Source organism: Apus apus, chromosome 4 (genome assembly GCF_020740795.1).
Source record: "Apus apus isolate bApuApu2 chromosome 4, bApuApu2.pri.cur, whole genome shotgun sequence".
Classification (NCBI taxonomy): Eukaryota; Metazoa; Chordata; class Aves; order Apodiformes; family Apodidae; genus Apus; species Apus apus.
This window is the reverse complement of record NC_067285.1, coordinates 90,404,716-90,476,286: the sequence shown is the minus strand read 5'-3', so window position 1 is coordinate 90,476,286 and position 71,571 is coordinate 90,404,716. Positions and strand designations below refer to the sequence as shown.

Here is a 71,571-nt window from a genome sequence, read left to right as displayed (position 1 = left end):
ACTTGCTTTTACTTTCAGGCTGATAAACACACTGAATTGTGTGGTGATTTTGTTACCTAGACAAATATCTACAAGGAACAAGTATGAAACCACTAAGCTGATTTTCACTTATGATTTTAAAACAAGATTTCACAGTAGGTCTCTAGAGGTGAGATCTAACAAAAATTACTCCCAGCTCACCCAACTGTTTGATACTAGCCTTAGGAAGTTTATTCTTCATAGAATGAAGCTCTATTTTGATACCAGATGTTAATGCCTTTATTCAAACTGATCTCAGCTGAAACCACTACTGCAAAAGCTTTTAGCAACTGATAGAAATTGAAGCATCATCTCTATTTGTGTGTAACTAATACATATAGTAGACATCAGTTTAAAGAATTTCTCAGACTAGATGGCTTGATGCTCAATACTGAAATAGGAAAGAAAAACTATTCACACTGATCTCTAGAGCAGAAGGAAATCAGATGACTAGTGGCTGGACAAGCTAGGTTCATGAAAACAATCTTTGAATATTATGTGTTGAATATAAAGAATGCACAGAACAGATAAAATTCAAAATGCAGTACTGTATTTCTATTCACTGGGTATCAATGTGCCCCTTTTATTGGTCTTTCAGAATCTGAGGAAGTCGTGATTAGATGGCATGAGTGTTCTATTCTCAAAAGCATAGATAAATGCATGAAAGTCCCCTTAAGAGTTTAAGAAGAAGTCCCCGTCCCCCCCTATTTCTGGTTCCTAGTAAACTTTGCTGTTCTTTGAGAAATACCATTCCTTCAAGATATCATGCAATTCTACATCTGTAAATGCCAGAAACACTCAATGCCAACACCACTGAAAAAGTCCTTCAATATACTAAATACTTCTTCTAACTACCCTTCTTGTCACTAGTATTATTCACTATTCATTTCTAGTGACCTTTTTTGCAGTGTTAGATTGGTTTATACATTAAACAAGAAGAATCTTAATGTGAGGGTCTCCACTGAAATTTTATGAGATTTTGAATGATGAGATTATGAATAAATGATGAACAGAACTTACCACTACAGCTCTGGTATTGTTGTCGTCGTCGTCATCATCATCATCATCATCATCATCATCGTCATCATCATCATTCTGTGCTTTACTGCTTTTGTTAGCACTACCTCTAAAGGCCTCAAATGAGACTTTGCTCAGATGCAAAAAAATCCTGGGTTTTTTCTTCCTGGGCTTTTGCAGGCTGAGGTCCTGGCTGAATTAACTACGGTCAGGCATACTTGTGTTTTCTGGAAAACTACAAATGTAGCGCCCTGCTTAGTTTCCAAGAACAATGAGTAGACACAATCCACAATTTCTGGATAACTAGAAATCTAGATTTTCATTAATCAGCCTACTTGAAAAGCACAGTGGGAAGTTACTACTCCAGCACACATGGAATCCAAATGATCAGATCACAATGCTTTTAAATCTCCATTAAAACAAACTCTGAGAAGACCACAGAAACAGGTTAGTCACCCAAGTTTCTTCACCCATTTACTATGTAAAAAGTCTTAATAACTTCAGAGTCCCAAAATATGTTTCAGAAATAAGTTTACTAGGGATCTGCTATGTTATTGAGGTTGTGCTCCCCAGTTTGTTCATGTGCTGGGGTTTAGTGAGAGGAAGACTTGAACTGCATCTGTTATGGTGTCCTTATCACAACAGAAACAGCTGCAAGGTTTTCCAGCACTGACAGTGACATAATGTAGACCAAGACATGGATCTTCAGAAGAGAACAGAAACCACAGCTCGTTCTTTTGGCATAACATAATATATTTTACCACTAACCGTGCCTTTCCCTTTAGCTACTGTTTAGTTCTCTATTCTCATTTTTATCAGTTTTGCAGCATTTAGTCTCTTCTCTGGGCCATGCACTGCTACATAGGATATCATCCTGAGAAGAGGCTATAAAAGACATTTATGCCTTCATGTTGGGCATGTATTTGACCAAGTAAAGTGGACAAAAAGCTGTTTATTTCTTATGCTAAATATTTTTTTAATGTATTAACTGCTTATTTTTAATTATATTCCAATTAGAAGCAATAGGAATAAAAATGCATTAATTTGATTATTCAGTCATAAATAAATATTAATCAGAATTTACAATTAGAAGATAGACCTACATGTTTTTAGGTTCTTTTTAAACTAATCCATTTTTTACTTCTGAATAATTTTTTTGAAATTTTATTGCTAAGTGATAAAACCTCTGATAAGCACTATGCAAAGCCAAGACAAATAAATATTTGATTGACACAAGTTTAATTTTATTACATGAGCTGATGCTTGCAGGTGAAGATAACTAATTTTTATGGCTTATGGCTTATTCCTGAAGTAACTCTGCTTTAAAACTGTTGTAAAACAGCCTGATCATAATTGATAATTAGAAGTGTACACTGCCACTGTAGGATAGTAAAGTCATTAGACTAGCAAATGTCATCAATATTCATCTTTTTTTCTGGAAAAAATATTTCATTTGCTTCCTTTAAGCTGAGGTCTTCATAAAAGCAGGTGTACTGAAAAATACTATTGAGGAAGTGGGTTTTAATAGGACTCTGATTAATTTGGGTTGTTACGCTTGAACTCTACAGTTCTGACAGCATCCTTGTGTGTGGACAACTCCAGAAAGTTGGTACCGTGTTAGTTGGGTGAAGTATTAGTGTCTGTGGCCAAAAGTGCCACATCTTTGTTGTGGATTTCAAGAGGTCAAGCTCCAAGACCTGCTCTCTGTTCATACGTCAGGCTGATCTTAGCTTCAAAGCATCCATATGAGAAAAAGCTAATTTTGGATTACAGCTGATGAACGAGGTTCTGACTTGCTTGGCTTGGGTGATGCCCAAAATACATCCATAAGGATGCCGAGGGCTGAGACTTGACCTTTGTAAAGATTCAATGAAATCTGAAGGATTGATGTTTGGAAATACAGATAAAAGGCAAGATTTTACCTTGTGCTTGGAGACAGCACTAACAGAGCTTTCTCTTGCCTGGTGACTTGTATTCTACACACTTTTAAGAGGCTTTTGTTTCCAGCTGCAGAGTGGGGGGCGAGTTTTTTTGGAAATTTTAATAATTTCATTACGGGATCCGCTATGACATCTCATTTTAGACACAGAACGAACCCCAGAGATGTTTTTTTCCAGCCATCTTGCAAAATTGTTTTCCCCCAGAAATTGCAGAGTATTTGTTGTTGTTGTTTTGAGTTTATTAAAAAAAACCAACAAAATAATTTAGTTTCTATCTGTTTAACTCATGATGAAGAGATATTCTTGCTCTGAAACATGACTCATTATTTAGAATGGCAATATATCAGAAGTATTTTTTCAGGTAAAAATGAAAAGAGCAACAGTGACAGAACTGGGTGACAGAGCACTGGAACAGGCTGCCCAGAGAGGCTGTGGAGTCTGCTTCACTGGAGACATTCAAAACCCGCCTGGACGCCTTCCTGTGTGATGTGCTCTAGGTGACCCTGCTCTGGCAGGCGGGTTGGACTAGATGGTCTTTTGAGGTCCCTTCCAATCCCTAAAGGTTCTGTGATTCTGTGAACAGATCTCAAAGGATGCATTAATCACTGAAACTTTCTTCATTTTGGGGATATGTTCATAGTGTCCTTCAAATAAAATTGCAAAAACAATATCTGATGCTGTTTTATGGATCCAAATTAATGGATATAAGTAGTTGAAACTCTTTAAGAGTGATTGAAAAAGTTTCTCCTTAACATCCTAGGAGGAACCATCTGGGCTGTGAAGCTGTATGAATTTACTAAACTCAATTTTAAGAGTATTTAGATGTCTTAATTCCACTATTCTCCCTGGAAGGCTCTAACAGATTCTGGTTGTTTGGTCAGGAGACTACTTGTTTCTACTTTAAATACATAAATAGCAATTTATACCCATTTATTTTTGTATCAACTTCAACTTAAATAACTGCATGCCTGTCCTGTCGTTACCTAACTAATACAAAGCAACTCTATTCTACTGTCCTGGCATAAAATCAGCTACTCCCCTGAAGAATACAACTCAACACTTCTTTTTCAGTTCCTTGTTCTTTAACTTACATTGCCAGAACTGTAAAATATTTCCCTATCTCTTCTTATTGCCCAGAAGATCACTTTAATCCCTCACATCATTTTGGCAGCTCATATTCATGCTTCGGTAGACTGGTACCTTCAGTTCCACCTAGGTCAATTCCAGACGATGCTTCTTTCCACTTGCAGTTTTCTTGAGACCACATGGTTATGATTTTGCATTTAGTACTACTTAATTTGATCTTGTTCCTATTTCTTCAGCCCTCGAAGCCATCCAGATTTTCTCTGCATGATAGAGGAATTTATTTTTCTTGAAGATGCCTCCTATCTTTGGAACACTGAAGATAACCCTATCTCCATATTGATACCTATGCCATTATGCAATTATGAGCATAATGAACAAGAGTGGTCTTGCAATTTATCTTTAAGGAACTACATTAGTAAGTACCCATCAGTCTTCCCCTTTCAATCTTTGCCATCTCTGCCAGAGCCAGTTCCTTACTACCTGTGGTTCCTCTAATACTCTTCTTCCCCATTTCCACTACCAGTGCCAGGCATCATCATGCCATTTTTTTTAAACTTATGAGATAGCTGAAATTTACTACATTTCCTCTCCATAGAAAAATAACAATTTGACAACTTTCATGAACTCATATTGACTTTCAGCTGATTTACAATTTAATGTTTTTTTATTATTATTTTTGTTACACTAAGAAATCTCATCCATTACATTAATTTCCAATATCTTTCCTCAAGTATGTATTAATTAAGAGTTATATGAGGGTGCTGCCATCAGTAGCAACCTCTCTGCCTTCTCCTCCTCCTCCTTCTCCAGCAGCCTACACTACCCAAAATTGAGATTTTCTCCTCTTGGCCATTTTAAGAGACTGGGGAAGGAAATACAGACATCTTGCTATACCATTTTTTAAATTTTATTTTCTTATTTCACTTTTACTTGAATTCCTCTGTACAGCTGACCTCACTAACCACTTACATAATTTATTGATGGATATTATTACAAAATATAAAAAGCTTATATAAATATCTTTTGTTTATTCTTCAATTTACTTTAAACCATAGCAACTCGTAATTGCTCAGTCTAGGGTTATGTTCAATACATAGTTATCTTGCAATATCTGTATTATTTCCAAAACAAAGATGGGTGTAGCACTTTGGCTTGTTCATGCAGTATTGATGAAGAAATTTGTGAGCTGTAACACTTCAGAATAGTTGCACTGTGTGGTTACAAATAACCTGTATTCTTCAATCGGTATCTTAGAAATAAACATTTTGCATAATGATGGGATTCCTGAGAACATTTATTCTGTTATTAACCATCACTGCTACTCATCACTTTAATTTCTATGAATTCTTAAGAGTCCTTATCCTTCAATACCCCTTAACAATCTCATCTGCTATTCCGTCATGTATTTGTTATCCTGACAACGGTGGATGTCACACCCAACACTGGTTGTTCCAGTTTCCTAATTTTAGATGCTTAGGACCCTCAGTGTTCACAGAATCATACAAATATTGTTTGGGAGTGATCCCAGGGGCCAGGTGGTCCAACCTCTCCCTCATCACAACACTGAGTCACCTGTGGCTTTTTCTAGCTGAATCTTGAAAACCTCCAAGGATACAGATTCCACTGCCTCTGAGCAATATACTACTGCATGTGAATTTTACTCATTTTGTTTTAGCTCGCATTTCTCAAGCACATTCCTGTCACTAAGCACGCTACCTACTACAGCTTCCTTCTTATACTTCAACCTTCTCCTGACTGATGTTCCTTTATGTATTTTAATACCTCTACTTGTGACTTTTTTCTACTTGTGCTAAAATTAGTGTGCAAATTACACCTTTCCATTTTCATCTTTTTCTGTTTTCCTTTTTATCCACCCTGCCAGTCTTAATCCTGGAATGCTGCATAAAACCCTTGGCATGAATGAGTCCTTGTGGCCCAACATCTTCATGTCTTTCCTACCTCACCCATCATGAATTTATCTGTTGAGGACATCTTCTCATAGTTTCTCCCCCCCGACAATGGTCTATCACAGGAATTATACTGAGATTTGGCTGGTTTCCTTTTCCTTTAAGCATCTTTCCCAGGATATCAATTGCTTGTGCAGTCATGGCAATATGAATTTTGTCATATCAGGTGAACTTCCAGAACTTTGTCCCACTCCTGTCAGAATTATTTTAAACTTTACATCTGCACATTGTTTCTTGCTGCAGACAAATGTCTCTGAAGGAGTCAACTGACAAGCTTTCCACATTTTTTAATATATATCAAGGCTTTTAATAAAGGCCCTCTACCTACTGTCACCCATGACAATTAAAACAAAGGTGTTAGACATCTTGTCTTACCAAAGAACTATTTATAGTGGTCTTGGACAAACTGTAATGTAAGACAATCTTATCTATGACAAAGAAGGATTGTTTTAAATTTCTGTTTTATTTTTTGTTTAGGAAAATGAGATCAAGGACATTTGCTTACTTTTCAGAAGAGTGAAACTCATAAAATTCCTATCAACAAGAACAATCATGTCACCAAAAGCCTCATTAAACCTCAGTGAAGAAGCTGAGTATAGACAGTTTCCTACGGACATTCCCTGAATTCCTTGTGCATCTCTTCCCATGCCAGTGTCTACTACTTGTTCCTCTTGACCGTTATATTTTAGAAGCTGTCATTGATATCAGTAATCTTGCTTTTTGCTTAGCTCTTCATTTTACTTGTGACCCTCTCTAGATTGCTTACAATTTCCTTTTTATAATGCCAGATACCTCTCTTGAAACCTAACCCACCTGTATTTTACCTTCGTAATAAATTACTAGTGGATACATATAAGAAACCAAAGATTGAAGCCACAGAAGAAATGTAAGATAGCTCTTCCTAAAACAGAAGGCTGCTGAATTCAGTAAGAAGTGATGAACCTCAGAATAAGCATCCATTACCAGCCACCGTGGTCAATATATAAATCGTAAACATTGTGACTGAGTGAAAAACTTATCCTTGACTTATCAGTAGACTATCTGACTAATTGGTATCTTTGAGGATTTTTATATCTCAGTAAGAACACTTTCTGGGACATGGAAAGCTTGATTTCATTCAATTTCACGCCACTTCAGCTATGATTAGATCAAATTTAAATGGATGGACTTTACCTACAACTGTTTGGAAGGACAAATCTAATTAACCTGATTGTCTTTCCATGTATTCTTTATCTTTTCTAAGTTCTAAGCTCTTATTGAATATCAGTTGCCACAAAAACCAGATTGATAAAATATGCATATACTCTTTTTTTGGCAATGATTATAAACCTAGATTAATCTAATGAAATTATAAAGAGTAAAATAAAAAATTGAGGGATTAATTATATAAGCTGGAATCCTTGGAGCATTTGCCTTCTATGCTTGGAATTGGATATCCTGTGAGTGAACAAACACCATAAAATTAAAATACTCTCCTCCAAAAAAAGAAGCAATAAAATGTCCACAGAAGACGTTAGTCCACTGTGTTTAAGCAAATAAATACCAAATACTGAATACTAAAAATATATATCCACTTATCCCTATTACGTAATCATCCATCCAGTTTTCTGTGACTGAATTTCTGAATGGGATCTCACAAAGAATGCAGGAAGTTACCTCTCTCAGAATTCATCTGTACCACAAAGCACTTTCAAAATTTCAGCATCTGGAGTATGTGGTAGAAGATCAAGAAGAATTTCTGTAATACAGTAAGTGAGAACACTGGAACATACCCTGCTTAGGAAGACATACTGGATTGTGTAAAAACTGTCCAAAATGAACAGCTTTTCTCTGAAGCTTCCTCTGATTTTAATAAGATTTTCTAAATACACCTGTAAAACATTTATTTCCGAGGTACTTTTGTAAAGGCCTTAAGAGTGCAGATGGTACCAACAGATGTCAACAAATGTCAAGTGAAAAACATATGCAGGCCTCCACACCTACTGTAGATGTGAGAAAATTTTTGTATGCTGGTATTCCCCACTGATTCTCACTGGTACACTAATCTTGAGAGAAGATGTCAAGTCTTTTGCTTACGTGACCTTCAGGTAGAAGCAGAAACATTTTTGGTGGTTCATTTTCATTCAGCTTACACAGCTCGCAACTGTAATTATTTACCTGCTTATGTGAATGTGTGGCAGAAAAGTAACCCTGTTCATGATACCTCTGCTGAAAAGGACAATACGCAGTGCTTTGCATTTGTTTAGCTCCAGCTGAAACTCTCCAGACACCCTACAAGCTTACTCACATGAATGTCAAGTTTACTAATGTGAACACCTCTGCTGGAAAAGAGATTATAGTGTTATCAGTTATAAATGCAATGCCATGTCAAGTGTTACTGTTCCCAAACTTTATGGGTTTTTTGCTCAGTTCACGTAACAGAGTATTTCAGAAGGGGAATATTTCTTTGCACCTTCCTATGCATACATACAGCTAACATCCCTTGCATCATGATCTTAACTTCCCCTCATTGTAGCTTGTGATTAGTAGGAGGAAAGGAGCCTTTTACCAACAACTCCATTCTGAGTTCAGCATTGATCAATACACTTCCAGATACTTCTTCAAGCTTGCAGAGGATGCTTATCAGTCTTCCCTGCTGTGGTATTTCTAATCAGGTAGCTGAAAGTCCACATCTATTATTCACTGTGTTCCTCCACTTGTTGATGTGGTCTCTTGCTGCAGAATTCTAAAATCTTCCTTAATCTTCCTTGCATTTATTAAAGAACACTTGTCCATCTATCTTTCCATTATTGAGTTTCAAGTATTTTTCATGTTCTTAGTGGCCTGGACATTGCAAACACATTGGTAAGGCTGCTCTCTGATTCAAGCCTTGTGCCATACCTCCAATCTTTAAAAAGAGATATATTCATTCATTTGAGTTCTTTGTGCCATCTTAAGCTTACACTTGCAGCTTCTGCGTCACATATCTTAAAAACACAGGGATATACCAAAATGCTGAAAGTTATGAAAATGCTGACACAGAAAGCAACTGGAAGGAATATCTTTGTATTTTGCACATCTTGTCATTGCTCTTTTTCACTGCTTTCACAGGCATTCAGTGATTAAAAGGCTAATCCTTCCAGGAAGGGTGAGTAAATGGAAACTCCAGCTGTGAGGGAAAAGAAAGAAGACAATCTTTGATATTGCTACAGACCGTTGAGCAAAAATCACAAAGCAATCTGGTAGAGAGACAGAAGACTTCTGTTTCTTTTTCTGAAAAATGTACCAGGCATTGACCCCATGTCCTTTATTGTTTCTTGAGATTTGGACAGCCAGCTTGAGATAACCACAAACAAGAACCAAATTGTTCATTACAATTTTGCATAAAAACTTATTTTAGTTTTGCATTATACACTACTGATATAAATAATGGAGCTAGTTTGGCTATGAGGAACTGCAATCCTGTCGACCTTGGAGGAATGTTCTCTCTTTTATTTGAAGCAAATTAAAACTGTGTACAGATGTAAGCAACAGTACCTTCTTTCAAATAAAGAAGAAGAAAACAGATAAATCATTATCTGAACCTCAACTGCCCCATGCTGCAAGGTGGTGAACATCACATAAACAATGTTATATCAGCTTTGGTTAAAATGATTGAGAATTAAGGTCACTGGAGACCACAGAAGACTGTATGCTTCTGATGGTGATGCTATTAAAAAGACAGTTAAAAAAATCAATTTTAAAACAACCTGCAATGCAAAACACTTGTTCTATAGAATACTTTATTATGGCTGTCAGCATTTATTTAATAATAATTGTTGTTTATAAAATATTTCCGGTGTCTGTAATAAGAACCTCAGTAATTAATTGGAAAAACATCTGTCTTCTTCTTTGGATATTCAGACAGGCTTCAGAGTATGTGTGGAGTGCTGCAAATTATTTCATCTGAAAACATGTAATGACTATCAAGGAAAGAGGCAATGGGGACTCAGTAACTGCAGATTCCACTTCCAGCCCAGCTAAGATACTGCTCTTGTGCCTAAAAGTAAATTATCAACTTTTTTGGCTAGAAGATTTGATTGAACATCTAACTCAGAGTGATGTTGTGAACAGTAGTACACTTGCAAGGTGTCTGGAGAGTGTCAGCTGGAACTAAACAAATGCAAAGCATTGCATTTTGTCTTTCATGTATGTCTAAAATATGTGTGTTATTTCACAGACATACCAAGGTGTTTTGTTTTTTTTCCTCTGAGACTTAAAAGTGAGTCAATGGAGGCAGGTGTGTATGTTTGGGCCTGAAAGGTCAAAATGTATCTCTTTGCATCCATCATTTTTTAAATTAAGAGGGAGCAGATCCCAGTTACTGTAACTGCTGATAATTCTCTGACAGGCTTATAAATTTACTGGGAGGCAAGAGACAGATGTGTTAGTTACAATTTCAGATATGTTTGTGCTGATGATGCTGGACTGACACCGAGGAGAAATGGAACTATATTGCTAATGAGGTAGATAAGGCCTCAGCAATTACAATTACATTCTTCTAAATCTCTGAATCAATCATCAATTATAGCAAACTGGTGCCTTGATGGTCCGGAAGAATCCCCACAAAACTGTCAGAAACCAAATAATTAATAACACAGGAATCAATTTCTTTCCCTTCTCTCAGCTCAATCAGCAATACTGGAGCAGAGAATAAGGAAAGGGAGAACCAATAGATGAATCTTGATTTCTTAAGATAAAATTTAATGGCTTCTCTCAAGTTAAAGTGAACAGTACTGTGGTCTGACTTGTTCAACAGGAGAGACTCTATCTAACAAGAAGTGACAACAGAGGCAGAACAAAAGTAAAGGCGGGAACTCAGGAAAAGAAAAATTAATATAAACCAAAGAGGACAGCTTGGCTGTAAAGGGCTGAGTGTGATACTCATTAAGTTTTTCAAATATGGCACTTTTTAAGCCACTAACTTTTGGGAATAAACAATGGTTTAACATTCTATTTAAATGAAATTAAGGCAAATCTGAGAAAGGCAATTTTGCTAAAACATAAAATTTGGCGTTACGACTGACAGAGAGCAAACCAGACTCTAGAAGTCAATGTTTTACATACATCTGTATTCAGTGCTTCATAAATTACAAAAGCTAATAAATCACTCCTGATAAATACATGGATTTGTCATTCTAGGTCTATTTAATAAATACACAATATTGAAGATCAGAAGGTGTTTTTGCCTTGTGATATTTCAGTTTGGCAGTGTTAAACGTCTGGTGTTCTTCAATGTGTATTTCCACATTTCAGTTCCCTCTAAACAAATCTACTGGATGTATTTTCTTTTGTAATGAAAGAAAATAATCTGATAACGATTAAACCATTTTCTGGGGCAAGATTCAAACTCTTAATTTTGTTTTAGCGTAAGTGCTTTTCACGTTTTTTATTATGCATTTGAGCACACACAGCAGACACACTGGGAGTCCTAATTCTCTAGTGCTGTTTTCCCATAGAGTCTCCTCCACCCGTAGAAAAATGGTCCCAAAACAGCAGGTAGTTCTTGTGTCTACTTTGCAGCCACGTTAATGGGAGATGAGTGTCTGGGGAAAGAAGTGGCAAATCAGGCCTTGCATCCCCAATTTAAAAAGTGCTAATTAGCTTCAAGCCTTAGTTTACTCGTAATTGTTATGGTATTAGAATTTCTGTCAGCTGACTCTGGTTTTGCTCCTTCCCTGTCCATGTACTTAATTACACATTCTTCTGATGTTTTTCCAAGTCTCTTCCAATCAATCTTCAAGTTTAATCACCATAAGACAGAAATGGGGATGATTGCAGATGTTGATTCCAAGATCCTTGGTCACAAAAGTATGTCTTTTTTTTGCTGTTAAAGAGTAATTGAAAGCACCTGTGAATGATTAGGAACGGGAGCAGATGGCGTGCTGTCCTGGAACGCAGGCTGCCAGAAGGGGGAACCTGCTGCACATCCTGGAGAGAAACCCAGAAGTATAAACCACTTGAGGCTGCAGGAGCTAAAAATGTCGGTCTTGAGGCCCGCACTTTGTTTTCTGTTACTTTGCTAGCACTTCAGCCGAGTTATGCTAGATTTATAGTCTTCAGCTGAGAACAAAACCATGTTTGCATAGCTCTCTGGCACAGATCATGGAAAAAAAAAATAGTCTATTAAGACAAGGGTTAGATTAATGGAGGATTAACCCTTTCCAAGACCTCGCAAATGGTACATGCTGTATGTTGCAGAGCAGGAGACTTCTGCTCTGTGCTATCCCACTCAGTCCTCCTGCCAACGCTGCTGTTATACCTGTACTTGATTTAAGCTCCTTAGCTTTAAGGTTCAATGATTATTAACCAAAATTTTCAGAAATTTATTTCAAAACTGCTGCATTTTAATGTAATGCTGCTTATAGGATGAATTTCGGGCACATGCAGCTTTGAAGAGGCTTTTTTTTGTTGGTTGTTTTTTTCTTTTTCCTTTTTGCAACACAGGGAGCCGGTAACACTGAACAGAGCCTGAGGTGGCCTGTTTAATTTGCACTTTGCGTCATCTGTGCGCGACATCGCGGTGCCACCACACCAGCAGGGAGCTGGGCAGTGCCCTGCCGGGCACCTGGGACCTTCTGACTCCTGTTGACGTTGCTGACAAACAACACCAAGTCTGCGTGTCACTAAGTCACAGATGTGGTTTGGCTGGAGCAACGACCTTTAAGCGCGTCAAGCCCAGCTGCCAACCCAGCACGCTGCCCACCACTAACACATCCCCTGAGCACCCTCCCTATGCATCTTCCAAACGCCTCCGGGGACGGTGGCTCCCCCCCAGCTGGGCGTCCCGTGCCAGTGCCTGACAACTCCTTCAGGGAAGAAATACACACCCTAAACCTCCCCGGGCACACCCTGGGAGGCCGTTTCCTCATCTGCTACCCGGGAGAAAAGACCCAACGCCGACCTCGCTATAACCTCCCTTCAGGCAGCTGGCGCTGGGAAGCCGGCCTGGCCCCCGCTACGCACACCCTGCCCAGACCAAGGGCAGAGGGCCCGCCCCGCACGGCAGCCCGTGATGCGGGGCCTCCCGCCGGCGCCAGCGCGGCCCCGCGCCTGGCCTGGCGCGGCGGGGCCTACATTACCCAGCAGGCCCCGCGCCCTGCCGGAAGTGACGCGCGGGGGCGGCAGCAGCGGCAGCGCGTGCGGGTTGCGGTGCGGGTTGCGGGGCTGGCGGTGGGTCCCGGGCGAGCGGGGGGTGGGGGGAGCAGTTCGGGAAGCGGCAGCCGCGGCCGTCCCGGCCCCAGCTGAGGCGCTTGTCTCCCTGCAGGTGCGGCCATGGCGGACTCCACGCAGAACGGGCCTATGCCAGGCGGGGCCGGCGGCGGGGCCGTGGTAAGGAGCCGGCGGGCGGGGAACGGGGAGCAGGCCGCGGCGCCAGCCCGCTGGGCTGGTGGTGAGGGTCCTGGGCCGGCCACGCTGCTTCTCCAGCAGCCGTTCTGCTGCGGGGGAGCCCTGCTGTGTGGCAGTATGGCGGATGGCCCTTCCCGCTGCGGGCAGGGGGAAGCGGTTCTTTGGTTCGTTAGTGGAAAACGTGCTGTCGCTGCCCCGGCGTTCTTGGAAGTGTCTCATTCGAGATTGGTTTTGTGTGACTGGGGTTATGTTGTGCAAGTCGGTAGGTAATGATATGAAAACACTTGAAGGTTAGTAAAGTTAATTTCTGGTCATTTAAAAAAAAAAGTTCAAGGAATGTGGAGGAAAAGCCATCTTCAAAAGCTGGTTTAAATTCAGGAAAAAAGCCCCAAAAACCAAACCAAACAATCGCGTTCTTTCCAGTGAAAGAAAACTGCTGTTTTGAGTCTTTGGCATCTAATGGCTGAAAGCATGCTGTGTTTCCTTAGAGCTTTTCTAGTATGGGGTCGATATCGGGGATGAAGAGGGCTGTGGCTGAGGAGAGCTCAGCAACAGGAGAGACGCTAGTTTGCCATTAAATGTTTACTTTATTTCCTCTTCTGATACTGGGTGTGTAGGCCAAAACGATGCCACTTTCCTTATGATGTAGTTAGGCTAACTTTACCCAACCCCTTCTTTTTTTTCTTTCCCATAAGAAGTGTGGAAGTTGTGCCCCAGGTGTGTGCAAGGTATTTTAAAAGGAATCTTGAAGCAATAAAATCAGTTTGGTCTAAAGTAACGTATGTTGAAGCTGGCTGTTTTGTAAAATTGTACAGGAAGAAAGTACTTCCACAGAAGATCTTGCCACTGTATTTGGTTGTAGTGTATAAAGGAGCCTTTTGACTCTGAGGAAGTGTAGCTGTTATTGATATGGTTAGTAACATCCTCTGAGTCAAGTATTGCACAGGGCAAAAAGGTGCTCTTTGCTTCAGGCTCTAATTTGGTTTTATTCAAGGTTGTGGAAAGACTTGTAATTTAGTATAGAAGGGAAGAACATTCATTGTGTGCAAGTATTAAGATACCACCTTCTGTGGGGGTTGGGTTTTTCTTTTCTTCTAATATAGCAATTTCTGATGGCTAACAAGTTGGATACAGCAATGTGGATTTCCCGCTTGTTCACAGTTTACTGCTCAGCTTTATTTGTCCTGCCTCTTCTAGGGTATGTATTATAATATTGTAAAAAAGCATGACAAATGTATGAAGTTACTAAACTTCCTTTTCATAGAGTTGTTTTTAGTGTAAGGGTAGATTTCTGTTATTGAGTTTACTTGGATTCTTTTTCTCAGAATGGTTTACAGGTTTTTAGATTGGTTTAAAGTGCTTCTAGATGTGTTTGGAAAATGTTTTGAGCAACTGTAAAGTAGTGGCAGATGCATGTTTTTATGTGTGGTTATGGAGTCATATATGGAGTTGTTTTATCTTTAGCATCTGCAGTAAGTCAGTGTTACTAATTTTTTTAGTTGTATTTTGGTAGTAGTGTTTATGTACAGTAGTATAAATACTTCAGGTATTGTGCAGTTGTGATGCAATTCTCAAGGGTGGAAGACTTCTGAGCAGGGGCTTGGTTCATATGGTAACGTCTCCTCTGATGATTTGCAGGTTGCATGAAGCAGCAAGCTTTTATCAGCGTGCCTTGCTGGCAAATGCTCTTACTAGTGCCCTCCGACTACACCAAAGGCTACCACACTTTCAGCTTAGCAGGGCATTTCTGGCCCAGGCTTTGCTGGAGGACAGCTGCCATTACCTGTTGTACTCTCTTATCTTCGTAAATTCCTACCCTGTTACAAGTATCCTTTACTTGTGTCATCCTGGTAATGTTTTTAAATATCTTAACTTGATTCCTTTCATCACCTGTGCCATGATTAGAAAAACTGGTTTCAACTAGAGTATGTGTGCTATTCACAGAATTTACTTGATGTAAGGTAGGAGAAGCTTATGCTGATCCATCCATATTCGGGTTAACCACCTCTAACTAGTGCCTGCTGTCTCTGGCTACTTACCTTTTCTTTTCCTGTGGATTTTATGATCAGCCTCAGGTGATACTTTGAGAAGTTGGTAAGTTTAATTTATTACAAGTACAACATGTATACATGACTCTTTGCTGTAAGTAGGACTTAATTGTTCAGTAGAAGCTTTTTCAGATAAGTTGTTAAACAGATAAAGTCAGTAAATGATGACATACTTCTGTGGCTTATCAAAGGTGATACGTAAGAACTGTCTTTTATTTGTGCCGTTTTATATGTACACTTAATGTCCTACTCTTACATTGTCTCTAGCAGAGAAGTGTCTACATTCTTGCTCTGAAATCTGAGTGGCTGGCAACTCCCACGTTCTTTGGTGAAGAAAAGCATTTTGTAGCATCTTAATAAAAACAGAACTGCATGTGTAAGGTGGATTTTAAGAATTAATCTCATGTGTGTCTTTCATGCTGAAATAATGCATTTCAGCAGAAATGCAGTGGTATGTAATGGTGTATGTTGTACTTTTGCATACCTGCATACACACACATTTTGAAGTTAATACATAGTGAAGAGAAAGTGTAAGAAGTAAAGGGCAGAGCTATAGGTATAGTTAAATGTATACATGTCTTAATCCAGTATTGGTCATTCCAGCCAACCTCTTGCCATCAGGCCATGTCTTGTGTGTTAGAATAACAATGGAGAAACTGAGCACTTCTGCAGCCTATAATTTTCCTTATCGCTTTCTTCAGTGAGTATTTTTCCAGTTCTGCTGTTCTCTTTGCTTCATGCTGCCACATATACAAAGAAAGTTATTGATGTAAGTATGATATGATCTATGATACAATTATTGCTGTTGGTATTCTTGGGGTTTTGAAACAGATTTGAGCTTCAGCTATGATTTCCTTTAGCTATACTAGAGGAGTTAAGAGTGAAATTGTAGTGTGGAATCACAGTACAGGGGATCTGAGAAGTAATTTTTGAGTTGGGGTTTTTTTCCCCTTCTGTTATGACTCGGTGATGTGTTGGAGTTGACACTAATGATTTTTCTTTGAATGCTGTTTTTGGAGGAAGCAAATGTGTAACAGTTGACACTTCAGACACGTCTTTTCAAGCTAAACCATAGCCTGTGAAGTTTAATATTCTATCTCAGTAGTAAAATGACAGACTACAGGGTGGGGCTGGGATGCAAAATACTTGCCAGTTAGACCTGCTGCTCAGTGAACTTTTCTCGTGTGGCTTAATGTAACTCCAACCATTGGTGTACCTAACTGGGCTACCTTGCTGCTTTAGGCATTTCCTCCTAGTGGACAGAGTAAGGCTCGTGGCCATCCCTGTGCACTTGGATGTAAAATGGGTGGATGAAGGAATTGCAACATCTCATATTTTTAATTGAATTCCATTAATTATGGAGTTTAAAACTTCCAACTGTGTTATTTGGGATACTAATCTTAGTACCTTTTAAAGGATCAAGTCTTAAAATAGTAAAATGAGTTGTAAACTATAATGATTAGTGTTTGATTTCTTTGTGCTGGAGAAGATAGATGTAACTCATATGTTTTCTTGCAATCTTTTTCTTCTTTAAAGGCACGGAGTTCAAATAGCCTGCCCTTTCTGAGAAATCTTTTAGACAAATTGAATGCTAATCAACAGAATATTCTAAAATTCATTGCTTGCAATGAAATTTTCCTCATGCCAGCTACAGTTTTTATGCTTTTCAGGTAAGAATTGCCATAAATACTTTGAGAATTAGAAACTTTATACACAAGGTTACTTTCTGTAATTGTGTTCACTGTGGGTCACCAGTCTCCATGTGTGTGGTTATGGCTGACCAAGGCTTGAACTTAGAGTTAAATTTAATTGATTCCTAGACTTCTCAAGTTGGTGCATCATGAAATTGAAAAGTATTCACTCTGATATAACTGAGCACCAAAACCACCTTTCCTTTCATAGCATGGGTGACACTGTTGGGTCAAATCAAAGTTTTTCAGGTCTGTAACTGGTGTTCTCCTATGTTGTTCAGTTTAATTTGGGTCCATGTAATAGAATATTAAGATCTTCACCTTCACTGAATGTGGACTCTTCTTTTTGACTATTAGATTCCAGAAATTTAAGTGGCATGAAATTTCATTGTGCTAAAAGTGCACAAGCAGGACTAGGTTATGTCCTCTCCTGTGTTATTTTTGACCAGTGACCAGTGACCCATGTATCGTTTTTAAACTCCATTTTGTTTTGTCTGTTGTCCAGCCTGTTGAATTAATTTTGGAGATCTTGAGCATATGCATGTTGGAACCCTACTGAAGTCCTATATGCATAATGACCTGCCAGTCACTGAAGCCTTTTAATATTTGGAAGGAGGAATGATACCCTTTGTTCTATACAAGTCATGACACAGTGAGGGCACTTGTCCTTAGTGGTCGTCACAGGCTGCAGAAGGGAGGCTTTATCTTCCTGAAAGTTGATAGAATGTGTAATTTGTCTTTTGATATGTCAGCTGAACACTTCAATGCTTCAGGCCTGAAGGATACAATTTCGTTGTAAGGCAACTTGCCAACTGATACACTCTATCTGTATTTGAAACATTAAAAATGTTTAGACTTCTGTTTAGGAGAACTTTTTTTTTTCCCCTCCCCTCTCTCTCTAGAGAGAGCTTGGCATGTAAAGTGTTGCTACTTGGTAAGTCATCTAGTATGTACCGAAGCTTGTAAAAGCTTGTATACCAAATTTTAAAATAATAGTTAAATGCACCTAATGTGAGAATTTGTTTTTTAGACTGTTTTAGCATATTAAATTGTTTGTAAATACTGTACAAGTGCAAGATTTCTTCCTCCTGTGTCTCACTTTTTGCTTTTTTTCTTCTATGTAAAAATGTTGCTCATGCTTGGAGGAGCTCTAGTTACTTGAAGTGTCATGATCATTTCAAACAGTGCTTTTAAATATTGTTTTGTATAAGGAAGCTTCAGCCATTAAAATTAAACTCATGGTATTCCTGTGCTTTGCTATGTATGGCTTTTATTTACCCTTTCACAGTTCTACAGCACTGTTGCATGAAACAGCAGATTTGTAAAGTATCAAAACCTAATTTCAGTGCAACTGAAATAGTTGGATATTAGCTTGGTGTTAATATCTCAATAAATCTATAATAGCCTTCAGTGAGTTGAGAAGTTTTGCAAGAGATACTAGAAGTATGGTATAGATGTGCTGTAATCAGTTGAAAAAGCTGTCTGTAACTGGACTGTTTGTTGGCCAGTTTTTGTGCTCGACTAGCCAGCTTTTTCTTAATACTGAATAGGTGTCCACCATCATCACTTCTATCATTCCTTGCCCACCACCAGAAGTGAAGTGTACAAAGAAGCTTGATCATCACAGAATCACAGAATTTTTTGAGTTGGAAAGGACTTTAAAGATCATCCAAGTTCCAACTCCCCTACATGGGCAGGGACACCTTCCCCTAGAACAGGCTGCTCAGAGCCCCATCCAACCTGCCCTTGAACACCTCCAGGGATGGAGCCCCCACAACATCTCTGGGCAACCTGTTCCAATGTCTCACCACCCTTACACTGAAGAATTTATGTCTGATCTCTAACCTAAATCTCTCTTCCTTCAGCTTAAAACCATTACCCCTTGTCCTCTCACTGCAAGCCTCTGTAAAAAGACATCCCCTGCCCCCCAAAGTATAAAATCAATACAAGAACAGCACTTCTTTAACTGTTTCATTGAGCGGTTTTATTAGATAATGTAAGTTTCTGCTTTCATAAATATATGATTATGTAGTTGGCAGATCTAGGTTGCCTGAACCCACGTGACCCTGATCTAGCTTTTTTTTTTGGGCGTAAGTAGTTTTCTTACTTTTATTAGGAAAAGCCCTGTTGTTCTGGATTTTTTGGTTGGTATTAAGCTCTGCTTCTCTGTTCTCTTTCAGTGGGCAAGGGAGTTTGCTCCAGCCATTCATTTACTATAGGTTTCTTACGTTACGCTACTCCTCTCGGCGAAATCCATACTGTCGGTAAGTGATGATGTTCGAAAAGAACATTTAACTGTGTAGTGTTAAGGCATTCAGAAGTTTCTCATTCTGAAATGGATGCATAACTCAATACTAAATCTGCAAATGGTAATTATATGCTTGGGTGGTAAAAAAACCACAACTAAAACAGTTGGTTCAAGGTTACATTGAACTTTTCTGAAATGTGCCACCATTCTTGAATGGGAGACTTCAGAACATGCTTGTGAAGTAAAAACTTTGCTTTGGGAGAAGAAAGTCTTTAGATGGTTCTGCAACCGTTTACCAGAAAGATATCCTTACTTTTAGACTCCAGAGCTATATGAGGCTGAATCTGTACCTGAATAGGCACTTACGAACTTGTGTAATGTTGATTGGAAAAAAAAAATAAATCTGTGGATGATCTTAACCATGTTCATGACCTCCTTTAGCTAAATTAATACATCATGTTAGCTATAACTGAAATGGAGCTTTATTGTTTTTGTTGAGCATTGGCTTGACCAACTTTTATTACTTCAAACTTTGAAACCATAAATATTTCTTTTCTTTAAGGATTTGCTTGGATCAGTGCTTTTTCAGAGCTTCTCTTATGACAAGTGTTGTGTAGTGTAAGATTTTGTGAACACATTTTCCAGTCTGATAACTACCTGATTAGAAAATGGTTTGCTAAAGTAGCAAGCCAAATGGTATGCAAAGACAAGTCTGAGAATCATAAACTTAAGCACCTCCTATTCCCTTCTATTTTGTAAGAAATCAATTGTTCCGTCTTAGTACATGTATAGTTTTTTCACAAAAACAGACTGTGAAGGCCCTTTACCATTTTGGTATCTAAAAATAATTTAAGTTGTGCAATACTAAAACTAGCTTCCAATAGAACTTATTTATCCAAGATGTTTTCTTTTTTGCATTTATATAGCTTTAAGGGAAACTGGTGTTGTGGGTTTTGTCATGTCTGTCTTTTTAATAGTTTCTTCTAGAGTGCAGAGTTCTTGTATTCTGGCAGGTGGCACATAAATACACAATTACCTCTCAACTCCTTTCACTACTTCTGATAAAGCCTTACTCTTTTTTATTATTTTTTTTCTTTGCTTGAAGGTGGAATTTTCCTGCTTTTTGTATAGCTGTCCTAAGCTGGAGGTGACTGGATTAAAGTTAATGTCAATGTTAATGTTTAAAGGACAAGAACTCTGAAGCTCTTGCAGGACACTGGAATACTGAGTTGCTCTAAAGAACTTGATAACTAGAGTAGGGAGGTGTTGAGAAAAAAAGTGAATGAAAAAGATAGATTTAGATACAACTTACTTCTGATAAATGTTGTAGTATTTTAATACTCTCTTTAAATCTGATTTTTCAGGACTCTGTTCACCGAACTGAGGATTGTTGTTGAACACTTAATAATGAAGCCCTCATGTCCTGTTTTTGTAAGAAGACTATGCCTGAGCAGCATTTCCTTTATAAGCAGATTGGCACCAACTGTTGCATAGCCGAATTTCAGGCACTTGTGTTTTGTGAACATTATGAGCAGCTGGCACTTCTGATGATGATTCTAAGCTCCTGGTTTTACACTGATCTCACTCCAGGCTGTATAAAAATGTGTATATGCTTTTCTTGGAGATAATATGAAATTTAGCTTACGAAAAGCAAGTCATGGAAACTTAAATTTCCTGTGGTGTATTGCTAATTGGTGAACAAAAGTAGCTGAATCCTAAAACATACCCAGTCATACAGAATTGTTTGTTGTTTTTTTTAGGAATTAAGGATTGTTTGAGGTTCATTAAAAATTGAAGTCTGTGCTCAGTAGCTTTATGATAGTTGAACCATAGCTACTGTAGGATGTCTCCAGTGCATAGCAGTTGGTACCCGTACCTATGCAGTACACTTTGGACAGTATTCTTCTGTTTTCTGAAAGTATCTGTAGAACCATGTTGTCTAAATTACTATACTCAATGTAAAAATACGGCCCACTTTGATTTTAACTATAGAGATTAAAATCTATTAGGCTAGCACAGTTAACACCTTTTCTGAAAGGGAGGATATTTTTATTACTTAAGAACTTTTCCAAGTTTTTACCTTGTGACATAGTCTTACATGAGGCTGTTGGAAGACATCTCAAGACTCTGACCATGGTAAACTCTGTGCAGTTATCTTGTCGTAACAAGATGCTTTACCAACCCAAATTGCTGACCTGTAGGCTTTTCAGACAGTGATGCGGTGCTTAAACTTTTAACCATCTCTTAGGTGAACTAATCAATGTAAACTAAGTAATTTTTGCAGAATCATTGCAGATATGTTCTTTTGTCTACACAGATGTGAGACTGGAGTAATTCAAGCATGTCAGCTTTTTGGAAAATTAATCTGTAGCTAGCTCTATCTAAATTGTTCTTCCAGTTTGAGACTCTCACGGTGATGGGAAATTTGCATACAGGATTGCATCTGCTTAGGCAGCTTCTGAAACAAATGGGTGTAGGATTTTGGGCATAAATCCATCTGATTACTAATCTGAAGCCAGTGTCATGACTACGGAAGTGAATATTCAATTGAGAGCTGATTATGCATTCCACTAGCAGCTGAAAGATAAGTCGTGGAAGAAGAATATTACCCGTCTGAACACAACTTCTTTCCCTAAATTCAAGGCCTGATCTTCTGTAGTTATTGTTAGTACTCTAATTGCAAAAAATCAAATGGGTTTCATTGGCCTTTTGTAAATTTATTTTGCACTGTACTTAACTATTCTTCTTTGGTCAGAAAAATCTTGTGAAACCCTTTTGAAAACAGTCTTGGAACGAAGTATTTTCCTGTAACTGTTGATGTATCTTGTGATGTGGATATCATTCAGAATTTCCAGTTGTTTGCTAGATCAGAGCCTTGTATTTATACATTTATTTCATTTTTTGCTCAACCTCTTGGTACTGATGAACCAATTGGTAATTTAATATGATACTTTTGGACTACTTGTCTTGCTCTTTGAACATGATTAGCTATTTATAGAACACTTGCACTCTGCAGAAGCAACTGCATGCAGTAATGCTCTACAGCTGCTAAAGACTTGCAATGAGATTCACTATATGTATATCCTGTAATTTGAGGATTTTATAAAAACTAAAATTTCTACTGCAATAAAAGGTGTTAAACATAATTTGCTAGGCTCTTCAAACTTATTTCTCTCTAGCAGAACATACTGATGTTTGAACCTCAAAATTGAGCAGAATGCTGTCCTGTGTGTATGTATGCATGTTCTAGTATTCCCAGTTCTACCTCTGAACTGGGACAAGGTCTTGTGCATTTCTAAATTATTTTATAGGGAATTTTTGCCTTCTAATGTGCAAAAATCTTATAACCCTTTCCTTATAATTTAACTACAGAATAAGCACTGCAACAGTGGTAGCTAATTTGAGGAGAAATCTAGACCTACTTCTTGACATTTCAATTCTTCAGCGTTGTTCTTGACCCTCTTTCATGTTACATAGTACATTTTTTGAGTGGTGACATCAGACTGTTCAGCTCTTTGCACTACTAATGTAAAAATTCATTTGGTCATGTAAATTGGTTCCCCAAACTGGGAACGGAGGACAAATAAATACTTCTGTAATTAGTATCAGCAAAATGGTATGTTACTCCTGAGCAAATTTTTGTGGTCTGAGACTACTGTTATGGGTGCAGACTACTGTTCCTTTAACTGTATGCTCTTACTTAATTAGAGAAGAGTCTGTTTGATATCATGTATTGCAACTGTAAGAGAAGGCTGCTAAGTCTTGAAATCTAACTTTACAAAGTGGATGAGGAAGATTAAAAGGAATAAATGAGATTTCAGTAAGTAGAGAATGGGCAGACAATGCCATCAAGTAGAGCTTACATGTGGATACAGAATTTATGGACTTTCTACTAGGTCTTAAAAATGGAGCAGGAAGATCTTTCATAAGTAGGATTTGATTTGGCTAGTAGTATATTCTTGGCTTTGCAGGAAATTGCTTGACAAATGAGGCCTGGATTTTACTTGTGGCCTGGTAAAACTCAGCTCTCTGTGCCAAGAAAACATGGAACAATGGGGTAAAAATAACTTCTAAGCAAAATCAGGTGACTGACCTTCACTCTGCATCAACTTCAATTTTTGTGTAGCCTTTAGGTTGTGTAAGTGATAACACAGTTTCCCCAATGCTGGCAAAAAAATACTGTCCTTGTGCCCATTTCCTTACCACAGTTTGTGACTTTCTATACTAACAATTAAATGCATGAAATGCTGGTAGCTTGGGGTTTTCCTTGTGAAAAGAAAGGTATGTTCACATTGCTGTGCTGTCAGCAGCCAACTGTGATGCAAAGACTGTAACAGAAGTTGGGGATAGTGGAAAAACTTTGCAACAGCCCATGAAATGCCAGTCAACCCCAAATGTGAGGCAGAGGAGTTTCTGTTTACTGAAATGTTACGTACCTAAAGCAGTAATTGTTTCCACTGGTATAAATCATGCTGGTTATTGTTTTTATGTTCTCTTACCTTTCATAACTTAAAAGTGCTGTTGCATAAATTCTGCACCTTGCTGTGCACAAGGTTGCTGTAGCAGTGATGCTCCAGCATAAGACTTGTCTCTTCTTGTCTGTAGATAGATAAAGCATCAGTACCCACCAAGTCTGTTGGAGCATCTAATGCCAGTTGGAACTTTTCACATAAAGTAATTCACTAATGCATGTGTCTTTTTCCTTTATTGCCTTTAATTTTACACTTCTGTTGTAATTTTTGTGCTGTAATTTTGTTTTGCTCCCTTCTTTGCTGGGTGTTCAAGGGGAGCAATAACTGTTAATATTTTAAGGGCCACGTTCTAAGGATTTTTTCCAATCTATTATAATCATGAGCCACTATTCATTCCAACAGCTTTTGAGCTGCTAGCTATGTATGTGATAGTACTGTCCAAACAAATAATGTAGGTGGTTATTCTGTATAGTCTCCATTGGACCTTTTTCATGTTGGGCACCTGTATTGCAACATTGGCTGTGCAGATCCCTTGTTAATTAAGGAATTGCAGTTACCGTGTGTCGTACAGATGGGAACTGAGGCATGGAAGGAAAGAAAACTCACCTGAGGCAAGAGCTCTGGCAGAGCAAGAAACAGTGGAAAAAAAAAAGAGTTGGACAAGGGTCTGGGGCTAACTGATTAGTTTCTACACCACATATGACAGTCCTGTTTCCAAAATGATACTAAAATGACACTGCTGCCAAAAACACCTTCAGAAAGTACTGTACCTTACAGTGCTCAAAGAATATGGAGCTAGAACTGCATGTTCTATTCAAGTGATGTCAAAAATTGATTCCAATATGGAAGAGCTAGGTACAGTCTCTGGCATCCTCATCATTCTGATGAGGAAAAATAAAGCAGCAGAGTAAGATGACAAGCCACTTACATGCTACATATTAGTAGGGTATGCTGATCTGTTGTAATTGTATTTGTGGTTCAAGTATATATCCTGAAATTGGTTAGTGCATCTTCATACTGTAACTTACTGTGCTATTGTTTTCTTAAAATCACAGGAAGAGTCAGGCCTTGCTGTTTTAAATCGCCTTTTAGGGATAGAACCTTAAGCAATCCTTTATTTCAAATAATGTAATTGAATTTAATCTTAAAAGTGGATTTGAAAATACGTTTTTCATTAAATGTCAGCATTACTTACTAACTTTTCTGCAGAAGCTAGCTCTGTGATAACAGCAGATATGGGGCAAGTAAGGGAGTTTCATTGCCGTCCAGATGGTACAAACTTCTAAAATGAATTGAAAAATTCATCTTTTACTTGTATTCAAGGACTGAGGCACAAAATGCTAATGTAAGGGCTCAGAGGGGAAATATAGTTCTCCTGCATATTTGAGAAAATGTGAAGCCCTTTCAAGAAAATCTAATAAACATAATAATCACAGGCTGCTGACACCAAGGAAAAAGCACCTCATTCGCTCTTTCTTTTATGCAGCGATTTACTGGTCCCTACTGATTTAAAAATTGGATCACTGCAGTAAATTATCCATGCCAGTACCTGTGAAAGAAAGCACTGGGATCCATATTTGTTTAGTGCTATGCTTAAATCAGCAAGAATGATAAATTTGATGGTATGAAATTGGAAATATCAAGGGCTTTTCTCAGCGAACAAGCAAGTATCTCCATTTGTAATTTATTGTGACCCTTTTTCACTGTATGTGCATTGTATGTGAAATATTTATTTCAAAACAAATTAAATTGTTTTCTGTATTGATACAGCTATGGGTTTGTTGATGTTCTTGAAATCAAATTGTATAGGATTTTTTTCTGGATTTAAAATATTACTAATGTTGTGTTGCAAAACAGGATTTCTTTACGTTCAAATCTTTGAGTTACTGACTAAAAGCTTTCCATGTTAAATGTTCTAGGTGCGTGTTTGGTGTTGTGGGGGTGTTTGTGTGTTTAGAATAGTGCAGAATGCAGTCAGCTACTGCAGCTTTTCATTTGATTTTTCTAGAGAAAAAGGAAGATTAAGCTGTATATGAAAACCAAAAAATGCCATTCCCTGTCTTTAAGTCATTGAAGCTATTCTGCTTTAGACCTGGCATAGGTAACGCCAAGTCCTGTGAAAAAGAAATTACCTACATGCTTTGCTTACTGCCATATTTTCAGTGCAAGTTTTAGAGAACATTAATGATGCACCTGTGTTTTGGCAGAAGTCCTGTCCCTTTAATCTTAAAATAGGTTTCTTTGTGACTATGATTACATCCCACTAAGTGCCATTCCTGAACTGAAAGTGGGTTGTACCTAGTGCTTGATTACGTGGATTTTTTATCAGTGTAATGATTTGTTTAGCACCTGTAGAGGAAAATAGACCACTGTTAATAACGTGACCCCATGTTGTCCTCTCCTCGTGGGCTAGGTTTAGCTCATTTGCGATGGCATGTTAAATAGCTGACTTCAAGCCCTGTGCCAACCACGTGGGCTCTATTTTACCACAGCTGGCTACCACCATGCATAGCTGTGGTTTTGTAGAAGCTGTAGCCATGGAAAACCATACTAATAAAATAAAGCAATGGTTAATTTGAGTTCATTTCCCTTTTTCCTGGTTTCCATGTGCCTCACCATAGTATCTTGCTTCTCAGGTAAGCAAAGTGTGGCAGCAATCCAGACTCTTGCCTGGGTGAGGAAACTGGTTTATTTGAGAACAAGTGCAGATTATGGTGTTTCCATTTGCTCTGTGTGTTCCCAAGAATGTTCACTCAGGCACCTTTGCCAATGTGAGGAGCAAGAGTATGTTGGATGAGGATGATGCATCCGTTGGTTGAGAGATTTCACACAAAAATTAAGATGAAAATCAGAACTTCTAAAGGTGCAGGGCTAGATTATCTACAAGGGTTAAAGGAATATCAAGTATAGCTTCCACAGAGGTAGAAACTTAATAGAAGGAGAAGGAAGAAGAATGGGGAGAAAAATAACGGTGACGCAGAAGAGTTCAACTCTGGGATAAAGAGGTATGGAAGTACTACTAGGTGCTCTGTCTTTTTCACAAACCCCAGTTCACCATTCATGGTTTTATGCCACCAGTATCCTCTGGAGAGTGTGCAAGTTATCTAGCTGTAGATTATATCTAATTTAGTCTCTATGAAAATACAACTGGAATAACATGTTCAGATACTGGTTTACATAAAATGGAAAACGGCTACAGTGGGATTATGCATTCATGTCCATTATGTTTGAAGCTCCTGTAGTGGAAAAGTAAAGAAATAAACAGTTAATATGGTTTATACAGCTACTGGGCTTCTTGGCTTTTTTATCTTTTTCTCTTTCCATGTCACTTGGCTACATTTTTATGTTGGCAATCTGGGGCAAGATATATGTGCAACTGCATGAGGTTTTGTCCTGGCTTATGTTTGCTTCTGTGTGCAAAGACAAATACAGAACATTATATTTGTAACTTAGCATTTTAACATTTAAAAATTATTTTCATTTAGAAAATCTGACTATTGGCATTTTATCAATTATCCAACTGTATCATACATAAAAATATCGAAACCTTACAAACTACAGTTGTAGCCTCCAGCAATAGTTTAGTGTGTGTTTTAGCATTCAGTGGTTCTATTTACATTTTTAATTCTCTCAAATTTGTTAACATTACTTGGGAAGAGGTAAGCAAGATATTTTGTTGCATCAATGTATATGTATATGCTGTGGTTCAATGCTGTGTATGTATACTTAAAGCAGCAGCTTACTGACAAAACATACAATATTTTGAGAGTTTTTGCCATTTGGCTATCTTAATACTTTTTAATAATTAAAAAGTCTTTTCCTGCCCTGTCAGCCTTCTCTCATTGCAGTTTTACACACTTTTAAGGGAAACAGTTTTTCTTTAAAAATGAATGCTCTGCATAGGTGCTTCTAATATCCTGCCTTTATACGCTTCTAAAGTACTAGTCAAGCTTTTTTTTCACATGCTTGTATTTTTTTTTTTTTCTTACAAGCAGAAGAATCAAGCTGCTTTTAAACTGGTCCTTGATTTGTTCATGTAATAGACTGTAGGACAGGTGGAGTAGCAGGAGATTACATATGATGCGGGAAGCTTCCTCCAGTCCTGTGTTCCTGTGCATGTCTACATATTACTGTAGAGAGTTAAGAATAGGTTTTTTGATACGTAATGTATCATGTATCTAGTATTGTTTTTAAGAACTTAAAACTAGCTTTTTACTTCAGGATGAAGATAAGTGCTGCTAACCTTAACTGGGTTTTTTTTGCCTTACTCAAAAGCTGGAAATCTTATTTGATGGTATGATTTAGTAATTTGAAATTATATGGTATTCTTCCGTGTGCTAATTTTATTCTGAACCACTGACCTCTGGTGGCTGGTTTGTAACTAAAGCAAGATATTTTAGTAATTTAATATAGTCCTTATGTGTCTATTTGCTACAAGAGAGGGTTTTTTCTCTTTCAATTTCTTAGAATTGTCTTTTTATGATTTATTGTACCTTGGCTTTGCAAGTATTTGTCTGCATTATGCATTAGAAAAAAGATGAAAAGAAAACCAGATTTATGGTTAAGGTTTGTTTAAGGAAGTAACTACTCACAAGCCCAAATGTTTGTTGTGATTGTCAGGAAGCTGTAGGACCCTACGATCTGAGAGAACGTCCTGTAATAAAGATCTTAAAACACTTATTGTCAAATCCTTGCAGTTATAAAGCATGGTAATTTTATTAGCAGAATCCAGATTCCTTTTTGTGTAGGATGTTGCTACTTTACAATTGAAGCCTTTCCTATGTGTGTGGGTGTGGGATAATTGATCCAGGAACAGTCATATTTTAATCTTTCCTGCATAACCATGAAGTACACATTTCTGGATACACCTTGTATGAATCTTTCCCTTTCCCCTAATTTGATTGTAGCTGCATATGTCCCAGTATAACTCCCATTGATTTTTGTTGAGATAGGCAAGCAACTCTCTGTTCCTCAGTGGGAGAGCAAATTCTTCCAAAGTGTAATGCCTCCCTTTTGGAAAACAAAGTATTGGGTAGCTAAAAGGAGTGCCTGAATTGGCATAATAAATCAGAGCAGTACTGTTGAGGTTTTTTTTAAGCTAATCTAAGCTGATTGTTCTCATTTACCATGAAACCAAACTGGAAGGTCTGCTCTAGGCTCACTCCTAATGAGCTCTAGTCTCCGTCAGGGGTACAGGACCTGACCAGTCTGGGGGCTGCATTGCTGCCAAGTTCTCCAAGTCCATGTGGCAGTGGAGGGCTTCCAGACTGCGGAGAAAACATATGGTGTCCTGAGGTCTTTTGAGCACTAAATAAAGGGCAAAATAATATTTCTGCTTCCACGGCTGCTGTCAATTTCTAGCCCTTAAAGTATATCACATGTTTTTCTGCTCCTGTTTTTCCTCCCTTCTTTACCTATCTCCTGCTGTTTGCTCTTGCAAAACCATTTCTCTCTTCTAGAGCCCTGTTCCTCAGCTTTATCATACTGACATTTCAACCACTTCTGCAGTACTGATGTCAGCTTAGCCTCCCAGGAGAACTGGCATGTGTCACCTGGGTTCCTGAGGAAAGGATCATTTGCCAGCCTGTGCTGTGAGAGGACTGGAAGCTGCTCCAGCAGCAGGTCACTGGCTGCTGCTGTGGTCAAAGGGCTGTTTGAGCACTGCTGCGTGCCGTTCAAGAAACTGAAGGTGACTCTGCTGGTGGTCTGGTGAATGAACTGCCATGTAAATGATTGAAAACGTCCAAGTGCTGGAAATGAAAGATATTTACTTCTACTTTGTATGGATCTTTGACCCAGTGATCATGAAAAACTTTACAGAACTGTGTGACTCAGTGGTGTTATGCAGACTTGTGTAGATTCACTATTTTGTGCTTCCTAAGAGTCATTCCCTTCGTGCACTCGCCTGCCACAAAATATTCTCTCTTTTTGCTGTTAAATATTTTACCTGAAAAACTTAAAGGCTGTTTAAATTACTGGACACTTTATGTATTAATACTTTTTTAAACTATTAGTCTGAATTTGCTTGGCATTGACAATGTGTAGGATCATAAAAGATATAAAATCAAACAGTCTTTCCCTTTTAAAAACCTTGCTATGCTGAATGAAAGATACAAAAGGCAGGATGTTATGGGAATCTCAAAGAGTAATATAAACTATTTTAAGTAATTACCTCAGCTCTTGATGCTGATCTGGGGACATTGCAAGTTTCCTCCACTGTATGAACTTAAAATATTTAATGATTTTCAGATTTAAAAAATTAAAATTTGCTTTATATTACCGGTGAATATTACATATTCACTGTATATTAGCTTTTATGCATCACAGATTTCTTGCTAGGCAGTAACATTGGAGAATTTAATCATGATGTAATGTTATAGCTCAAGTAATCCAGTCAGTTACTTATTTCTTTTAAATAGGAAAGAGGAAAAATTTTCCAAAGGTCTATATTTCAATCCAGTCGCCTGCCTTTACATAGAACCGCTTAAGAGCAAGAAACTTTTCAAGTGTCTCCATAAAGCAGGTTCCCAATCTTAAAAGGTTGTACCCACTCAGTCCCCATTCTTCCTGATGACCTTTAATGTGGCAAAACAACTTAACCTTCTAAGATTTTTAATGACAAGATAATATGCTTTACACAACAAGGTTCTGGACTTTTTGCAAAAGTATGCCTGAGGAAATTACCCCAATACAGTAGCCAGCTTCCCTTTTTTCATGAGCGTAGAGATCTTCACAGGGATAGATACATGAGCAACCTCTGCTCCCTAGCCATAAGCTGAGGCACAAAGGCCCCTGTACAAGCATGAAATATATAAATGATAATCTTTATGAAGTGAGAGCTTAGCAACTTGAATGTGAAGGAGATTTTTCTATTTTTTAATTTAAACTGTCTTGATTTAATGAAATACAAGCTTAAAATAGCTACCGAATAGCCATTATCCAAAATTAAACCTCAGGATGCAGTTCCAACTATATTGAATGAAAACGTCACTCAGTGAGAAACAAGATCTCACCTATTCACTATGGCTACACGTAGTAGTCTTTGCCATAGCCAAAAAGCTGTTTCATGCAGTTTGGATGTTCTGAAATATATAAACAGCTCCCTGCCATTTAGGGTGTTTCTCCATTCCTTGCTAGCGATTGGTAAGTAATGGTTGTGATGCCCATAAATAAGCATTTGAGATTTTTGTCTTAAGATGCTGCATCTACATGCCATGAGACATAGTAATTCATGATAAATTGGTTTATGTACTGAGCTATCCCACACTGAATAGGCTGTTACTGATTCTCCGTTGCTTGTTCTCTCTCTCTTTCCTCAGATTTCAGTGTTTATCAATAGAAATCTTCATGCAGAGCCCTTGACCATGTAAATCCTGGTTGATCGCCACACTGGTAGTATCCCTTGATATGTCTATGGTATTTCAGAAGTATTGTTTGCCTCCTGTTTAATATTTATAATAACAAAACCAGACAAGGCAAACTCAGTTATTCAGCTGGATAAAATAATATGAAATAGTTTAGTAATTCCATTTGGTTATGGATAGGAAATGAGAAACCTAGAGAAAAATAGTTTTAGAAGTAAGGCAACATCATCTTCTCTTCTAGAGTATAGAAGAGTCTCTTCAGGAATTACAATGTAAGAATTCTGTGTTCTTCGTTAGAAATTCTAATGAAAGAATTTGTGTATTTTTTTCAAATATCTATATGCAGGAAAAAAGAAAGGGAACTCTGTTAACCTCACATTTCTTCTTTATTAGGCTCTTGCCAAAATAACAAGCAGCCAGCAAAACATGTATCAGCTGCATGTTAGACCCCAACTAAAACTGGTGAATTGACCTCACCTTTTCAGCTCCCAGTGAAGTTAGTATTTAACTCCATTACTGTACACCTGGTACTTAATGACACAGCATCTGTTGCAATACTTATGATTGACTTGGTACGGCTGTGATTGGACTACTGGGAAGGTGGGTGTTAATTATTTTGTGCAAGTATTTTACTTCAATCTACCTCCATTGGGTTTCTAGGAAAACTTCTATCAGCAATGCTAATCATTAGCTGCCTGGTAAAGAAGTTATGCGCCAACAAACCTTGCTCAAAATCTAATTGGGTATTTTAAGGATGGCCACCATAATTCTCCTTGGTGATCAAATGCTTTGTGGGTTAGCAGGTACATTAATTATCCAAATTCCCTGCCAAGCCAACTTCTGGCAAACTCCCATGTTCCTCATAGTGTACAAACGAAGGCAAGAAAGCCAGAGACAGCTTGTCAGAGTAAGGTAAACTGTATCAATGCTCTTCTGGAAAAAACTTAATAATCTGATGCCAGTGGGACCGATTCTGCCTCCGGAGGAAGCGTTTTGTATTAGATCGTGCTTTATCAGCGCTGTGCGGGAAGCACGTTTGGGGGGGGGCGTTTTCACATCATTACCTTGCCAACAGATTCAGCCCACGTTTTAAAAAGTTATCTACAAAACATGGTGCTACGTGTTCTTACCTGTGCTGACAAACCCACACACGTGCGTATGCTACACACCCCACCCCCCCCACTGCCTGGTTCTCAGCAGCAGCCCCCGCGCAGGAGCGCGCTGCCCGCCGGGGCCGGGGCAGTCAGGCCCGGGCCGCTCCTCACGGCCGCCCCGCCGCGGCCACCGCCGCCTCCCGCCGCCGCGGAGCCGCGCCGAGGGGCAGCGCGGCTGCTCCGCGCAGGCGCAGCGGGAGGGGCTGGTGAGTCAGCGGCGGCCCCGAGGTCCCCCCGCACATCCGGGTGCCGCGGCGCCGCCCCCCCCGGCTACCGCTGCCGCCCGGGCCCGCGGGAGCCGCGCCGGGCTTCTCCCATGCCAGTCGCCGCCCGCTCGCCGGCCGCTGCCGTGCGGCGGGGAGCGGCCGGGCTCCGCCGGCGGTCGCCGCCATGATGCCGGCCCTGGCCGCCCAGCGGCGGGGTTGCCGCGGCCTCTACCGCCTGTACCTGCGGTGCCAGGCGGCGCCGCTCCCCCGTGCCTGCCACGGTGAGTCTCTCGGGGCCCCGCCCGCTGCCTCGGGAAGGCCCTGGCGTGCGCAGGGCCCCGCTCGGCTCTCGTAGGAAGTTGCAGTCGAGCTGCGCGTTCGCGTAGGGCAGCGCTGGTGGGTGGCTGGTGGCAGCCAGGCCGGGGAGGAGTTCCTCCGGGGGCAGCGGTACTGCCGGCGGCTGTGGGGCACCTCCGGGCCGGGGGCCGCCGGGGAGCTCCGGCCGCCTCCTGCGGTGTCGGCTCGAGAAAGTGTTCCGGTCCCAGCTGCCGCCTCCTGCCGCGCTGCGGGTGCGCTCACACGCCCTGTGCGGGCCTCCGGCCCTGTCAGCCCCAGGCTTACGTAAAACTGGTGCGTCATGCCCGTGTTGGGGTTGGAGTTTGCAGAAATTCTGTAAAATGACGCGGCCTCTTGCAGGTTTGTGTTGGTCCGAGGGGTGAGCCCCGTCCTTTCCGTTAGGCCACAGCTCCCGTCAGCTCAACATTCAGACCAGTTTTGTCCCTCGTCGTGTAATCAGTTACAGTTGAATTGCAGCAAATGCCCGTTTAGTGTAGTGTTTTCCTGTCTTATGTATGGATTAGTGGGAAAAATGTAATTAAACATGCTGAGTAAGTTTCCTGTTTTCACCTGCTCTACTATCACCGAAGCTTAGGAAACAACACTGCTCATCTTGTGCTGTATGTTTTTATAGTATTTTTATGAGTTGTAATAAGTAAGTTACTGGTACTTAGCTGTGTTGTGTTGTTTTTTTTCTGGGCTTTCGTCACATTAGCAACAACTAATAATCAGTGAGAGCTTGTCAGACTTTTGTTGGTGGAATTTGTGTTCTGTAAGGTTCATATCAGTGCATGCATGCAGATTATTCTGTACTGTAGAAGACTAAAATAAAAGGAAAGCTTTCGAGACTTTTATGGAACAGTTTTATAAAATATTATCATTTTATTCAGGGATGCATTATTCATACTTAATTAGTCATACTTTGTATGACTTGAATTACTAGCACTGCTTGGTGTGTTGGTTTGTTTCTTTTTAATGAGTGCTTTCTAAAGCAGCCAGTTTTCCAGTTGCATTTCTGGTTGGAGGAGTTATATGCCTTCTCTACAGAAGTGTTTGTGCTGCTTAAAAGAAACTGGTTGCTAATACAGGTTGGCCTGTACTGCACACAACTCTGCTTTTGGTTAGTTTTTGAAATTGAAGATTGCCTTCCCAGGGTGGTTCCTCAATAGGCTTTTTACATGTTTATCTTGTCACTTGTCTGTTTTTGTAAAACTGAGGATTCTTCTGTATAAAAGGTTTTATACAATGTTGTGTGCTTTTCAATGTAATTTGTGTAGGAGGTTGCTCTTAATGTGTAATGCTTGCAGTAAAATTTTTCTTAATTGGTAAGCTGTGATTTATACAGAGTGAAGAGAAGTGACCACACTGGGTAATAGTTTTGTAGTGGTCTGTGTTAGTTCTTTTATCAATACTTGCTTTTTAAAGACTTTGAGGCAGTATGATTTGAATGGGACTTAATACATCAGTAAGCCAATCTTGTAAAATGGCTTTGTATCTTCCCTCCTCCACCAAGAACATCTAGAGGTCTTTAGAAAAAGTGCTTACTGGATTATATGGGGAAGGAGCCCTAATATTAGAGTTTTTGAAAGTGGTTGGTTGAAGGGAGACAGTGAAAGCATACTGTGTGCTCCCTATTTTGTAATTCCTAAACATGGGTAAAATATACACAGATCAGTACTGAAAAGCCAACTTTTCCATAGCTTATGTTGGTATAGATGGACTGCTTTCCCTTATTTTTCCTTTTAAAATGGTTGCCTGAAACATATTTTTTTTGTCCCCCTGTTAGGATGGCAAGCTTCAATGAAAAGTGTGAGTCTGTCCTATATTTTACAATGCAATCGTCTGCCTGTGCAGTTGGTGAGGCAAGTGAGAGTTTATACCTCCAATGGTCAGAAAAAAGATCTTGGATCAGAAGATACAAGTGGATCAACCCCTAAAGAAAACCTGCATAAAGTTGGAACAGGTAGTCCTAAGTGAAAATAAAGAGTTTTTACAGAAATGTAAAAACTAAATGTATTTAACAATCAATAACTTTTGTTTCCCAATTGTGTGATAGTGCAGTTACTGAATTCTTAATATTTGTTGTTTGTGGGCATCTGTGTTGTACTAAGAGTAACAATTAGATGTTGCTTATTAAGTCTGATTGAAATTTAGAAGAGGATAACGCTTAAGACTGTTTATGCTTCTTGGAAAGTCTTGAGCTGAAGATGGTTGCTAGAGGGTGAGATTCTTGCAGGAGAGTGTTTGACTGAATACAGCGAAAGACTTTAAAGCCAGTTGTAGTTGTTGGTATTTTCTGGGTTCTTAACATGCAGTTGAAAATGGAATGTGAAGATTGTCTAGCACTATTGCTTTCACAACTGCCTTGAGTTTATTTAATTCTTTATTGTTATCTGAAGGGGTTTCAACCTTCTTTCACCCCTATCTGATTACTCCCTCTCTTATGGTGGCATTAATGATGTTTAGGCCTGTTTTGTGAAAAATTAATAGCTTGCTTGTTTTGCAGAGCTTGAGTAGAGGTCGGATGGATCAGTAAGCTGATCCTGCTAGCTGCCTCTGACATGGCTGGCGGAGAGATGCTGCCCTTTGTGGCAGCACAGCCTCAAGGCATTTAAGTATTTTGTAAATATTTGATCTCTTTTGGATCTCCATTTCTTCTCCAGTAAAATTGGGAAATGCTTTTCATGTTAATGTGGTATTGAAAATGGTACTATATTAATCTGGAAAGTTCTCTCATATCAGCCCCTGCTTGTCTGAAAAACAGTAATTGTGAATTGAAGTATTCCATATTTTTTTCCTTTACTGATGCATTGTGATGTTGTCCAGTCTCTAGACTAAGACGGTAAACTTTAAAAGGCTACTTGCTGTATGTGGATCTCTGTGCATAGAGATGTCTTAATGTTTTTGTGCCTCCCCCCCCACCCCTCTTTGCAGTCTTAAGACCCCATCTTCTGTTAAATAGTGTTGATGATATTTCTTTTAAGGTCATAAATGGTTGCATGCAGTTTTTGAAAAGAAGATACTGCTCAGTGTTTGCTAAGCAATCTTAGATTAAGTGTTTTGTAATGAATATTAATAGATTGGCTGCCTGGTGTTTTAGCTAAGGAAAGAAAGGATGGAAAAGATTTGGGGTTTTTCTGCTTTTGTTTTAAAGTCAAACAATAACTGATAGGGATGACTGTTTTAGGAATGCTAGCTATTTATAGGCCAGCTGTATTTGTTGGGTAATAGGATCAGTTTTGTAAATTTGTGTTATTTTTTCCAAGAAAGTATACTTGGATTGTTTTTAGCCTTAGTCCTCAGCTGCTGTTAGAGCAGATTCCTTATGGAAAGACAGCTACGTACTCCAAGCTTCAAGAATATCTAACCTTTGAATAATTTGAGTAGCATGTTAAGCTACGAGTATCTCATTGATTTACACAAACCTGCTTGAAAAATCTTCAGGTTTTTTTTAATAGCACATTTAGTAAGGCCAGTTATAATTTTGTTAATGACTGTGGATGTGTTGCAAAATTCCAATGTTAGAGAGTGTTAGGGGACAAAAGAGTGGGTATGTTGGTTCTGTGTGTTAGAGTAATAAGGTTTTTGTTCTGAGACCTATGTCAAGATGTATGAGATAGGGATGCAGTATTTGTTTGTATTTTCAACTGGTATTTCTGATGTCTAAGTAGAAATCTCACTGAAATTACTAGAATTGATTTCCTTTCAAATATTAAGATTTATTTAACAGGACTGTAAATGATATTTTATTTGCTTTTCATTGAGTTGTATTCTCAAATTTCAAAACCAGCTAAAATACTTTTTTAAATTATTATTATTATTTTTAATTCAAGCTCTGGCTTGTGACACAGTAGTTGTGAATTTTATTTTAAATATTTTGTATTTTAAGGAGTTAGATTTTTTTCAAGTGGAAAAGGTTTAGTCCCTTAAAATTGAAATACAACTTGAAAGCTCTATGAGACTCAAGGGATCAGCAGCTACAAACTATATAGAATTAATTGTATTTACTAAAATAAAATTTTGCATAAAACTTGCCCCAGAATTTAAGTACACTGATAATTTTATTTTATTTTTAACTCAATACTTTCTCAAGTATGCTGGGGCTCTTCTGCAAGCTGCTAGGAGATTACTGATCAATGCTATATTAAATGTCTTATTTTGTTATTTATTTCTTTACTATTTCTTTTACTTCAAGAGCTCTGTTAAGATGTAGCAAAGTTGTTCATTAGTTTTCAGGGTGGAAAGCAATATTAAGATATATTCTTACTTTAGTTGTATAAATGAAGCTCTTTAGTAAAAAGAAAAGTAGGTACATCTATATATACAGTGAGATTCTGATTTTACAGGACAAGATACGACCAATGCAGGCCAGAAGCAGTCTTTCCTTAAAGAGCCAATCCAAGTGAAAGGTAAGCATTGAAACTTTGACAACTGCCTGCTACTAGTCAAAAAAGATACGTGTGAGGGAACTGTGGTTCCTCTTTAGCTGCCTAAGAAGTTATGTGAATTAACACACTTGTATGTCAGCTTTGTTTGGTACCCAGTTGTTTGCAAATGATTTTGGAAAAATCAAATATAATAGTATTCCTTCTAGTTTTTCACTCCTCTGTGTCTGTTTTCAATTGTTTCATTTGGGCAGGAAAAGATAAGTTTGCTTGCTCATCTGTTATCGCACTCTGTCCTTGCATATTTTTGGGCATGTCCGTTCACTATCTTTGACTTAATGTGGCTAGGCTGAATACTTGATCTTTTGCTGTTCCTTTTTCTAAGTCTTCCTCTGTTCCTTCTTATTGCTGAGTTAATCTAATCAGTGTTGCTTCTAAATATATTTTGACCACATGAACTACCTAATCCGAGTCCTGTAATGTTTCCATTTGTGCCTGTAGTAGGTACATGCTTTTGTCTTTAGCTACATTGTTTAAAAACGTATGTGGATAAAATAAGAGCATAACTTACTTTCTGCTTTTATCATGACTTGATTTGTCTCCATCTTCACTCCAATAGTTTCTGTTATGTTATAGTGAGAATCACGCTATTAAAAACCCCTGTGCTTTTGATCACTCCTAGCCTTCTATGTATTGAAGGAATTTTATCAAAATAGAAATAGAAACTTCTCTTTAAACTCTGTTAAAAAAAAAATCCCTGGAATGAAAATGACTGAGTAGGCTATCTGTTGCATCAAAATTCCTTCCTATCTTCCCCCAAATTTAAAGAAACATCAAATCATAATACTTGTAACAAGATGAAATCAGTGTCTGTCTCTGTGTATTTTCTGTACACTTTTGTCTGCGTAATTTATGTAAGATTCTTTGGTCTGTTGTCAGCATATGCACGCAGGGGCAACATACAAGGTAGACAGTAGAAATTAGATAGCCTGAAATAATTGTAAAAATAGGTCTTTCACAGTTTTGCCTCTGTACATTTTAGACAAGCAAGCAATCGTGTTTATGTCTAGAAGTTGATAGTGTCTAAGAATGAAATTCTAGTGTTTGGATGCTGCTGTGACTTAAACTTACTGATCCAAGTATTACTGGACAATAACATTTTTAAGGAATCACTAATCTTAAAAAATTGTGGTTTTATTTGACTTCATCATTCTCTTGGCAATACCAAATTGATTCATTTTTTTCCCTCCACATATACTGCCAGTTTGATTTGAGCTAGGGCTAGGATTGTTGAAGTACTCTGCAATGTGCAGTCGGTTATAGCATTATCTTTTAGTGACAGTTACCTGCGTTTCTGAAAGATGGATTAGTAAGTGTTTGATAAATCCACAAGTTCTTTGGATATGTATCTGTTTTAAATAAGAAAAGACAGGAAGCGTTCTTGTTTAAAAGAGTTCATCCTGTTCTAACCATAGTAGATGGTGGAATGTTTTTAGGAAATCTCTAATTTTTTATCACCTTCATTCAGGAGCACTGTGGGATGAAAGTGATTACTCAAGTACTTAAAAATTGTTTAAGTTCAAACTGGATGACAGAAATCAGACTACTATGGGGAATATTAGTATCTGTAGTGTTAGTGCCTTGTTGAGTGTCAAGCAATATATTTTGCCTTTAAGCTTTCAGAACTCAGTGTAAAGCTTTGGGAATTTTTTTTCTCCAAGTCTCTAAAGGCAATATCTTTCTGTAAGTATCCTGTGACATGAGAAGTTCTGGACTCATTAGAAATCCTGTCAATCCTGTTACATCAAAGAAGTTTGTGTGTGTTCATAAGTCTTGTTGTTTGAGCTTTTTGTTTTAAGTTGTGTTCTTTAATGTTATATCCTTCAGCAATTGTAACTCTTCTTCCAGTAAGCATAATGTTTTTAATGGAAGTGAGTGTATAGTGACTTGAATTTGAATATAAGATGAAGTTATGTAGGTAAAGATAGGAAATTATGGCATAAATTTAAAATTCCATTTATCCTTTTTTCTGACTGTTTGGTATTCTTTTCCTTGTGCATGAAAATCTGATAAGAGTACATCTCCTAGACATGTACAGCATTATAAATAATGTATATTTGTAATTATGACCAATGTTAAGTGTGCAAATTTTGAAAGTAGTAGTTGAGAAAAAACTATGTGTAAGTCTGTCTCAGTTCCCTGTGTAGTCTGCAAAGGTAAAAAAAAATCTTATCTGCAGAAGCTGGAATTGGTTAAGTGTTGGGGAAAAAAAAATATGGAGCTCTATAATGCCACTTCAGTTGCTAGAGTAAGGATTTCCAAATTGTCATATTTGAATACTATCTTAGTAGCCAAACATCATCTCTGACATCAAAGTTGGAGAAGTAGCTGACAGTGGCAGTTAAGTGTGTGGGATGTTTTGAGAGCCATAAACTACAATTTAGCAAGTATCATTTTTTGGAGGTTAATCATTATATGCTTACTCTTTTCACTGTAAATTTTCGATCTCACTGACTGTTTTTCAGATCTCCACACAAAGGTATCATGATATGACAGTAGATTGAATTACCTTTTGAAGTATCTGCTGTAGTCTCCATGACTAACTTAACTTGCTTACCTGTTTATCTTTTTAAGTGAAAGCAGTCCTTAAAAAAAGAGAGTATGGACCAAAATACACACAGAATAACTTCATCACTGGAGTCAGAGCAATAAATGAGTTTTGTCTGAAATCCAGGTATGGTGGGTTTAAGTTAAATTTTAAATTTTGAGTATTTGTTTGTATGTGCTTCAAAAGTAATTGTAATTGTAGAGTGATTTTGCACAGCAACTTTTTCTAAATGTTTTTGTGGTATACATAATCAAAAGTGGCTGAAGTTAGTTCTTGTTTACTTCTGTTGTAGCTTCTGTTGTAGCTTCTTAAACTAATTTATTTGTGCTTATGTGACCATAAATCTAGTTGAGGGGAGTCCACATCTTGAGAAGCTAGTTATAGAGGGGAATGACAAATAACTTGTTTCAGCATTTTGGGTTTGTGATGGTTTGATGTGAACATCTCTGAAAGATCAGTGGGAAATTCATGTTACATGAGGTCTGTAATTTGGAATAAAATATAATCTGGGTCATCGTAACCTGTGTTTACTTGATTAGTATTTACTGCCTTTTACTATGTGCCATGCCTATCCCCAGATCTTACAAAGTATCAGTATTGTTGAGGCTTTCATGCATGTTATTTTTGTGACTCATATAAAATCTAAAGGCTTAGCAGCTTTATGCTTTATTTTTATGCTGTCACTGTTTCTTCCCAGTTTTTACATATATTGTGTGTCACCAGACTTGGTTTTTGCTGAAAATCCAGTGACAAATTATGCTTAGTCTTCTGCCATGTTTGTGTCATAACTGGCTTGTGAAAAGAAGTAACTATCTAAAGTTTTTCTGGATTGACCAAAAGGTGGAGGGGCGGAGGGTGGAAAAGAAAAAAGGACTAGATAATTGGTTGGGCTAAAAATTTTATTAAAAAAATTAAAAATAGGAAAAAAAATTCCTTGGTGCTTCTCAGTGTAGATGCCCTAATGTGTTGCTCAGCACCGGCAATTTATCAGTTCCCCCAAACAGTTTTGTAATCTCTGGTGTTTTGTAGCTTGTGCTGGGTGTGTAGGTTTTGAGGTTAAATTTCTTAACTTTTCATGTCATGTGACTGTCAAGTTCCATTTAAGCCATGAACACTCTTGTTTAGCATTTTGCACATTTCAATTAAATGTAGATCATTCATTGGATGTTTTGTTATTCAATGTTCTATTACTTTGTGTAGTATTTCATAGTGTGAGAACATGATTTGGACTTCAGAGTGTGGAAAACACAGTGGCTTGCAATAGCATCCTAGAGATCACTTGCTTCATGTTGTGTATCTGTTCTGTTTGCCTCCAGTAAATAACTTCAGGCTTTTTAGTACTGCAAATATAATAATTAATTGTACTATAAAATTGTGTAAGATCACTCAGATATAAAAGCAAAATCATAATAATATGGAGTTTTTCTTGCATTAAACTGTTTCTCTCCTTTCCTTAGTGATTTAGACCAGCTGAGGAAAATTAAAAGACGAAGCCCCCATGATGACACTGAGACTTTCACTGTGTACCTGAGATCGGATGTAGAGGCAAAGTAAGAACATTTTTGTGAAGGAAAATACTTGGATCATTTAAAGTGGATTACGAGAGAGAAAAGAAAACCTTTTAGAAGTCAGGTTTACAATGTGAAAGAGCAAGAGTGTCTTTAATTTTCTATCTGAAAACATTTTATATCCTAATTGTTGTAATAATTACATGATATATATATAAAATTAGAGCATGTTTCACGTGTCCAAAGATTAAGTGTTTGTTCTCAGCTCCTTGTCCAGCTTTTTATTCTGTGAAGTAATCTGCATGTCTTCTTATCAGAAAGAATGATGTGATACTCTGCTTTTAGGAAAGGCATTTATAATGTAGTCAAATTGAAAAGAAGTTGCCTAAATAGAGCCATTGTTAAGTTACTTTTACTCTGTGCAGGTCTCTTGAAGTTTGGGGTAGTCCAGAGGCACTTGCTAGAGAAAGGAAACGCCGTAAAGAAGCAGAGATCAAGTACAGAGAAAGTGAGTATAGAGTTTTCAAATAATTTCAAGTGTAAACAGTGAAGTGTGATTGTTACAAACACATTAGATTGTGTTATTTCATTGAGAACATACAGATTTGGAATTAGCAGTTACTTATAGGGTTTTATAGCATAGTGTTAGAGTAACGCATTGCCATCTATGCAGGGGTCTTACTATCTTACAATTTACCATTTATTTGATTTAGCAATAATGTGCTCTCAATAGTCATACTTTTTTTTAGGGGGCTTTCTGTTTTTCGATTATAACTAATATCTTCAACAATTTTGGATTTTTTAAATTGAGAATTTTGAAAAGACTTAAAACCTATTAGATTCTTTGTATCATAGTGCTACTCAATTATTTTTCCTCTGAAATGAATCCTGCTTACCTTTGTTCTTCAGAGCACCTCGAGTCATCTTTTTGCTTGAAATTATTTTTGTCATCCTTTCAGGTATTGTCAATAACAAGTACAGTCAGAGCAGTAGCTTGTAATGGATTTTGCTCTGTCTAGTCAGTTAAAATCATTGGAGAGGCAATATTGCTTCAAGGTACTGATTCCAATTATACCCCTTAAAATTTGAGGTCTTTTAGTTTTCTTCTGTGCCACTGGAACACCCTCCTAGTAAAAAGGCTAGAGCTGTAGTCATTTGTGAAGATACCTGTGTTTGTACTGAGAATGCAGTTGGTAGCTTCAAAATTTTTAGTGTCCAGTAGAATAATTCTTGGGTATAAAAAATGAGATTTTAAAAAAATACTACTCAATTATAATAGCATACTGAAACATTGTATAGTTGAAGTGGTAACTCCTTTTTTTACAAATAATTTTTATACTCCACTGGCTGTTTTTAAATGCATTTAAATGATTGTGTATAATTTACTTTGTATAACTTTAGAGGGGAGAATCGAGCACTACAACTTCTATATACTGTAATATAACAATGTTTATTTTGAAGTTACTGAGCATGATTAATGGATAGAAAAACATGGATGTTAAGAGACTTGCTTTGAAACATCCTTCCCCCTCTATCCCCTCTCTTGTGGTTAAGGGATGGGAGGGGGCAGTAAAATACCTGGATTTTTTGGGGAGTATTTGGAGTTATTCCTTTGTTGGCAGAAGTGGCAATGACAGGATCATAAGATTGTATCTGGCATTTTGCATAAGTACACAACAATATGTATTTCTGATTAACAATACCAGGAGAGGAGTTTTTCACGCAGATTATGTAGCTCTTAATAGAAGTTGGGTGCTACATAAAAAAAATTAGCTTTAATAACTACTGGTTATTAGTATGTATTCATGGTAATTTTATATTGCAGATCTATTTAGAAACCAAAGGCTGTTGTGGGAATACAAGGAGTTCTTTGGAAATACTAAGGTAAGAGATGTTTTAAAGTGTTTGGCTAGAAAAATGCCACAAGATATGCTATGACACCTTTTGATGGAAAAAGCTGTGAAATGTTTGCATAAGCTTAACTAACTGAACAGTTGTGGAAGATTTATTTGCACTGTAAGATACCAGATCTATCTCTGACTGTAATGCAGTGGTAAATGTTTTGATGCCAGTTTAAGTGGGCTCCAACTGTGGCAGTGTAATGCACCAGTAAGGATTTTTTTTTTTTGTTAATTGCCTTCTTAACAAAATTGCAGATGTAGTTGTGATTTGATCTATAGCCTATAAACATGTATAGTAAATATCTTGTTAATTTAAATAAAATTAAATAGTTTTTTTAAGGAAAAGACCCAAAATATTTACACCTTACTCCATGCCCGGCTGGCCCTTCTTTGCTTAAGCAGACCCATTCCCTACATCCAGGTGCTCTGCCTTGGTAGGATGATTTCTTAATCTTTTGCACAGCTGGCTCTTGGTCCATATGGTTGCAGTGGCCCCTGCTGGAGGCTTTGTTTGTTGTACATCCTTTTTATAACTGTGTATCTGTAGAAATACGTTAGACCCAACTGCAGTTTGAGTGAGCCTTCAGTAGTAAATTACAAGGACTGTAGGTTCACTTTTGCAGTACAGAGCAATGCAAAGTTTTTATTTAATAATTTGTATGGTGGGTCTTTCAAGAAATCAATATTTTGTTATTTTATTTTAATAATCTCTTTATTTTGTTATATAGCCACGCTCCAGTGCAGCAGCTATGTTTTTCAAGGGACCAGGGAAGGTGGTAATGGTAGCTATTTGCATGTAAGTTTAAAAAAATAATTTATTTTTATTATCCTGGAAATGAGAACTGTGTATATTCCAGCTGAAAATAACTGTGTCACGGTAACCAAAGATAATAGATTTGTTATTAATTGTTGATGAGAGAGTTCAGTTGAATACACTAATCAATATCTAGAAATCAGGGATAGAATATATCTGATTAGAGATGATAAAATTTTTTAAACTTGATCAGACTAAGCAGTTCATTAAAGTAAAAATTAAATTTTTCAAGGACTTGGAGAGGCATACATTTGAAGTTGTCCTTTTTCTTGCTCCCTCTTCAGAGAAAGCTTTTAATGTGCTTTAAAAAAATCTTCCATATTACCAACATGAAATAATTAACTTTTCTCTTTTTGTTTTTATTCAGCTGTTTTCTTCTCTAACAGAAAAAGGGACATTTTAGGAGGCTTTTGCCTATTATGTATCTTACAAGTTTGAATGAAGCAAAACTAAACTAAAGGTCCTGATTTAAAGCAAATGAACTCAGACTATCTGGCTAATGTTTTTTATTATGAAGGGAATGATCTGTTATTAGCAAAACATTCTTCAGAGTCTGGCATTGTTCAAGTAATTTCATTGTCATTCTGATGCTTTAGACATTTAAAACAAAACAATTTGCATGGTGTACAGTATTTTTTGAAAAGCACAAACAGTCAAGTATGTTTGCAATGTTATTGCTTTTTTAGAAGCAGATGTGATTAAATCTATTTAGCTCTCAAATCTAGAGCCTAAACATATTTTTTTTCATAAAACTCATATCCATTATGAATCTTAGTTTGATTTTTAAAATGTTGACAAATTTTTTTACTGCCTGACTTCAAAAGCCTAAATACGTAGGTAGACAGGGATGGTCATGTAGGTCAGACCAGGTCCTTCTAGACCATTATCTTATGCTGTAAGGGAGAGTATAAAAATTGGGCAATCACATGATGGTACAATTTTCAATATATATTTTTTCAGTTCCTCATAATTCCTGTTCTTCATATACATCTTGAGGTTTTGAAGTGATTCTTTGAAACAAATTTGGAATGATTAATATGAAAAAGCAAGCATTAATGCCCTTTTTTCAAATTTACAGTTCAGTCAGGATAGATTTATTTGAATCTGTTTTAATTGTATTTTAAAGTTATGTTAGGAACCTTGTTTTGAATAATTTATTTGTATCTACTTTTGCATTTTGTGGTGTTTTTTTTCAAAGGCGGCTGATTCTGTTTATTTATCAGCACATTTTAAAGTTATCAATTACCTTTATGTGAACATTGACAAGACTTCTGACAGAAAGGAAGATGTGTATCTATTTCAAAGCTTATTTTTTTCCCCATTTTGTTGGTGAATGTCTGCTTCCTATGTGGATTTTAGAGTACAGTTATAAGCAGTTGTGTTGAATGAAACTGCTTATTTTCTACGTGCAGAAGAGAGACTTATTAGAAAAGGCTGTTTAATAGCAGGTATAATAAGCAAGAAAATGGTACCTAATGACTCATATGGGATTTTTTATTATTTCATGACAAGACGTCCAAAACATTACAATAAAACTTTCTCTTTCTCAGACTTGATTTAGCTTTGGTTTAAGTTTTTTTTAAGATTTCCTACTCTTTCAGGCCTGTGCAGATAGAAATGAGGTAGCTAAATTAGTTCATTTCAGTAAAACAGAGAAAACACTTTTGGAATTGGTGGTCTGTTTCAAGAATTGTTACAAGATGATTCAGAGTATTTTAGCTGCCATCTCAGAATCTGCTGTTTTTTTGTATTGCTCTTCCTCTACTGTTTAAAATCTTCAGCAAAATTTAGGCTCTTGTAGGGCTTATTATTTGTTCTTTAAAACAATACAAATTTTACTTGCAGTAAAAAACCTGCCGTGCCCTGCCCTCCTCTCCCAACTGACTTTCATCTGTTGTCTTAAATTGATGTGAACATTTAGTGAGACAGGAAACACCAAATAGCCTTGGTGACTCTGTAGACTCACTTTTTTTTAAAATTTTGTAACCATTTCCTGTGTAGCTCTATTCATCCAATGTTTCCAACTTACCGGACATCTTTAAGTGATTTATTTTTGCTGGGGCTGACATTGGAAAATCTTAGTGTGGATTCTTCTTAGATTTCTATGATGTCAAATATCCCCACATTTTGTAATTTGACAGGTGAAATAAAATACCAGCTGAGTGCCTGTTGTGTCATCTGAACAGGTGGGGGCCCCATAACTGAAAATTGTACCCTCAGATAAGCTGTCAACTCCATTAATACAACATTGAGAAGAACAACACAAAAATGAAGAGACTATGCTTATGCGTCCCTCTGTAATTTATTTAGTTTTCTTTCTGTGGTAAAGATGCACTATGCTGTGAGTTGGAAGAACTTGTAATTAACACAGGGAGTTTAAATTATGGTTTAGTGTTACAACAGCCATCTTTTATTCTTGGGTCATCCACTAACATACACATTTTTTTACTTCCCACGTATAAATCATGGTTGTGCTTCTTCACCCTGCGAGATAATGAGACTAAAACATTTTAAAGCCCGTTTAGATCTTTGGATGGAAGGAGATCTGGAAAACAGCGTTATGTCTTGTTTGAAGAAGTGAATATATTCTCATGGAAATTCTTTAAGGATGACCTTGGAAATTAATTTTATGTGATCAACTGTAATTGGGGAATGGTTTGGTTTGGAAGAAACCTTAAAGATCTAGTGCCAAACACCCTGCAACGAATGGTCAGGAGCGCCTCCCACTTGAGGTGTAACCTGTTCCAGTGTCTCACCACCCTCACAGTGAAGAATTTCTTCCTAATGTCTAACCTAAACCTACCCTCTTCCAGTTTAAAGCCAATATGCTTTCGCCAGTCACTAGATGCCCTTGTAAAAAGCTCCTCCCAAGCTTTCCTGTAGCCGGTTCAGATACTGGAACGTCACTAGAAGGTCTCCCTGGAGCCTTCTCTTCTCCAGGCTGAACAGCCTGAGCTTTCTCAGCCTGTCTCTAGAGTTTGGTGGATGACAAGGGACTAGACTTGTGATTCCTCTAATTTAAATATAATTTCTTGGTATGTGTTTGTTGAAAAATGCAACTATGAGATGTTGTTAATACTTAGCTATAATACTTTATTTCATTTGAATGCTTTTTAAAATTGTCAGTAAGCTAAACTCAATTATATTAAACAAGATAGAGGAGAATGTTGTAATACTCTAGTCTGATTTTCTTCACAATATGACTGTAATAATTAACCTACAGATTCTGATAATGGATGTTTGAAATGAGAATCTAGACACAAATTTTAGTGGTAAGGGTTACCTTCCTCTGTACAACGTAACACAATGCTTACTCCAGTGACCTCTTAACCTGAAAAAGACAAGTCACACTGGAGATCTTAATGAAAAAATTCCATAGGTAGTTCTTACTGTGTAGTCTAATGACAGCCTCGTTTTCCTGTCGGTTTTGTTTGTACTTTACTGGGAATTGCCCAAGCTGAGATTGAAGTGGGGAGCCTCACTCTCCAGTGTTAGAAGGTGATGCCATTGGTAGGGAATTAGTTATTCTGACTAGTGAATGTGATGATAGTTTTCAGGAAGTGTAACTTATGCAGGACTGCTTAGAAGTTAACAACTTTGGAAAAATAAACCTGATATTTAAAGATATACAATTTAGCTGAAAGGGCTTTTTAACAGGGTCATACAGAAAATGTGTGTGCCTGTCTGGCTGTACAAATCTATAATGATTAAACCCTGTACTTGGTTCCACCATTTCCTGGCAGATAATGCATGAATATACAACACTTGTGGTATTGCTGGAAATACTAAAGGCCAAATGTTCTGTTGTTCCTTAGCTTATTTTTTTCTCTTTGTTTTCAGAAATGGCTTGAACTTTTTCTTTAAGCTACTTGCTTGGGTTTACACGGGTTCTGCAAGTATGTTTTCAGAAGCCATACATTCTTTAGCAGATACATGTAACCAGGTGAGTGTTTTTTCCATTCTACTTAAGTTAGCACTTGTAATAATGTTTCGGGAATTAAGCAAAATACTTTTAGTAGTTGTATTATGCTTGAAAGCAATAATTCAATCTATAAATGTTTCTTCGTTTGCCTATACTGTATAAATAGTAAACAACAGAGAAGTGAAAACAATCTTTTATTTAGGAGGACTAGAGAGCATGGCCAGTATTTGGTTTTCTTTTAAAAAACTTGCTCATAGGTAACATCGGCATTGTATGGAAGCCTAGGAATCCCAAGTTTATAAGCAGCAACTCTTACTAAAAATGACTCTAACATTCTGCTGCAGTGTGAATTTACAGTGCTCTTCCTGTTCAATACCTGTGAGCATTTTTGCATTGTTTTGTGATGTACATGCTTCCTAGAATTAATAGTAATAGATTCTAGGAGGACAAAAGCTAGTGCTTAGTCTAATGACCGCTTAAATGATTTTGAGGCCAAACTGTCTAAAAGGTGTTTTTTTTAATAAACAGTTTAGTTAGGGCGAGGGTGGTTTTGTGTTTTACTATATTACTAAAGAATTTCTAGTTTCAGTCATTCAGATGACAAAGCCTGCCCAAAGAGTGAGAAGCTCTGCATACGTACTGTGGAGGGAAGTTGTATTTTTTTAGTTCCCTAGAGACAAAAGGGAATCTCAGGAAATGATGTTGTTGTTACATACAGTTTTTATCAAACTGAAGGCAGGTGAAAGCATATTTTGTCAGAAATTCACATTATTTAAAAATTACTGCTAAGCCCAGAGCGCTCTCTGCTGTTTCCCAATCTGAGTGCACAGTCGTTACTTTCTTGGAAATGTACTTGCCCAAACTGGAGGTTTCAACTCGTGGTTTCTATTAAAAGGTGCTCTTTTATTATTTTTTTTCTATTGATACCAGTAATTTAATGGAGCATTCATAAGCTAACAATAAAATAATCGACCACGTCTAGAAGCCTTAAATGCAGGAGTCTAGCAAGAGTCACCTGTAATTTAAAATCTATTTGAATGATGTTTGGACTAGTATTTCTGTGAATATAATAGTATTTATAATCCATCTACATTATTTCAAACCGCCTGCCCCAATTACTTTAGTTCTTTTTTTGTAACTATTTTTCTAAACTTACTGGTTTTTTCATATAATTGATCTGTACTTTAGTTGCAGTTTATTTTCCTTATAACTATCAATATGAAGTGCACCAGAAAAGGTTAAATGAGTTATAATATTAGTCAAATGTACAAACATTAGGAAAAATGTCCAAGGATAGGCTTAATTTTGTTTGTCACAATGCATATGCATAAGTTGATCAGCCTTATCTTTGGGAAGTGGTGTCACCACAAAATATCTTTGGGTTATATGCTCATTCTTCTCTACCTTGCTCCGTGCCCCTCCTGGACAAGAATGGTGTATTGGTCATCGTAGAGTATTAAGTGCCTCTCCAGATAATTTTAACTTTACTTAATTTATTGGGTGTTTTTTCATTTGTATTAAGAACTAAACAAGTTAGAATGCAGATTCTTACAGGGATTTTTATTTTTAGAAATGAGTTGAAAGAGAGAATTTGTACTAAGCAAAACTATATGTAGCTACTTTATGGATCGTAAGTGGGACTTGAAACTAAGATGATGTACAAAGTATATCTCTTTCTTGTTTTGGTTAAATGTTCATTCAAAATACTTCTCCTGTCTGCTACTGCTTGGTAGAATAATTATGAGAATTTGTGTATGTTAGTTTCTTTTTCTATTCCTAGACTTCTGTAGCAGCCTCTTGTAGCACAAGTAGCCACATACCTGGCACATTTACTTTAAGTGGTGTGGTGGACTGGGACCTGGGCATGTAATATTAGTGTGCAAAAACAATTATGTCATAGAATCATAGAATGGTTTGGGTTGGAAGGGACCTTAAAGATCATCTAGTTCCAACCCCCCTGCATGAGAAGGGACGACACCTGCTAGATCAGGTTGCTCGGCCTTGAAGACCTGAAGGGAGGGGGCATCCACAACCCCCCTGGGCAAAATTAAGGTCTAAATTTTGTAACTTACTCTATCAGTAGTTTAATACATGCATAATTAAATACATCTCAAACAGATCATTTGCATAGCAAGAGGGTTTTTTTTCTTCAAAATATGTTTCTTTAGTTTGAAAAATTCAGAGTTCACTACTGAAAGAAGCTGCAGTGTAAAATTGCTGCTTTAAACATAGTATGCCATCACCATAGTCTCCATAAAATTTATCTTCAAGAGGGATTAATTTAAATAGCTTTTTGTCCCTTAACAACTTTATTCCTTCACATTGAATCAGAAGCAACACTTTTGATTGAAACTAACATTTGCTTTTGGTTGCAATTCTAAAATTAAAATTAACAGTAATTATATATACACACCATATATAATTGCCTTTATGTTATATGTAGCAGTATCATTAACAATTTTTGGGGGTGGTAGATTTTGAAGATTATATTCCAACTGTAATAAAATATCAGTAACAAAGCATATGAGCAGATCAATAAATTGCATCCACATTTGTTTTTCACGTTCAGTTGGTGTAGAATGTTTCTAAATGTGTTTAATTTTTTTTTTTTACCTAAGGGTTTTTTTATTTTGTCTTAAATAGGCATTGCTAGCTTTGGGCATCAGTCAGTCTGCAAGGACACCTGACCCTAGTCATCCGTAAGCTTTTTGAGTAAATAATGATTTTGTTAATTATATATAGGAGTAAGATCAGCTCTTCTATGTGTATCACCTTACTCTTTTTAGTCTGCTGTTTAGTATCAATTCTGAAATGGGCTGTTTCTGATATAACAATATATAAAATAAGAAAAGGGATTTCTTCAAACTTCAAAAGTTGTATCTTCAGTGGCTTGATGCATGTCACATTTCATTATTTGTTTGTTTGTTTTTGTGGTATGCTTTTTGGTGTGGATTATTTTAGTTGACATTATTTATTTAAGTTATTCTGGGCTCTTCTGCCTCTTCCAAATGGGTAGATTTACTTCATTTTTAAACACTGTTTACATGAATGACAAGACTAAAAAAAGAAATAAATACTGCCCTCTTCCTATTTTCAACGAAGTACTTCTCTGCAAGGCAGCTACTGTTATCAGAAGGACGTGTTTGGCTTAAACTGCTCTTTTGTCTGAGTAATAGGGATATTATTGATAAGTTCTTACAACTTCATGACAGTTAGAAGTTATACCCTCCATTGTATTTTCTTGGTGTAGGTCTGCTATGCACTTCACCTGTTTGGCAGGTCATTAATACTATAAGCACTAGTTCAAAATATGTCTAATTTACAGTTAAGCCTTTATTCATTAAGAGAATAAGGTAATTTGAAATACATTTTAATCCTAAATATGTTTAAATATTGTATCTCCTTCCCCTCTCTCACTTTCCTCCCCTTCTTTCTTAATATACTCTTTTGTGCTATTGTTTTTTAAACAATGCTAAGGAAATGTACTGATTATAGTAGCACTTAATTCCAGAAACAGGAATAAAGTTACACTTTTATTATTGCTTTAGTTCTTCCCACTGCTCTTAAAATTTGCAAGCATTGGATATCTGCAGTTAGCTGATCTTCTAAAGTTGTCACAGATTTTATTCCCTTTAAATTAGCATTATAAAATATGTAGACTGGCTGCCTGTGAGGAGAGAGTTTTCATTTAGAAGTAGCATTTCAATAAAATGTAAAAGTGACATGAATATTGTGGTTTGTTTTTTTTTTTTTTTACAGTAGTAAAATCCTCAGTCTCTGCAATGAGAGCTAATAGCAGCAGTGTAAATAGCTTGATTAAAATTGAATTAGAAAAATGTGTTCTTGTTCTCTCTGCATGTACTGGATAGCCTTTTCTAGGCTTTTTTTTTTAATTGGTTATGTTGAATTTAGCAACTTTGTCTTAAATAGATGCCCAGTGATATGATAATGATTTAAAACATAATTAATGGAAACAACTTGTAGGTATGTTTGAAGAGATAGAGAATCTTACTTTGCTAAAATCACTTTTTGTTTTCATCTAGGTATGGTTTCACAAACATGCGCTATATTGCCTCCCTGATTAGTGGGGTGGGCATATTCATGATGGGTGCAGGACTTTCTTGGTACCATGGGATCATAGGTTTGCTCCACCCTCATCCTATAGAATCTCTTCTCTGGGTAAGCTAATCTTGTTTGATACTGTATCTAACACTGGTGACTTAACAGAAGATAATGGCACAGTGTGAAATGTACTTCCTTAGTCAGCTTGAATCCCAGCACAATTAACTCAAGCCATCCTTAATGAGAATGTGTTTTAAGAAAAAAATAATGTTAAATTGTAGCTGATCTTATAGTAAAATGAGCTGTTCTTTAAACCCTACATCTTAACACCCCCCGAAGGTTCTCCTTTCCTATTTTGCAGTATATTGTATAATTCAAATATTGTTGATTACCTTCTATTCAAGGACAGCTACATGATACAGGTAATGAGATTCTGGAATGCTGTGTTTGGATAGTCTGTGGTGAAGAGATCTGTACAAATATGCATATATCATAATAATTGAGTTTGTGGTTTTTTTTTTCATACAGGCATACTGCATTTTAGCAGGGTCATTGGTGTCTGAAGGAGGTATGCAGTTTCAAGAAATATTTCTATTATTCACAATCTCTTAAGAATATGATGTGTGTAATTACAGTAATAACTGGTCCTTGATTACACAGTTAAGTTTTGAGCTCTGTTGCAAATGCTCATGTTGTAAACAAACAGAAAAGTGGGAAACCTTTTTCTCTGATCTGTTTTTATAAGAGGTTGAAGAACACATAATTTGGAAAGAATACGTAGAATGCCTTTTTGGTATTAAACTATCATGGAATGTAACTGTTCCAGTATGTATGGGTCAGACACATGTAGAAAAGAAAGTAACTTTATGACTTGTCATTATTCAAAGTATTGATCAAAGCTTTCTTGCTATGATATAAAGAAAAGTTTCCTCTTTTCAAAATGGAAACAAGTCTTTTTTCCTCTAACCATTTTCAACAACTACTTTGGTGTTATTTCAGCTACCCTTCTGGTTGCTATAAATGAAATTCGCAAGAGTGCTCGAGCCAAGGGCCTGTCATTTTATCAATATGGTATGTGTCGTTATAGCAATAAGGTATGTGCTTATTTAAAACAGAATCTATTTACTAATATTTGCATAATGATAGAAACAGTTTTGTCTGTTTTCCCTTTACCCTTGCTTATTGATATGTTTTATATTCTAGTAGCAAATAATTTTACAGATTAGGCAAAAACCTGTTGTTTTAAGTAACACTACTTAGATACTTTTAGAAAACTACTTGCATTTTTCAGGATAAATGCCCCTTTACATTTTTCAAACATTTTGGAGAAACCTTCATAATTGACACAGGGCTTGTTCTTCTTGTTCTGAAATGTGTGTGCATGCAAAAAATACTTACAGAATTTTTTTCTCTTAAGTTGCTGATGTTGATGTAGCTTGTTAAGTACTGTACATAATGTAGTAAAGCTAAGCTTTCCAGAGTAATTTTTTGCTATATACGCAGTTGTGCAGAGTCGTGATCCTAGTACTAATGTGGTGTTACTGGAGGATGCTGCAGCAGTTCTGAGTGTGGCTGTGGCTGCTACCTGTATGGGTCTGACTTCTTTAACAGGTAAAGTTCTGCCTCATACTTAATAAATTCGAGCTTCCTTTTTCAGTGGTGTGCAGCTCCATGTTCATGTGGGGGGGATTTAAGAGATTCTTTGCTTATTTTGGGACACAGTGGTGGTGTTAGTGTTGTCTTCAGATTACAATAGCTGCTTCTGAACAGTGTGAATCCTAACTCAGGCAGGCAGGTTGATCTATATGGCCACTTTGCTACACAGTGAAGTTTTCTAAGGAGGGAAGATTATTTATCCTTTTTTAAGTACTGGTTTTGGCTGTTCAGTTGTTTAAAAAAAGTAAATACAGTAATTTTGTTTCTTTGTGGCTTTTACTGAGTTGATTGCAAGGTGAATTTTTTATGTAGAAGTCAGTTTTTTGTTTCATCTCTGGTTTCCTTCATGAACTTAAAAATACAGTACTGTTTCTGCAAATCTGAATATGAGTGACTGTGTTGTAAAACATAGTAAGTATTTTATTCCAGAAGTGGTTAATACATGCAAGTTTTTGAGTTACTGATAAAAGAACACAGACTTCTGTGCTACTACCTGTGTTTAGGTGTATATATTATTATATTAATAAAGGTAAATCTATACATAGAAACACAAATAGCTGAAAAGAGTTTTTTCATTTATTAGTCTTGCAGGAGATAAGAGTGGCGGAGGGAAAGGAGGGACTTGAGACTTTTTCTTTTTCTTCCAGCTTCCTATTGTTCTGCAGTAGAAAGAATTGCCAGTGCATTTAAAAGAACAATCACAAAACCCAAAACAAACAAAACATTCCACCAAAAATCGAAATCCAAAAAAACTCCCCAAAACAATTTCAGAAATGCTCTGTGAAATTAATTTGGTGTGTCTTGTTTAGGAAACCCTTATTATGATAGTGTGGGATCACTAGGTGTTGGAACTTTGTTGGGAACTGTGTCAGCATTTCTAATCTACACTAACACTGAAGCCCTTCTGGGACGATCTATTCAACCTGAACAACTGCAGCGACTCACAGAGTTCCTGGAAAGTGATCCTGTAGTAAGGTAAGAATCTAAGCACTTTAAATATTTAAATGGTTACTTTTAATATTCAGTGTCTGGAATCTTGCAGCAGTTGGCATCGGAGTGCTGCAAGTAATTTTATGATGTAATAAATGCTTCATGTTAGATGCTTACAGAATAAACTCGATGGTAGTTTCTCTTTCTTTGGTAATCTGCAATTTGTAGTGAAATAAGCTTGTAGCTCACTAACTCTGAAATCTTGTTTAAAGGCTTTTTAAAGAGCTATTTTAGCTTACTCTAACCTTATTAACCCTGACTTAGAAGCAAAGCTTACTTTCTTCTTAATCATTATTCAGGAATATATTTCTGCATAAATCAGCTGGAATATTTTAGTACTTTTTTATTCATAGTCATTACTGAACCCTGGAGGGGAAAATAAAAACAAGCCCATTAGTTAACTTGTTTCAAGGATTCTGGTGTTAAGTGCTGCATCATCTCCATTGCAAGCAACAGATTTGAACAATATGCCCTTCGTTCCAGAAGCTAAACAAGATTCCTGTTTGGAATAGAATTGTGTTAGAATTTTCACATGTCGGTAACAAAACTCTGTTAAAGTAGTGGTGGCTTTGTGGAGTGTATCAACAGTGCTGTGTTAAAGCTGGTGAGTTCACATGGTTATTTGTACATGACTTCTGTACTACTTTTTCTAAAGTCCACAGGTGGCTTTTGCTTGTCTCAAACTGGAATAATAAAATTTCTCCTATCCCAAGGACCGTTTTATATTATATTCCCTTTTGTAGATAGCTAAAACTTCTCAACAAAACAGGCTTAATTAATCTCTTTCTTGCTGTAGATATTTTTTCAAAAGAAGTAACAATTTTTAAAAGACATAAAGAATAAAAAGTTAAGACTTTGTAAGAAACTGCACGTTTCTCTTAAGGGTCTGAGCTTAGTACATTTAGGTACTTCTCATAATACTGTTTGCAGCACCTTCTGTATCTGCTTTGTCTTGAGTGATACCTTTCTTAGATTCATTACATTACCCACTTTGATTTCTTTTAGTGCACACTTTGTCTTTTAACAGAATTATTCTTGTAATGAGTTTAATGTCTTGAGTTTGGTTAACTTAGGTCTTCTAATGAGACATGTGGTCTTGATGTGGCTAAGAAGGCCAATGGCATCCTGGGGTGTATTAGAAAGGGTGTGGTTAGTACGTCAAGAGAGGTTCTCCTCCCCCTCTATTCTGCATTGGTGAGGCCACATCTGGAATATTGTGTCCAGTTCTGGGCCCCTCAGTTCAAGAAGGACAGGGAAGTGCTTGAAAGAGTCCAGCGCAGAGCCACAAGGATGATTAAGGGAGTGGAACAGCTCCCTTATGAGGAAAGGCTGAGTGAGCTGGGTCTCTTTAGTTTGGAGAAAAGGAGACTGAGGGGGGACCTCATCAATGTTTACAAATATGTAAAGGGTGAGTGTCAAGAAGATGGAGTTAAGCTTTTTTCAGTGAAGACCAGTGATAGGACAAGGAGTAATGGATACAAGTTGGAGCATAGGAGGTTTAAGATGAATATCAGGAAAAATTTTTTTACTGTAAGAGTGACAGAGCACTGGAACAGGCTGCCCAGAGAGGTTGTGGAGTCTCCTTCGCTGGAGACATTCAAAACCCGCCTGGACGCCTTCCTGTGTGATGTACTCTAGGTGACCCTGCTCTGGCAGGGGGGTTGGACTAGATGATCTTTCGAGGTCCCTTCCAACCCCTAGGATTCTATGATTCTATGATTCTATGATCTTGGAATTCTCGGAGATGTAAAAATATATTGCCCTTGTGTGTAACTAGGCACAATTTCGGGAAAAAGCTACTCTATTTTTTCTTATTTCAACCTTTGGTTAGTTAGGTTTTTTGGTTTGTTTGTTTTCAACTTTTTCCTGTAAAATGAGGAAGTCTTCTAGCATCGAGTATTTCTTTAAAAAGCTACTTGTGGATTTTCATCAACATAGCTTTGGGTTTAGTAGAGTTTCAGCATTTTCCTCAACATTCAGACTTTCCATTTTCTTGAATGGAGTTGTGCAGCAGAATGTCCTACTCTTACATTTTTTCCTACTGACATCACATGTAAAAGAAAAAGCTTCCAAGTACTGGTCTAAAGCTGTGACTAATATTTACTCTTTTTATTTCAACCTTTCAGGGTTTTCAGCTATCAAACTGCATCTAAATTCTCAATGCAATCCTTTTTGCAGTTACTGCTTCCCAGAACAGTCCTCTGTTCTTTCAGGGAGGTTTTGCAATATTTATTTCCAGATGTGTTCTGCCAAATCTGAAAGGAATATACTAAGGAATCATTTAGTATTTGGCAGAAGGTATTTTAGATCCAAATGGATCAAAGCATCCAGAGGTTCTGATTTCTGGTCCTCCTGCCCTTGTCAGCAGCGCTGCCACTGAACTTACTATTCCAGCAATACCTTGCCTGAACATCGTGTTCTGCTGCCAATTTTAAAGTATTTGGTTTATCAAACAATATTAACTACTGTACTACTAAAATAATAATCTATGTTGTTGATGTTTTTATCAGCTAAGTCTTGATTATTTTAAAATATTTTTTTTCAAAGGGTTGTTTGACAAGACATTCTCTAAAATCTTAGTGAATGGAATTAATACTCTTAATATATTATTTTTTTCCCTACTTGTTCCACTATTTTTCCTTAGGCTGAAAGGTGAAGTTGTATTTAGTTAAATAGATTGCCTGATTTGCTTTCTTAAATTTTGGCAGTGTTGTTAATCTACTCTTTAAAAAAAAATTTCATTAGTATTGCAGAATGAAAAATTAATTGACTTTCACAGTTATTCTTAATTTTATATTCCTGAATGCACATTATGGAGCCTGCTGAATGGGAATAATTTCTTCCTTTTAAACATACTCAGTATGCTTCTTAGCTACTAATAGGGAAATGCTTTTTTGTACCAATATATTGATTGGCTTTTTTAGATCAAGAAAACAATTATTATTGCATGTTTCTGCTTATTATGTATAATCAGTAAAAATTTTACAATTTCCTTCTGGTAGCAAGTGTATTCCCAGGTTGTCCTTTGGGTTTTTTTATACTTAAAACTTGTTGGTTTGTATTGTGTGCAGTGCCTTTTTTTGTGCTTCTGTCAGTGTGTTGGACTTAATAATTTGTTCTTTTTAGGCTCATGGCTTTTTATTTTCCCTTTCTTTTCATTTTGCTTGGTAATTTCTAGTAGCCCTTATTGCATTTGTGGTCCAGAATGGGGTATCAGAATTGCTCTCAGTTGGAAAATTATTTTATTTTAGTTTTTGCTATACAAACATTCCATTCTTAACTCTCATTCACACCTTTGCTGCCTAGATCTTTTTGTTCATCTTAGCTTTCAGGACTGTGAAATAAAATATATGATGTGGTACACACTGTCCTGATTCTGTTCTTATAAAATGTAATCACAGATCCCTAGGCATAAACTAATCTTAGTGACAGTTTCATCTTTAATTTTTACTTTACTACAACTGATGGCTCAAACCAGTAACTTGATGTCCTCTGACAAATTTTTCATCCATGTGAAACTTGGTCTTTTCACTGGTTTGAATTGATGGTGTATACTAGCCACCCAGAAGCTTCCATGAGCAAGCTTTGCAGCTTAAGTTTGGGCATATGTATCTGTATTTTTGAATTATTAGTAAATTTTATCCTCCTGACTCACTGTCTTATCTTTCCTGAACAGATTATAAGCAGTGAGGTAGACTTTTTTCTTCACATTTCCAGAACATGCATAATTCCACTGAATATTATCAGGTTACTGCTTAATGGGTATCTCGAATCTCTCTTGTGTCTTCTTGTCTGGATCTGATAGGCACTTGATGTATCTTCAACATTCTTGAATCACATGGATTCAGTTCCTCTTTAGTAACCCTCATTGAACCACATCTATTATCTTAAATACCCTGTTGTGTGAGGAGGTAGTTTGATGCCAGCTAGGTTATTCCAGCAAGTACTGTTCTGATTGGGTAGCTTCCCACAGAATAGCTGTGTAAATTTTATTGGAGCTGGAAATTCTCTATTACTACCAGTAAGCTGGTAGTTCTTTTAATCTGCTTAAATGTTTACTAAGATGCGTTTTTTGGTGTCTCTGTATTTAGTTCATGTTCTGTTTCTTTTTTAGTGTGCTTATCCCTCCTTCACACTGAGCACTACAATAAATATTTAATTAATATTTCCTGTGACTTCATCTTACACTTCTGCCTCCTGTTCTTTGTCAGCTGTTGGCTCTAGCAGGCTACTTCTGAAACACAGGCCTTTCGCTTTCTTCCTGTATCACCTGTGAAGCTGGTTCTGATTTATAAAAGTTCAAATGGGAAGAGAAAATTCTAGCCGGGAAGAGATAAAGGACATGCTAAATGTAAAGATGCTGTGAAATTGCACAACTTAGTAAAACAAACAGGGGAAAAAAAGTTGTGTGCTTTCCATCAAGTGAGCTTTATGGCTGAATCCAGATTTTGTTAGAATTTTAAAAAATGTCAAGATTGCGTTTTTGAGTTAATAAAACCAGAATCTTTGGGATATTCTGGAGTCAACCTCACATACTTGTTCTACTTTCAAAATATCGTAAGAAATAATTTTTAAAAATTGAAACCTCTTTAGTATTTATATCCCATATTTTAGTCTCCACTTTTTTTTTTTGGCCTTGATGGAATAGTAGGGAAACTTACTGTGCAGTGGCAATTTTAGATTCTACTTGGCTTTAAAGGTAAACTAAGCTTGTGTTAATCTAATTAGGAAAAACCCTAGAGTATTTTACTTTATTTTACTTTATTATTTTAGTTTGTTTATTCCACTGCTGAAATGCACCATAGTATGTCTGGGTCCGGGGTTTTTAAATAATTTATTGTCCCTGAAAAACAGAGTGCTGTATATTACCTTTATTCACACATCACAGAGTTTATCTTACAAACTGGAACAAATCTCGGCTATAGAAAAACAAAACATATTGCAACATTCATGTTCTAGTACCTAGTAGGAACCTTTAAATAAATATACATTTTCAGCATTTACAAACAGCTGTATTGCCATTAGTTGTGATCAATAATTCAGTAGGATAAAAAAATTATTTCCAAACACAATGTCCGTATCTTTTTCTTATATCAAATATAACTTAGAATAGAAAATTGTCCAAAAGGTCATGCCTTTACAAATTGTAGTTATATAGGAAAGATCACTTCTATAATTGCAATGTATGCTTACAGTAATTGACAATAGATTATTTTTATTTGTTCCTTACGTCAGAATTGAGGATACTTTTAAGATTGTTAAATGGTGTCGTGTATATGTACATGCACTAAAACTTTTGTGCAGTAGCAAGTAAGTAGAGCTTAAAAGTTTAATTCCAAATAGGGAAGCTCTCACTTTCTATTGTGGGATGGGTTGGTGTCTTTTTTTAATTTTTTTTTAGTGTTAATCTAGTTATAAGTCTGCAGTGCTTCTCGTAGTTTGTCTTTATTGCAGCGAGCCACTTGTAGATGTAGCAGATACCTGTGTAAGTGGTATAACTGGTTGAATATAAATCAGTATTTAATGGAAGTGTGTGGTGTCAAAACAAGGATATGTTAGTCAAAGGCTGTGGCCTTTTAAATTTACAGGATCATTTTACTGTGACAATATTGTTAACATCAGAAGTCAAACTAGCTAGTTGTTAATTTTATGTTGTTCTACGTTTTCTTTAAAAATTGTGTTTCAGAGCAATTCATGATGTTAAAGCCACAGACATGGGAATGAGCAAAGTGAGATTCAAGGCAGAAGTAGACTTTGATGGACGGGTTGTTACTCGTTCTTACCTGGAAAAGCAAGACATTGAACAGCTGCTACAAGTAGGTTAAAAAAATATTTTATAAGTTGCAGTATTTGATATTTACTTTCCAATTTCAAGTATGTCTAAACCAAAGATTTTCAAGTAGGTGAGAGATATTCCACTTCATTTTGAAGGATTGCAGATGTTTTTACTTTGTGTTAGAATATTAAAGATCTGTGAACAGAGTCATATTATATGCTGCTGAAACAGAGCCACTTACGGGCTGAGTAGGACCTGGGTAGGAGCAGGGTAGATTTTTTTTTTAATTCAGTTTTTTGTTAGATAATACAGATATGCCCAAAATAATTTTGATGAGAACACAATTCTTCCAGTAATATTTTTATTGAATTACAGGATCTCTAGTTAAAACTGGAAGCCTGTCACAAGAGAATAAGCATCTGCTTTGGCAGAGCTGTTTGCCTTGGGTGCTAAAGATGCAGTGTTACGGTTTACAGACCTTGGGTTTATGTCCCAAGTCTCAGTTACTTTGCTGTTGCAGCTGTTCAGTACACTAATCTTTTCAAAGGCATTGTTAGCTTTTGTTCCTTACCCACGGTTCCCTTTGATTGCATACAAATACCACTGGTTCTTCCAACTAGTGTTATTGGGGAAGTTCTTTCTGATGGTTTCTAGCTTGACAACTGTTTCTTACACAGGTCACTGTAGTTTCATGTAGTAACCTCCTGTCAGCTACAAAACCGTTGTTGAGGGATAGCTGCTTTCAGCAGGACTCAGCCCCTTGAAGTAAAGGGCTGCTGTCATGCTTGCCCCTTGATCTTTAGTTTTTTAAACAACTAGCTCATTCAGCTAGCATTGCTATCAACATGACTCTTTCTATAGTTGTGAAATATTTGTTGAAATGCTGCCATTCAGATTAGTCTCATTTCTTTATCTTGTTAGACTTGCCGTAACCGTAGTCATAGGTTACTGTGGTTGGGATATCTTTCAAGCTCACATTTATTCCCTTCAGCTTTAGAGTAACCAGCAGGGGCATGGAGAAATTGATGTTGTCTTGTAGTTGTATACACAAGAAGTATTACCTATTTAATAATTACTCTGCAGCAGTACTGCCTTGGGGAAGAGTGGCTGGAAAGCTGCCCAGAGAAAAAGGACCTGGGGGTGTTGGTCACAGCTGGCTGAATATATGAGCCAGCAGTGTGCCCAGGTGACCAAGAAGGGCAGCAGCATCCTGGCTAGATTCAGGAATAGCATAGCTAGCAGGACTAGGGAAGTGATTGTCCCCTGTACTTGACACTGGTGAGGCTGCACCTTTGAATACTGCATTCGGTTTTGAGCCCCTCACTACAAGAAGGACTTGGAGGTGCTGGAGCATGTCCAAAGAAGGGCAACAAAGCTGGTGAAGGGTCTAGAGCACAGGTCTTAGGAGGAGAGTCTGAGGGAACTGGGCCTGTGTAGTCTGGAGAAAAGGAGGCTCAAAGGAGACCTTATGACTCTCTATGGCTACCTGGAAGGAGATTGTAGCGATGTGGGGTCTCTTCTCCCAAGTAGGGAGTGCTAGGACAAGAGGAAGTGGCATTAAGTTGTGCCAGGGGAGGTTTAGATTGAATATTAGGAAAAAAAAATTACTGAAGGGGTTGTCAAGCATTGGAACAGGCTTCTCAGGGAAGTGGTGGAGTCGCCATCCCTGGAGGTGTTTAGATGTGTAGATGTGGTGCTTAAAGACACGATTTAGTGGTGGACTTGGCAGTGCTAAGTTAATGGTTGAACTTGATTGTCTTAAGGGTCTTTTCCAACAAAAACAATTGTATGATTCTATGTTAGTCATAACCTATTTGTCCTAAATATTCTGTGGCTGTATCATCTAAACTGTAGTTGAAATACTGCAGGGCAGATGGCTTCTAGTCAACTTGGTGTGAAACCTCTAAGGAAGACTCATAACAATGCTGTAATACGTGCTTTGGTGCTTCTGATGTCTGGTTTTTTTGGAGGTAGGAGCATAGCATCCTGTGTTCCTTGACGTCATTCCTTCAGTCTCGTATGCTATGGGTCTCCTAGTCTCAGTTCCTATCTGTTCTCCAAGTTTTTTGATATTTTGGAGGAGCTATATTTACAGCAACATTTAGAGTAATCCTTGTGGATTTCAGATGAGCTGATAATGTGATGGCCAGAGTAAGCAGTGTAATGGAATAGCAAGAACACATGAAAATGAGGAAAGAATACACAGGGGTACCCTGCTCTGCGTTGCTGTGAGCAAGGGGTACCCCAGAAACTTCTAGAAAATGAATTAAATTTTCTGAACTTATTTGGAAAATGAAGGAGGAAATAATTATAGAAGTGCGGGTGTAATCCATCTGTTTTTGTTGAATAGATGCTACTCTTCTGTGTCTTTGAGACAGAAGAAGAGGTGGTGTTTTGAAAGGAAAAAACACTTAGAAGTGTTTGGGCTTGCTTAGTTCCCCTGCTGTGAGATATGTCAGGACCCTCTGTAATGTTATTCCTTTCTTTCCTTTTCCTCATCTCAACCACTTAAATTTGATTTCTTCCTAGGAAATTCAACAAGTGAAAACCTTAGAAGAATTAGAAGCCTTCATGCTTAAACATGGTGAGAATATAATTGACACACTGGGAGCTGAAGTAGACAGACTTGAGAAGGATCTAAAGGTAAAGTTAAGCTTCCTGTTAGGGAATGCTTATTCTGTGATAAATATTAAGCAATATTGCTGCATCTGCTTTTTGGGATTTGTTTTGTCATGACTGTCTTATTTTGGTCATCAGGAGACACTGCTCAAGAGCGTTTCTACTCTTGCTTATTACATTTGATTAATATGCTAGTTTTAGTTTCTATTCCTGAACTGGTGCTGTTAAAAAAAACGCAAAATATTGTATTTGAGTTTATTTGAACCAGCAGATCCAGTTCTTTGTGGTTTTTGAAGAGTAGGATCATAACTAATTTTTTTATAAACATGAATAGTCTTTTTTGGTATAGGCAGGGATTTCAGTGGTTGTGCTGCTTTTGAATTTTCTTCACTAAATATGCGAGTCAGATTCATATGCTGGATGACTTTGAAATTAGTGACTTTTGGTAAACCTCTCGTGGATGATACAATTCATGTAATGCATAACATCTCTACAATATCAGAAAATGCCAGTTTCTTAATAGGAAGACTATTTTGAATCTTTATAAATAATAAAAATTCAGTGGTGTAGAAGAAATTATTTCAGCTATCTTATTCATTATTCATCATGGTTTTATATAAAAGCAAACTGCCTTTTAAAAATCAAGATAGCCACTTCATACTTAATAAAGCCTAAGAACTTATTGATCTGTGATATTTGAAAGTATTTGTGAGATAAAATAATTGCGTGTAGAATGGGCAATGTTTTGTTGAAGCTGTTTCTCATTTAAAAATGGTTCTAATGTTGAAATAGTCCCTATGTTACCAGGAAAGGGTATTTCTTATCCAGTTACCAACATCATACCAGAAATACGTTATTTGTATTCATGTGCAAAAATGTTTCAATAAAAATGTATTTTTTAAAAAATTTATTTCAGCAACGGAATCCAGATGTTCGTCATGTGGATTTGGAGATATTATAGACTTGGCAGAAGAAATCTTCAGATTGCCACCGTTTTGGAAAGAAGTCATCTAAAGGGCTGAAAAGCCTCTGAAATTGCAGTGACCTCAGCACCATACCTCGCTTACTTTTTCCTATAGGCTTCCTGGACTGTTAGCACTGCTTCTGTTTCTGGAAGAGTGCTAGACTTGCAGACAGAAATTTCCATGGCAAAATCAGTTTTCAAAAGCTACTTGACTTAAATTCCACAGGAGAGTCTGTCAGAGTGTATTTACTGCAATTCAGTACTTAAAACTTGAGGTTTAGTTAGGCAAATAGAGCTGCCTGAAAATATACAACACACTTAGTTTTTCCATTTGTGTCCCTTTGCAGTCAGTTTGCACTTCTTTAGTTTCTTTCAAGATATCATTAAAGGTTCTTGGGAGATAATAAGATTAGCTAGGAAGAGTTTGTTCCAGTGGAACCTGCCAACCTTAAACTAATTGTAGTATTTCAACTGTGTGATTGTTTCACAGTTTTTCTTTTCTGTGATATAAATTCCTCCAAACAGGTGCTGGCCTTCTCTCAAGTACAATGACCTGGAAACCTTTGTCACCATTGTTACTACCAACCACACTTCAGAAAAATAAGGCTTTTCTTCTCATTGGAAACAGCTGGATGTGGGTAGCCAGAGTATATTATGTTACTGTGAAGACATTACTGTTGTACAGACTTCAGTGCACTTCTCTGTTTAAATTTTGTTCTTTTTTCCCTTATTTGACACTTGTTCTCCTATTTGTATCTTCAGATGTAATCTGGGAGATATTTATGGTAGTACTTACTAAGAGTTACCTGGCATTTTTGGCTTTTTATACTTTGAATAGGCTGTATTGCCAGATACAGTCTTTGATAGAAGGTGTAAGAGATGTAGCTGGAAGTTAAAATAGAGAAAAATGTATTTATAATTAAACAAATTAATACATTGTACTTTTAATTTATTGACCTCTAGACATTATCTGTTTTCTGAATTCTAAACTGCTTGCTTCTGTGTGGTTTTTTTTGGTTTTTTTTTTTAAGAATTGACTTTGCTTGTTTGGAAGAGTAAATTCATGCTATGAGTGGTCCTCAACAATCCTGACATGAGTGCTTAGAGTTTTTAACTTTGAAATGTACAATTCTAGCACTGTACATAACCAGCCTCAAGACTTTCTGCAATGGGCACCCAAGTTCTACCAAATTCTTGGGAGACCTGGTCGTTATTAATAAGGCCATGATTACTGATCATCAAAGTTCAAATGCAAGGAAATAACTGCATATAAATAACTCAGAAGAAAATCATGTATGAACTTTAGCATATTTTAGTAAAATAAATTGCTCATGGGTGAGAGGTGGTAGCAAGACCCTTCTCATGACTTGCTGAGTAACGACAGACTTGCTGAAAGAAGAAATGTTGGTTTGAAATACATCTTCAAAAATCAATTTAATCTTAAATTACAAGCATTGCAGCAAATAAATGTGCAGACCAGTATGTCCAGATTTGACTTAAAAGCATTTTAGAACGTTATTTTCATACTAAGTGTTACTTACCAGTGAATTATGAGAATTTAAAATAGCATGCCTTTTGACAACTGCAAAGCACTTTGCACGCTGGTCATTTTAAGTAGCAGAACATTCCAGAACTTAGTTACAGATGGGACTTCACATACACAGTGGGTGAAGGGGTCTCTTTAGCATCCACGTCCATAATCCGTATTTATTGGTGGCTTTTTAGCATATTAATTTATTACAGATAATCCAAAAGAAGGCCGACTTAAGCTGGTTTTCTCCTATTGTAGAACTAGGTAGTATATTTAAGCCTGATTTGAAATGCAGTTTGAAGGTAATTTTGAAGTATACTTGTACCAAGTAACTAACTGAGGCATATTTTAGTGCATTATGAATCATTTACCTTTCTCCTCACCCTTTCACGTGAACTTCATCTCACCTCAGTCTGCATTCTGCTGATGTTAGTCTTGTACACGAAGAGCACTGGAATCTGATAACGCATAACTTCTTCCCTTCTTAAAATATTTAAATGGATATTGAATTTGAATAAACACTCTAATAAACCCATTATTCCAGAAATCCTAACAACCTGAAGAGAAGTAAAACTGGGAAAATGTTTTTACTGGGGCAAGGTTAGTGGCAACAGCCAGTGTGATTTACATGATTTGTGTACTGGAGTTACTGATAAGAGTAGTGTTAGTATGTGCTTCGCTGGGCAAAAATTTTACTGAGAGGCTAGTAAATGTTATTTCAATACTAAAGCGTTCCCACACCTTGTTTAAGAGAAGGCATGAGTTTATATTCTGGGCATCTTCTCCAAAAGCCTATAAAGATGTTTTCTTATTCATCAGAGAGGTAATTCATAAGAGTTCTGATCTTAGTTTCCTTATCTGAGTCAGAAGATCGCCTTGGTTGGAAAAGACCTTCAAGATGGAGTCCAACCATTAATCTAACATTGGCAAGTCCTTAACTAAACCATATCCCCATGTACCATGTCTGTACACTGTCTGGTGTATTTATTTTGTATTCCAAGATAAAACTCAGATCCTTGTCTCCCAGTTAGTTTTTATAGGATCACAATATACTAAATTTAGGAAGTCAGAACTGGAATGTTTTTCATTATATAACAGTTGCATAGTTTGAGAATCCCAGTTCCATTTTAAAAGACTACTCAGGTGGTAATGTACCACAAAAAGGCAGGCAGACTGGTTTTGGCAGTTCCTTTTAAGTTTACGTGTCTTGCAGTTGGATGACAATAGCAATTCATTGAGCCTGTCAGGTTGGAAAGAAAAACTATTTCCAAGCTGTTTTGTTTTAATATAAATTGCAGATTGTTTTTGACAGTTTTGACATTTTTAAAGCTTTTTTTTTTCCTTAATTGTCTATGATCTAAAACTTGGTGATGTGGGTCCAGTACTTGGTTTACTTCTGTTTTAGTGTTTTTGGAGAAAATGTTTAGATAATACATTTACATTATAGAATCCTCAGAATTAAAGAAGACTTAAAAAGTGTGGAAGAGTGGATTTTTTCTTTTATCACAAATGGAATTACAAGTTTCTTTTAGAGTGATTTTAAGGAAAAGGAGTGGGGATTTAGCTAACAATAAAGCTCTGTTCTAGGATTTTTTTTCTCAAGGTAGGGTCTTTTAAAATAACTTTTGTAGTCTGGCCTTGCAGGTTTAATTTTTTCAAATTGTGTTAAAGTACTACTGCCCTCTGGTTTGTGAAAGGTTGCTTACATGTTGTGTAATGTCTCATAACTCAGTAAAAATTGCCATGTTTGAAAAAACTGATTTAGTGTTCCAGTACACTGAGTGATCTTAATGTATTTTAAGTCAGAGTTGGTTGCAGACTAATAATACATGTTTTCCTGTATGATTCTTATAAAAGATAAAATTCTGAAGTTACTGTTTTCCCCCCATTAATCAATTTCAAGTCTAAATTACCTCCTTTATACACTCTGGAATTCAGTATTTCAGGTGTTCTCCCTCTACCCCTCCACTTTCTAAAGCATTTATTAAGCATATTGTAGTAGTAAATACTTCAGTGGACTACTGTGTTACAGAGACTGCTGCGTGTTCTGGTCCACAAGTAGCAGGGACTTGGGGAACAGCACAATTTTAAGGGCAAGTTGCATCTTTTTTCTTCTGTGAACTTATGCTCAAGCAGAAGGGGTTTTTAGGCTTTGCTTTTCTCCTTCCTTGAATTCCTACACATTTATTATTTTTTTTAATAACTCTTACTTGTAGAAGCCATTATGACCATGTTACGTGTTTTTATACCATGGCTAGATGCTACTCTTGGTCTCTGGATTTTCTGTACTGTACTTCTTGTTCATTGATAGTTGATGATAATGATTACTCTTGAAAGCTGAGAATCATGTTAGCCAAAGCTCATGGAGTTTTCTGGCAGATGCACTTTTTTCAACTATGTTCAGAGACTCAGTTTTTGTTGAGGGGTTTTTACTGGCCCCTCTTTGATAAGGGGGAGTATAGGGATGAGGTTTAGGTATCTTTTGTCTAGGTAATACACTCACTGCTATTCTGTGTTTGCTGTATTTGTTACCATTTGAGCTGTCTTCTTTTTTTTTTTTTTGTAAAAAGAAAAAATTACACATTATGGAAGTACCCCTATTAATGATGAGTGCATCAAATACAGGCTTCCTGCAAAGAGTTCTTAGTCTTTTGTTTATTGCAAGTGTGGCAATTTTTGAAAATTTTCAATTAATTAGCTCTTTCTCTAAAGTTGATTTAGATGTGTTTCTCAGAAAAGAGTCTACAGAAGCATATTGTTCAGGATTGGAAAGAAAAGTATTCAATTTAATGGTCATGTGTTCTTAAGGCATTTTGGCTTGCTAGAGTAGAAGGATTGATTAATATTGACTCCCATACATAAACTGAACTTCTGTGCATTCCTAAAGGCTTATGTTGCAGAAGTGAATATAGAATGGCACTGTGCTTTTTTTCTTCCAGCTTAAGTATTGTGCTGCTTCTATTCTTGTTAGCTCTGAATAGAGAGTACAGCTAATATCTTTTTACCTTCTTAATGTAAATAGGAAGTCAAGGGGTACCAAAAAGATTTTTTGGTGGAGGGGTTGTGTAGCTTAAAATAAGTAAGTATTCCTTTCTTGTTAGTGAGACACAAATAATTAACATTAAAAGTAGAACTATGTCTTTATTACATATACAAAGATACAGGAACCCAGCCTTTAAAGCACAGTAGTCAGATTTTGAAATACATGTCCTTTGAAGAAAAGAAAATGTGCAGGGAACTCTTAAGTTGTTATATGGGCTATAGAAAGTGCAATCACTCAGGCTTTGCTGAAGCAAAAGAAAGGAGTGTGTGGTAAAAAGAAAAAAATAGAAGGAAAAAAAAACTGGTTTTGAGCACTTGGGAACAGGAAAAGATGAACACAATCTAAAAAATGTGGCCAGAAATAAGAAATTATTATTAGAGAGGAAAAGACCAGTAAGAAATACTGTATTTTTATTAGAATGCACAGAACTATGTAGTAGAACATTATCTTTCTTTTGGCAATATTCAGATAGTTGGGTGATTCCTCCCTACCACCCCCAGCTAAAAATATTTTTTTTTCTTGTAATGAAAATCAGTGCCTCTGTTTAACTGTATCTGAATATGGTATTCAGTCTTGCAGGTATATTCACCTTCTGAAAAGTTGGTCTTATTGCTAAGGGTGATGGTGTAATCTCTATCTGGAATTTTGTTGGTGAGGTATGTATTTGGTAAGTGGAGGGTGAATAATTTCAGTTGTGGAAATGGGAGCTGGAGTGAATGAAAGAGAAGTTGATTCTTTCAGCCAGAAAACTATGGAAGCACTGAAGATGTTGGGGGTGGGGCGGGGGGGGAAGATGATGTTCTGAGGTGTACAGAATTCTTGCATTGGACTGTAATTGGTGAATATGCAAGTCTGTATTTTTCAAGCTGCTTAAACACCTGTGGATAAGCAAGTTTTCTAGTTAAATTAATCACATTCTGAACAGGAGTTTAAGAAAATGTTCAAAACATAATGTGAAAAGGATGTAGATTTTTTAAATAGCACAGATAGGTACTATAATGGATTATAGTAGATAGGCAGAAAATTGTAATTCTGTCCTACATTACACAAGGCTCTTGAGGACAGTTTCTTTTTTCTGTGTAAACAAAAGCCACCAATTAAAATAAAAGGTCTTAGTTACTTTCTGTGAGTGTTACACTAACAGTAAGCCTGGTCAAATTTTTAATTGCCAGCATATTCATAGTGCTGCTATGGAGAGAAGTTGTTAATGTAGTGGAATAGAGCTTGACACTAGGATATACTTAATTTTTGTAACCTAAATTTTGACTGTATTTAAAACTTGAGGTTGTGATCAGCTGCTTCAACTTGAAGACAGAATTTTAAAAAAATGCAATGCTCTTTGTAATATAAAGGGGTTTTTTGTAAGTTTCTCTTCAAATTAAAGATGCTGTAGAACTACGTGAGAAGAAGTGTTCAAAAAGTGTCTAAAGCATTTGGAAGGCATTTTGGGTATTGCAAAAATTTTATTAAATCTGAAAGTCCAACAGTGAGGCTTCTCACTGGTAGTAGAAGTTTCAAAGGGCAATCTCAGAGTTGAAACATGTTTTTTCCATGGAGCCTTTTTGATCAAATATGTTCCCTCTCCCTTATGTTTTTTGGTGTATTGACTTTTTCATTCTGTGTTTTGGTTACTTCGTATTAGTATGGGGAAGTAATTTTGATTTATGAGGTGTAGACATTTAAGTATTTCTCTGCATATGTTTTCTTTTGTGTTTATACTTGAATTTGGTACATTCTGTAAAATGTCTGAAAGTTGTCATTATACAGTAAAATGTTACATAGCCAGTAAAGGTTGTGTGCTGTTAATTCATGCAGTTTGTGTATATTGTAAAGGTAAGAGATAACACTGGCTTCAGGCATTTGACTAAGTGCTGCATTTTTGAATTCAGAATGCTTGGAACAGTATCTTATGGATGCAAAACAAAGGTTATATCTGTCTATTTGTACTAGTTATTTAATTTGCCTTTGTGATGTTGACAGTACACACTCTGTTAAATAGCATGCACTTGGGACACAAGCAACCTGCCTAGAACAGCCAAGCTGTGTGTATTAATGCTCCATACCTCACTGGCAGCCATGCTTTTCATCCTTTCACCCCCAGAGTGCAATTCCTTTCCCTGAACAGTGAGAACTGTGAGTCTGTGTATAGTCAGGGGCATGGGGTATTTCTTGAAGAGCTTGAGTTTATGTATTAAACTGAAATAATAACTGTAGCTTGACAATCCCAGCAAAGCTATCTAAGCATCTGAAGGAAAAGCTAGGTATCATTCACTTGAAACTAGTCAGCTTAGAAAGGTTTTAACATACTGTCTGATTCATTAAAGTACCACTTTTTATCACTGATACTGATGAAAACTGGTGATTTATCCAGTTATGGAAAGAACTACTAGTTGGGCTAAAAAATCTGTATGTAGTTGGAAAGAAGAGGCAAAATGCCAAGAAGCCTGGGTGATAAAGTGGTGAAAAGTGGAAAACTGGAGTTTATGCCTATATAGTATCAGATACTAGAAATAAGGTGATCAAGCAACATTTTAGGAAACATTTTGGATATGCAGCATATGTCTTGATTGATAAAGATGTTTCATTTCATAGAGAAGAGACTCCTTTTCTCAAGGGTTTTTCTTGCAGGGACACTGGGCAGTAATGTGTTCAGATTGCAGAAGACTGTGTATCACAAACTCATTTTTCACATTCAGCAACACTATTTTTTTGGTGGTGATACCATTGACAGCAGTTTAGGTTTGGTGGGCTTTTTATTGTTGTTTTGTTTTTGTTTTGGTATTTTATTTTTTTTTAATGAACCAAGTGGCACAAAATCTGTCTTGGGCAGGGAAATAACACTTCAAACCTTGTCTGTTACAGGCAAGCCCAAGTATT

The 71,571-nt window shown here is 37.0% G+C and overlaps 2 protein-coding genes across 6 annotated transcripts; both read left to right on the top strand.

Annotated features, from left to right (window-relative positions):
• Positions 1 to 13,167: 13,167 nt before the first annotated feature.
• On the top strand, positions 13,168 to 25,624 carry TMEM33 (transmembrane protein 33). Of its 3 annotated transcripts, none has more exons than XM_051617441.1 (8): positions 13,168 to 13,219; positions 13,314 to 13,378; positions 14,500 to 14,594; positions 15,035 to 15,222; positions 16,146 to 16,213; positions 16,981 to 17,114; positions 19,316 to 19,399; positions 20,748 to 25,624. In XM_051617441.1, exons 2-8 carry the CDS (start codon positions 13,322 to 13,324, stop codon positions 20,875 to 20,877), a joined length of 756 nt encoding a protein of 251 aa, XP_051473401.1. In that variant the 5' UTR covers positions 13,168 to 13,219; positions 13,314 to 13,321; the 3' UTR covers positions 20,878 to 25,624. The 3 variants fall into 3 exon arrangements, with proteins under 3 accessions (XP_051473401.1, XP_051473402.1, XP_051473400.1); XM_051617442.1 differs by having other exon boundaries at positions 13,182 to 13,198; XM_051617440.1 differs by lacking the exon at positions 13,168 to 13,219 and having other exon boundaries at positions 13,260 to 13,378.
• Positions 25,625 to 32,606: 6,982 nt separating this feature from the next.
• SLC30A9 (solute carrier family 30 member 9) lies at positions 32,607 to 70,484 on the top strand. 3 transcript variants are annotated; one of them, XM_051617433.1, is made up of 18 exons: positions 32,610 to 32,860; positions 34,702 to 34,878; positions 37,262 to 37,324; positions 39,935 to 40,034; positions 41,366 to 41,458; positions 41,842 to 41,924; positions 43,242 to 43,300; positions 44,046 to 44,113; positions 47,972 to 48,074; positions 50,697 to 50,752; positions 52,097 to 52,232; positions 52,644 to 52,683; positions 53,115 to 53,186; positions 53,619 to 53,726; positions 54,581 to 54,746; positions 60,448 to 60,577; positions 63,067 to 63,180; positions 64,073 to 70,484. In XM_051617433.1, the coding sequence occupies exons 1-18, from the start codon at positions 32,764 to 32,766 to the stop codon at positions 64,115 to 64,117; spliced, it is 1,710 nt and encodes a 569-aa protein (XP_051473393.1). In that variant the 5' UTR covers positions 32,610 to 32,763; the 3' UTR covers positions 64,118 to 70,484. The 3 variants fall into 3 exon arrangements, with proteins under 3 accessions (XP_051473396.1, XP_051473393.1, XP_051473395.1); XM_051617435.1 differs by lacking the exon at positions 32,610 to 32,860 and adding an exon at positions 33,242 to 33,275; XM_051617436.1 differs by lacking the exons at positions 60,448 to 60,577; positions 64,073 to 70,484 and having other exon boundaries at positions 32,607 to 32,860; positions 63,067 to 63,174.
• The last annotated feature ends 1,087 nt before the right edge of the window (positions 70,485 to 71,571 follow it).

Excerpts from the sequence above, each read along its gene's own strand:
- TMEM33 (XM_051617441.1), top strand. The coding sequence starts at position 13,322 with ATGGCGGACTCCACGCAGAACGGGCCTATGCCAGGCGGGGCCGGCGGC. Across the intron at positions 16,214-16,980 it reads ATACAAAGAAAGTTATTGAT|GCACGGAGTTCAAATAGCCT; the intron begins GTAAGTATGATA and ends TCTTCTTTAAAG. Across the intron at positions 17,115-19,315 it reads ACAGTTTTTATGCTTTTCAG|TGGGCAAGGGAGTTTGCTCC; the intron begins GTAAGAATTGCC and ends GTTCTCTTTCAG.
- SLC30A9 (XM_051617433.1), top strand. The coding sequence starts at position 32,764 with ATGATGCCGGCCCTGGCCGCCCAGCGGCGGGGTTGCCGCGGCCTCTAC. Across the intron at positions 32,861-34,701 it reads GCTCCCCCGTGCCTGCCACG|GATGGCAAGCTTCAATGAAA; the intron begins GTGAGTCTCTCG and ends TCCCCCTGTTAG. Across the intron at positions 43,301-44,045 it reads AGTTCTTTGGAAATACTAAG|CCACGCTCCAGTGCAGCAGC; the intron begins GTAAGAGATGTT and ends TTTGTTATATAG.